The 68,423-nt window shown below is 56.3% G+C and overlaps 4 protein-coding genes across 4 annotated transcripts in view; 2 read left to right on the top strand and 2 right to left on the bottom strand.

The window, feature by feature from the left end:
• The window catches only part of CFAP45 (cilia and flagella associated protein 45), a 19,064-nt gene extending 15,226 nt beyond the window's left edge, over positions 1–3,838 (top strand). The window contains 2 exon segments of the mRNA XM_045784284.2: positions 3,122–3,346; positions 3,672–3,838. Of these exon segments, the coding sequence (XP_045640240.2) occupies positions 3,122–3,346; positions 3,672–3,750 (304 nt within the window). The 3' untranslated portion in view covers positions 3,751–3,838.
• A 12,743-nt stretch (positions 3,839–16,581) lies between these two features.
• VSIG8 (V-set and immunoglobulin domain containing 8) lies at positions 16,582–20,301 on the top strand. Its single transcript, XM_087865883.1, has 6 exons — positions 16,582–16,836; positions 17,263–17,464; positions 17,553–17,774; positions 18,382–18,507; positions 18,774–18,972; positions 19,848–20,301. The coding sequence occupies exons 1-6, from the start codon at positions 16,582–16,584 to the stop codon at positions 20,119–20,121; spliced, it is 1,278 nt and encodes a 425-aa protein (XP_087722009.1). The 3' UTR covers positions 20,122–20,301.
• A 12,339-nt stretch (positions 20,302–32,640) lies between these two features.
• SLAMF8 (SLAM family member 8) lies at positions 32,641–43,756 on the bottom strand. Its single transcript, XM_045784644.2, has 5 exons — positions 43,570–43,756; positions 40,595–40,921; positions 37,199–37,504; positions 37,014–37,118; positions 32,641–36,164 (listed from the first exon to the last, which is right to left on the bottom strand). The coding sequence occupies exons 1-5, from the start codon at positions 43,658–43,660 to the stop codon at positions 36,100–36,102; spliced, it is 894 nt and encodes a 297-aa protein (XP_045640600.2). The 5' UTR covers positions 43,661–43,756; the 3' UTR covers positions 32,641–36,099.
• A 5,159-nt stretch (positions 43,757–48,915) lies between these two features.
• On the bottom strand, positions 48,916–64,621 carry FCRL6 (Fc receptor like 6). The gene is made up of 10 exons (XM_045784282.2): positions 64,492–64,621; positions 59,373–59,393; positions 58,435–58,701; positions 57,646–57,930; positions 57,220–57,501; positions 56,730–56,855; positions 53,575–53,640; positions 52,846–52,917; positions 50,885–50,916; positions 48,916–50,809 (listed from the first exon to the last, which is right to left on the bottom strand). The coding sequence occupies exons 1-10, from the start codon at positions 64,520–64,522 to the stop codon at positions 50,681–50,683; spliced, it is 1,311 nt and encodes a 436-aa protein (XP_045640238.2). The 5' UTR covers positions 64,523–64,621; the 3' UTR covers positions 48,916–50,680.
• Positions 64,622–68,423: the final 3,802 nt, after the last annotated feature.

Genomic DNA, 68,423 nt, shown 5'->3' with positions numbered 1-68,423 from the left:
GCACCTTGGCTTCCTTTCCTTGTGCTGTGGCAGGGATGGCCCCTACTGGGTGGAGAGGACCTTGCTGGCATGTCCACACACTGATGTGCATTCTTCTTGCCTGGGATGGCGGAGTCTTTCCAACTAGATGGACAGCTGAAATGTGTAAAGAGAAGAATTGAGAGCCAAGAATTTTCTGATCAGGGATTTGGGAATAGCACCTGGACGTTATCTAAGGGATTGGGTATTACTGGAATTATTTGTCCTGAAGGATTAAAGGTGTGAGTACAAGTATATGTCTGGTCCCTCTGCCCTCCCCTGACTCCATAGCCCTGCAAGTTAGGGATGAAGCTGCAGCTGCGAGGTTGAGAAGAGACAGAGAGAACTTCAAACACCAAGGTTGTAGGTCACTGGAGAAGAGCCTGGGTTGGGGGCAGGGGTCTTTGCCATTCATCTGGTAAATATGTATTAAGCACGTAAATCCAAGAATCTGTGCTGGATGCCCTGGGAGATATTAGAGGTGAACAGAACGCCGTCCTTGCCCGGTCACGTGGGAGGATGTGGAAGACTCATATTTGGACGGACCTCACCTGTATTTATCCGTCTTGCCTGCCTTGCCAGCTCTTCATCCTTTTATTTTTGTTCTCTTTTGGCTCAATGATAATTCCCACCCATAAGTGGAGGTGAGGTGTTCACATCTGTCACATTGCCCGCCCCACGTCCACCCCCGGGGCTGCCAGCAGCCACAGCTGCTCTGGCGTCTATCAGTCAGATCTGCCACCGCAAGACCCGGCCCCTGGGGTGTTCCCCTGGTGCTAACTGTTTTGGACTAACTGGGAATGACTCCTTTCTTGCTCTGGTTCAGAATCTGTAAGATCAGAAGCTTTCAAAGGAAAACAAAACAAAATTGGAATGGCAGGTATGGATACAAAATTACAGAAATTATGCTCAGGGGAGTGGAGATTCAGTGGTGCAGCCCAGCTTTCTGGTCTACCTGCTCTCAGTCCCTGGCATGGCCCCAGGTATTTCCATGCCAGACCAGCCCTGGGCCCCCTCCAGGGCCCCTAGCCAGAGGCAGAGCAGACGTGTAGGAATCTCCATCCTTGCCAGAGCCAGGTTCCTGGTCTTTTACTGGACTGTGGGCCCCCAGCCTGTCCCCACTAGCTGCAGCCCCCTTTGGCTCTGTGGCTTTTCCTGCCCTCAAGGCTCATGCCACCATCTCTGGAAACCTGCTGAAAGTGGCAGCTGCCTTAACGGCCCTACAGATTCTGCCCCTGGGCTCCAGACTACCTTTCAGATGTCCGCCTTCACCGGCCTGTATGCTCTTGGACATCTGTGTTACATTTAGCAGGCACTAATAAATATTAATGGAAAGAAGTTAAGGGTCCTACTTTTGCCGCTGACCCATGTGTCCCTTCTTCGCTATGTTTGCCCAAAGCATATGCACTAGGCAGTTATTAAAGTGAGACCAGGCCTTTGGAGATGTTCAACTTCACCTGATGTTCTAGGCTGGCATCTGGACCTGGTGTCTCCAGGGCCACGTGACCACCAGGGCGGGTGTCTTCAAGCACTGGGCGTGTCTCTGCCGGAGCCAGCAATCCGACTTTTCCTACTTCAAAAGCATGCCCTCGTAGATGGCCTCTATATGTGCTTCCTGCTTCTGGAAAGAGGGATGCCTTTGCCTGGCAGCTCACTGACTAAGCAGAGATAGCTGACCTACCCTACCCGGTGGCTCTTAGAAACGCCCGGAGCTGTCATAAAGTCCTGCGGGCAGGCTCCACCCGCACAGATTCTGATGTAACTGGTCCGGGTGAGGCCCCGGGAAAGCAGCAGGTTTTGGAAGCTCCCAGGTGTTCTAATGCAGCCAGGCTCCAAGTTACGGCCGTAACCCCGCAAAGTGACCAGGCTGTTCCCCATTCAGATTTCCAACTGCCTGGCAGCCCAGGGGCTCCCTAGTGGCACATGCAGGCTCCTGTTTCCAGCCTGTTTTGCCTGATATGAAACAAAAGAACAGCATTCTCTATATAGGAAAATACGAGGGCAAGGCGAAGAGGTGGGTCTTCCTGCTATCACGGAGGTGTCTGAGAGGTTGGGGTTTGGAGTCTAAATGCAGAGGGGTGAGGAAGTTGATAGGTGTCTCCTTGCAGACTGGGGGGCTCTGTGGCAGGTGCAGGGGGGGAGGTGCCCGCAGGTGTGCAGGAGTTCCCGAGAGTTGAGATGATGCCGGTGTTTCACGCGGCTGGGAGACAGCTGGCCAGAGGGACGTGAGTAAGTGACTTTTGGGAGATTTGTGGGGTACCAGTGCCCTCAGGGAAGGGAGCAGGTGAGAAATCCCTGCCCAAGATGATTTTACATGTTGTTATTGTTTTTGGTTATGTCTAGAGAGAACTAAGATGACAGCTCAGAGTGGCAGAGCTCAGTGTTCCCCTGAGATGTGAATACATTTCATTTGAGGTTTTTTGGCTCCTGTCTGGCCCACATGGGCTGCTTTCTCTAGGATATTGGGGCCCATGAAAATCCCCTTGCAAAGAGGCTCCTATGGAGAATCCGGAGAGCTGGAAGGTCAGGGGCCAACTCCTTCCTTCTTCCAGCAAGTAGGAGAGCTAGAGTTACCGACACCAGCACTTTTCCCCTCTGAGCATCCCCTTTGCAGTTTTGTTAATGTCATTATTGTTCATGGGAAGGAAGGAAGGGAGAGAGAGAAAGAAGGATATCTTAGAACCAGCTAGAGAGGAGCTGTGCATCGTCACAAAAGAGAAGAGTTGGAATAATAGCTTCCAGCGGGTGAAACCCTGAGTATAGGCAGCTATGTAATTTGCAGGGCCTGGTGAAAACTGAGAGTGTGGGATCCCTTGTTCAGAAAGTATTAAGAATTTCAAAACAGTGACGGAAGAGCACTAGAGCAAGCGTGGGGCCCTTCTAAGCATGCCCCTGACATGCAGTCCCGTGGCCCGGCTGCGGGGAGGGGTGACATGCACGGGGGCAGCTTGGAGGCTGATCTCTGAGCCACAGAAGAGGGTGGGAGACCACAGCCCCCTGAAGCACGTCCCCTGGGGAAGCCCTTCCAGAAGGCTCGCCCAGTGCCTCTCCTTGCTGGGCCAGCTCGGCCTAGTCCATTTGGCAACCGGTGTCCCTCCTCCAGGGCTCAGAGAGAGCAGATTGAGAAGGAGCGGCTGGAGGAGGAGAAAAAGGCCACGGGGCGCTTACGGCACGCCAACGAGCTCAGGCGCCAGGTGCGCGAGAACCAGCAGAAGCAGGCGCAGGACCGCATTGCCACCTTCGAGGAGGGCCGGCGCCTCAAAGAGGAGGCCCAGAAGCGGCGTGAGCGCATTGATGACATCAAGAAGAAAAAGATTGAAGAGCTGAGGTGTGCTGCAATCCCCGCGGCCCACCTCCTCTCCCCCTCCCTGGACGAAGGGCGGTGGCAGGAGCTCTGGGAGAGCCCTTTCTCCTGACTTGAGGCTCACCCAGGCTGTTGCCCTCTGAAGGGGGCTCCGGCTGAAGGCTCTGGGACCCGGGCTGCCTGGCTCTCTGGGAACTCCGAGGCAGGGGGCTAGAGCTTTGAGGGGAGTGTGTTTGGGGGATGGATTGTGGGAGCAGGGGTGGGGGTGCAGGCCCCCAGTTTCCTGCTTCCTGCGGCCGCCTCTCCGGTCTCATGCCCCCCTCACACCTGCCCCGTGTCCCCCCCGCAGAGCCAGCGGCCTTCCTGAGAAGTACTGCGTTGAAGCTGAGCGCAAAGCTAACATCCTGCCAGCCGCCTCTGTGAACTGAGGGGACCCTCCGTGTCCCCAGGGATGTCTGCAGGGGACAGCTTCTGCCCAGTCTCCGGGCGCCCGTAACTGCCGCTAACCTAGACATTTTATAGTTACAGATTAAATTTATTCTACTTCATCAAGGAACAGCCCAGCTTTCTTGGGGGGCTGCGGGTGCCGGGGCTACCGAGCTGTGAGCCCAGGGGGCTATGGGAGCCGGGGTGGCGTGATGCTCTGAGGCAGGGGATGGAAGGGCGCTCTCTGCCGGTGGTCCCCCCAGCTGCACGGGCCCTTTGCCCTGCGTCCCCTGGCTTTTTGGGGCCCTGGGGATGTTGCTTCATGTCCACCTCAGGATAGCCCAGCTCTGGCCCTGTTCCATGACCACTTCAGAGGCATTTCAGGGCCAGGGGCTGGAGCCGTGCTCTCAGGGAGGGCCGGGGGCAGGAGGGGCCAGGGCTGCAGGCACAGAGCTCCCACCGGGCACCCGTGACTCAGCCCATGCCTGTGGGGGGAGGGGTGGCGTTTGCACCAGGGGCTGACCCTCCGGCCCTGCCTTTCCCTGCCAGAGCCCTTTCCACTCCAGGCCGTGCCGCAACACAGACACCTGCCGTCCCCCAGGCACCCCCAGGCCCCCGCTCCTCACCCAGACCCGGCTGCCCCCTCCCTCGAGCGGCGGGCTGTCCTCACTCCGCCTTACTCTGATGGGTGGGGCTCCCCACGGCCGTCGTTGCCTGTGTTAGCGTGCCTCCTGTTTCCCCAAAACACTCTTAGTCATCCACTCACTCATTCGAATGCTGCTTGAGTGCCTCCTTCGCTGGGTGCACGCTAGGTCCTCAGGGAGGCAGACCTGGGTCCACCGTCATAGAAGCTTCTCATCTGGGCCCGTCTGCTCCTGCTCCTCCCCCAGCTGCTCTCCACCACATGTCTTGTGCCTTTAGAATAGTCTCAGCTTTTTTGGAAGCAGACTGGTTACCAGGCCCCTTGTGGGCTGAAAAGCTGCGGTCCAGGGCTGGAGCCATTTTCCCATGTTGCATGCCTGGGGGGGTGGGGAAGGGCTTGCCTCCCAGCTCCCAGCCCCACAGTGCACCCTGCCCCCTCCATGCTCCATTCCTCTCGTCCAGAGCCCAGTCTTGCCTCCCCTGACGGGTCCTGCCCTAGAGGAGGCAGAGGGCAGCTGCTGGGTGCGTCCTGGGTGTTGACCACGCCAGGTTACAAGGGCCTCGGGCAAGAGTCCTCTTTTCATAGGGCCCAGGGAGAGTGGGCAAGCAAGCTGCTCCCTGTGCTTCCTCTTCCTCAGAGAAGCCTCCCCAGGCGCCTTCTCCACCTGCCCCGCCCTGACCAGGCTAGCTGCTGGGGAGAGGGGCTCTCACCTTCCTGCTCGGTGCCCCCGAGGACGTCCCTCCTACCTGGGGAAGCTGCTCCCTTCCTCCCAGAGGTCTTGGAAAGATGTGGTCCTCCCCCAGGATGGGAGGGATCCCTCGATCTCATGGCAGCACCACTGAGGATTCTGGCACCTTCTGTGGCTGGCTTACTTGCCCAGGCTCCCTGGGTGAAGCCTCTTGCTGTTCATACCTGCAGGGACCAAGTCGTGAGCCATTCCCTGTTCCAGGGGACCCTCCTGCCAGGAAGGCCAGAAAGAGCCATGGGGGCCTGAGTCACCCATCTCAGGGCAGGAGGAATGGGCTTCTTCGGAGTGAGGGTCAGGAACAAAGGGCGTTCCAGGCCCATTGCTAACTCGTGGGGCCATGTGGAGAAAAATGGGCAATGTTCACAGGCTTAAAGCAAGGCTTGCATTTCAGCAGAAATATTGCCCATGAAAACTCAGGTCCGTGGGGCCTGGCTGAACCCACAGCCTAAAAATGAGATGGTCCTGCCAGGGCCCGGACTCGGTGGGGGTCGCAGCTATAGGTCTGAATAAAAGCCCGGCTTCAGAGACCTGGGGGGGGGGCACATAGCTGCCTCTGAGCGGGGGAAGACCGGTTGGGGGCGAATCTCCCCGTTTTGCCCTCAGAGGTGCCCCTCCGGGAACTCCTGGCCGGTGACGTGGAAGAGAGGTTTGGCTGCTCCTCTCGGGATTCCTCAACAGCCCTGCACTGGCTTCTGCGGGCTTCGGGACTGGCCTGAGTCATCTGCAGGGACCCAGTTCCTAGAAATGGGACATTCCTGAGTGCCAGGCAGGCGGCTGGCATCTGAGGCAAGCAGGCTGCATCTGGGCTGCTCCTTTTATAAACCCTCCGCCCCCTCGCTGAGAACGGCAGCGGGGATAATGACAGGGAAGAGGTCCGCACAGTCTTCGTGGGGGCTGGTGGGGTCGGGCTGCAGGGCTTACGGACTGGGGGTGGGGCACTCTGGGGCAAAGCAGAGACACAACTGGAATTCCTTGAGGACTTAGTGGGCCCATCACTCAGGAACTAGAGCTCCAGATTGGGCCTTTGGGTGGGCGGTGCTGTCTCCTAGGGAGGGCTTTGGTTTTCCCTCCTCTGCTCTAAGTCAGGGGTGAGCTCTGAACCCCTGCAAGCCATGGAAACAGCTCAGGGGTGTTCAGGAAGCTGCGAAGGGGAGAGCTGTGCTGGGGGAATCAGGGAATGCTGTTTGGTGCATTGTCTTTGTTGATGTAAAGATGTTAGAAGCTTGTGGAAAAAAAACAAACAAACCCACGCCCAAGCTACTGATGTAGTTGTATTGGTACCCAAGGACTCCCCAGCTGCCTGCGCCCTGCTCCTTGGGTCTTCTGGTCCTGGCAGTGTCAGACTGGGCTGGGTGGTGTAGCCTGGCAAATCCAGTGCTGGGCTCCACCTCGGAGCCCTTGGTCGGGCCTGCAGGTGGCTGCCTCCTGGGCCTGTGACCCTGGCTCCTGGCTGGCCCCATGCCCCTGCCTGCCCCTGTGTGCCTGTGGCCTGTGTCATGCTGTGCTCTGGCTTGGAGGCGGTCTCCAACCTTTGCACCTGTCTAAGCAGCTACTCTAGTTGTGTGTGACTCAGCGGCCTTCCCCGGTGGCCAAGCCAGGCTGTCCCTGACTCAGTGGGGTGCCGGGATGTCCCCAGCACCCCCGAACACCTCTGCATCCCCATCTGTGACTTGGGTCACAGCCGGCCATTAATTGGTTTCAGTACAAGCACTTTGATTAGGCTCGGATGAAAGGGGCTCAGAGAGTACAAAGCCACACAGGGCTTTTGGGGTGAGAAAGGTGACAGTAGAGGGGAGACGTGGGAGTCTCAGACGGGAAGTCTGGTGTGGTGGCCATGGAGCTCCTCACTGCTCTCCCTTTTCATCCATGCTGACGGCTCCTTCTGCAGAGGGGGGAGCCTGGGAGACGGCTGTGCAGGACGATGCCTCACTCCAGACCAGAGGGCTCCTCCGCGTCCCAGGCTGCTGCCAAGGTGACCTGCCCCGCCCCCCGCTCTGGGAGGTAGCCCAGCAAAGCACCCAGGGTTACTGGGAAGAAGCTCCTTTCCAACACCACAGAGATCCAGCATCCCAGAGAAGGCTAAGTTGCTCTTGATCTGCCAGCCTTTAAATAGTCAGACCTTCCCTCTCCCTTTGCTTCCCTAGTTCAAGCTCTGCAGCTGGCCTTGCATCCTGCATGTCCTCTTGGGAGAGCCGTGGCCATCGGCTCGGTGCCCACTGATGGCTTCGAGGCTGGGACAGGAAGAGGGCCGAGATTGTGCGTGGCTTTCTCAGGAGACTACTGGAAAGAGGAGTCAAGGGGGTGGGTGAGAGTGGAGAGCAAGAGAAAGTGCCCAGAGCTCATGAGCTTTCTGTATGGCCCCTGGGGCGAGACCATCCCCGGGCTAGTGGGGTGAGCACCAAATCAGAGACTCTCAAGTCTGGAAGGGACCACAGAGACCCTCTGGTGCTTGAATCTCCTTTGTAACCCTAATCAAACACTTGGGCACTTTGAGCTTGCATACCCTGAGAGACAGGGTGCTCATGACCTCATAGGACAACCCACACTATGGCAGGCCAGCCCTGATGCCCGCACTGTCTCCCTGTGCACCCACCTGCCCGCCGGGACCGTGCTAACAGGTCCAGGCCCTTTGTATACACCCACCCCTTCAGGTACCTCGTACCCCGGTTCCTGTGCAGCCTGGGTCCGTGAGGGCACGTGTTCGAAATTCTGGAAACACAGGACTCTTCTGAGCATTTTGTGGGGTGGGGGCGGTTGTTGGAAGGAGGGAGCAGGGGAGGGGGGAAGCAGGGCATTTATCCCTTGGGCTGGGCATTTAGCCCCTCTGACAGTTAACACTTCCACTGTCCCCTGGCCAGCCCTGGCCCAGCAGCGCTGCCCCTGAGCCCCACCCCTCCCAGTGTCCCGGCAACGGGAAACAAACACACACAGGGAGAGCAGAGTGAGGGCTGCCAGGCGGGCTTGGTGGGGAGGGCTGAGGCAGACATATCCCCGGCTGGGCTCTTGCCCCTGCCAGCCTCCACACACCTTCCCTGGATACTGCTGGGGGCCGCCCTGGACGCCAAGGACCACCGTGCCCCCTGCAGGATATGTTGGGGGGAATCCACAGGGCACAAGCAAAAGCAAATTTTATTTCTATAAATTCAAAGGTCAAGTGACACTGGACATGTGGAGGAAGCCATCCCGAGGTCTCTCCACACACAGAGGCGCAGGCGTCTAGGACGGCCAGTCTGGCTTGTCTAGTCCACCCCGGAGGCCCGGCTCCAATCCTGGGGAATGCCCCGCTGGAGTGGGGCGCAGGTCCCCAAAGGCCCAGGTCTCAGGGATCTTCCTCTCAGAGCAAAAGTCACCCTCAGCCGACTGCCCCGGCTTCACCCTCTTCTCTGGTGCGTCCGGCACCTCCCCGCTTTACTTCCCGAGGACCGACATGCTCCTCTGGCCACTCTCCGTGCTCCCGGGTGCACCATGTGTGGTCCTCCAGAGCTGCGGGAACGCCACTCCCACCAGGTCAGGGGGCTGGCCGCCCATCGCCTTGGCTCACGACCCTGTGATCGAGGGGGCACCCCGCCCCTCGCTGCTCTCCCTGCCCAGACCAGGGGCTCCAGAAGGACCGACCAGGTTGTGCTAACGGCCTCCTCCCCAGGGCCCAGCCCGTTTGTGGATTGGGTGAGGGTCCCGCACGGTGTGGTTGAGCTCCCTGAGGTGACCACAGCTCGTATCTTGAGTCTCTTCATCCTTCGGGTTTGTCACCAGGAATCCACATCCTCTTTCTAAGCTGTTCCCGTGACCGCGGCTGGTAACCTTCAGCCCCCCAGCCCTCGGTGGGGCTGACCGGGAGCTGGCAGGCCCCCTCCGGGATGGGGAGCCCTTCGTGCTGCTTGCTCTCGTCAACCCGGGGCAGCACTTGGTGGGAGGGACGGGGGCACATCCTGGCCCCCTCCCAGGAGCCTCCCTTCTTCTGGGGGGGGGGCAGCAGGAATCGAGGAGACTTTGGAGGCCTGACTGGAGCTGGGGGTGCTGTGGGTGTCAGAAACTCTCGCCTATAAGCCCTGACCCGGCCTCAGCCCCTCAGGCCCTCAGCCCCAACCCAGTTTCTGAAACAGCCCACACAGGGACCTCGGCCTTCTGTCAGTCCCCGACCAACCCTTCCTCGCCCAAACCCGGCAGTGTCCCGCCACGCCCGCTGTGCTCCCCGTACCCGTACTCTTCTCGTCCCCCCGTGGCCTCACCTCACTGCCCTCCCACCACCAGCCCTTGCTGAGAACTGCTGGAAAGCATCAGCCTGGGGGGCCTCCCGCTTCTCTGCGACCGTGCGCCTCGGGCACCTGACTTGGTGTGCTGGTGGCCCTCCCATGGCCGTTCAGACGTCTGCTCCCAGACCCTCTCCTCCAGGGGCCACTCCTGGGGTCTGCTGCCTGGGTCTACACAGGGCCCTGAGAGACGGGCTAAGGAGCCTGCTAACTCTGTGTGTGAGTGTGTGAGTGCATGTGTGTGGAGTTTAGCGGGGCGCAGGTTGCAGACCCAGGGCCCAGGAGGGGAGACGGGAGCTTAAGCTTGAGCCTGGGGTCCCAGGGAGCAGGGCTGGAGGGCAGGGCCTGCAGGGCTGTGTGGAACTGTTGTGCAGGACTTTGGAGGAAGGTGAGGCGGGCCAAGGCCTCTGCCTGTTCTTCCCCAAGGCATCGTGGGGCTGGGCCGCACCTCGGCTCAGAAGCAGCCTCTGGGCTCCTCTGGGTCCTGGGCCTGCGTCTTCCCTTCTTCTTGGTGTCTCCGTTCACTCCTTTCCATGCCTCTGTCTCGAGATTCTGCTTCTGTCTTAGGATAGAAGCCAAGATAACCCACACTGGGGGCCTGCACGGAGGAAGGCCCAGTGTCCCCTGGTGAGCTATGGATTTCTTAGGGAAAAGCAAGAGGCCCTTCTGGAAATGCGTGTGCTGGATCACAGGCGACTGCCTGGGCTTCTGCCTCCCCCGCCTCTCAGAGCCTCTGATGAGCCATCTGGATGTCACATGTGTTCCTCTCCCTCTTCACTGAGCACCTGCTCTCCCAATTACCTCCTCTCCCCCCCGGGGCATGGACAGACCGCCACAGTCCCCTGGATCTGTCCAGACCTTTCTGAGACCTGCAAAGAAAGTGGGTGGGGAGATGGGATGTTTGTGGGTGGAGACTGGGTGGGGGAAAGGCAGAAGGAGGAGTTGGGGTGGGGGGCTCCCAGGAGTGGCCTCTCTGCCTCTGCTGAGGATAAGCCCAGAACGACACAGGGGCCGGCTGGGGGCCAGGCTTATGCTGCGGAAACCAAGCTGATACCCCAGGGCCCGCCCTCCGCCACCTCCCCAAAACCCTGCAGGGCTCAGGGCACAAGACAGGAAGGCTGGCAGCTTCATTTATGGGCCCCAAACCATAAGAGGTGGCAATTAGCCCTCAGTGGGTCAAAGGACAACAACAATGTGCTTTGCCTTTTGAGGCTTTGAGGGGCCCCAGTGTGGAGCCCTCAAAAGTGGCCGTTCTTCTAGGAGCATCTAAGCCCTCAGTTTCTCCCAACACGCATCCCCTAGACTCCAAAACTAGGACGCTCCTCTGAGCCAGTAAAACGGCCTCTGGTGGACCCTGGCTCCTGGTTCAATGTGGCGTCCGAGCCCCACTCAGTGCAGACAGCTCCTGCACCCCCCACCTGTCCCTCAGGGAGCTGGGCTGGTGGCAGGCTTCGGTTGTGGAGCAAGACTCCTGAGGTCACACTTGTTAGGGGGTTAGGTTGCCTCATACTCAGAACTCCTTCCCCAGCCTTGGGACCTCTGTTCACACACTGATGTATGTTGATAGGACACTGGTGTTCTCCCAGAGCAAAGGGATGAATATTCTAGCCAATCTGGCATTTAGCAGATGGAGACTGAAGTCTTTCTGTCTCATAAATAAAACCTCATTTTTGATCCCCACAAATCACCCTGCCCATATAACTGCGACTCATGTCCTAAATGTAACCACAGTCTGCCCTAACTCGAATCCCAAACTTAACCTAGCAGGAGTCCCAGCCCTAAGTCAGTCTCAGCCTGGCTTTCAGCTTCCCAAGCCAGGCTGTGAATGCACGTAAACAAACGCCGTTCATGTCTTATCCTAACCCCGGCCTCAGCTCCCGCTGTTAACCTAGCTTAATCCAGCCTTCATTCCCATCCTGCCCTCAAGTCTGACCTCGAACTCCTTGGTAATCCCAACTACCTGACCCAAGCTTCACCCCAACTCTGGCATGAACCATCCAGGACCCAATCCACCAACCCTTCACTTGAGTGTATCCAGTCCCCTTCTCACCGTTCTCCTCCTGCCCATCCCTGACCTTGCACACTTTTCCCCCGTGGGTGGGTCTACAAATCCACAGGGCCACCGGGCCCTGACTCTGGATTGAGAGTCTGGATGCCTGGGTGTCCCTCTCTCTGTCAGGCCCACAGCCGCACCCGGGCTGCATCCCCTGTCTGTAAAGTGGGGAATAATGATCCCTGTTCTCCCGAGCGTGCCGTACAATCCCATAAACCTCAAAATAAACAAGGAAATAAGGATATTCATTGGCACATCGGTGGGTCCCAGAGCGCCCTGTCATTGCTGAGAGTGCCGGTGGAGAGGTCTGGAGCGCGCAGAGATGCGTGGATTCCTTGTGCTTCCTTGTTGGGCTGCCCTGAGCCCGGAGCTCTCCCTGAGACTTACCCCCACTGCCCTCCCTGTGCCCCCCTCTGCCAGGGAAGGGGAGGACCCTGGATTCCTTTGAGGGAGCTGAGCTGCTGCAGTTGGCCACTCAGAACCTGACCTGCACCATGGTGTGTGGGGCGGTCCTGGGATCCCCCCGGAGCACTAGCCGGGGCTGGCGTGCTGCCTTCTCCCTTCGGTGGCCAGGACCTCCCCACGCAGCTCCAGCTTGCCCAGAACTGTGCTGGCCTTGTCACCCTAGTGAGCCGTCCAGGTCACAAGGGTCCTGGTCTGCCTTCCTGGGCACAGAAGCAAGGACAGACACCAAATGACCCCTAAAAGATGTACACACTGCAGAGACATGGCTCATGTTGGGTGGGCAGGTGCCCATGGGCTCGCCCCCTTCCCTGGCCCTCCTGGCGCGGTTCTTTCCAGTGTCCCCTCGCTGCCCCACTGCCCTGCGCCCTCCCCTCACCCCCTCCACAAACCCTGGTTCCTCTCCTCCCAAGCCCTGCTGGAATGGTGTTGGTTCTGCGGGGACATGGGGGCTCGATCCCCCCCACCAGCCCCGCTCCCAGGGATCCCCTGCACTCAGGGCTGGCCTCGCCTCAGGTATGGGTGGGGGACACAGCTCCAGAGAGGCAGCCAAGGGAAGACCCCTATCCCCAGACACCCCTCTCTTGCAGCTCAGGAGGCTTGACTCCCTTCGAAGGGCCAGAGGCTCAGGGGGAAGGTGGGCTGGACATTCCCGGGTCCCTTTCATCAGCCTGGGCCTTCCCTCCAGCGCGTGTCCCCTTCCCTGTGGCACCTTCCCACAGATCAACTTGGGGGTTCCCCGAGGGTTGAGGGTCGAGATGGTCAGGTGGGTCTGGATGCTGGAGGGGGTGGGGACTCCTAATGGGTCAGACCCCTGGGCTCAGTATTAACCCTTCACGGCCTGGCCGCCCTTCCTCCACAAGCCTGACTCTCCTTCCGCTTCCCCATTTCCCCCAGGGAAGGAGGCAACAAATGAGTGGTGAGGGGAGCCCTGTGGACGCTGTGAAATGGGGCGACTGTTGTTACCCCGAGGATGGGGCCAGGAGGAAGTGGAAGTTTAACAGGTGCCTAATTACAAGTCCCGCTGGCCGCCCTGCGCCACTCTCGGGATCGGGAAGAGCTTGGGTGAGGGCCGGGTAATGCCTGGGTAGGCCACTCTGTCACCCCGATAATTAGGGTTCCTGGGGCTCCTCCCCAAGGCGGGGACCAGGCCCCCTCCCTCCTATAGAAATAACTCCGGCTGTGGCCGGGCACTCATTGCACCTTCCTGCCACCCCGGGCAGTGTCTGGGCCCTCAGCACCCCCTCCCTCCACCTGTCCCCACACGCCCACCACCACCACCACCGGCCCGGGATACCCAGCCCAGGCGGAGGAGACACCAAGCCTAGAGACATGGGAGCTCGAGGAGCATTCCACCTTCTACTCGTGTGCCTGAGCCCAGGTATGGGGCTGAGCATCGAGCAGGGACGCCCACACGACTCCGGATGGGCAGGGAAAGGGGCGGCAGGGGGCCTCAGAGGAGCCTCAGCGGTGGTCGGAGATGCCTGTTGCCTCCCGGCTTTGGATATTGCCAAGCGGCCCAGGAGAGCCCTGTGCCCAAAGGTTTGGGGCACGTGTCTATGGGGCAGGAGTCCCTGAAGGAGCTGTGCTGTGTCTGTGAGCCGTGTGGGGCTCGAACATGCATGCACGAGCCGTGGCCTGCCCGGAGAGCTGGGGGGCTGGGGCTGGGGCAGGGGTGGCAGGAGAGCAGTGAAGCTGGAGGCGGCGGGAGGAGGAGCCGGGACAGACCTGTCCTCCTCAGTGTGTGCTATTCCCAGCGGGGGACTCACCCCCCGCCCCCACGCTGGAGGCAGGGCAGGGACGGGCTAGGCAGGGAAGGCAGAGCCTCAGCGTGGTCTGCGGGAGGCATGGGCCTCTGCTCCAGGCCCCTGAGCTCTGAGAGTGCCCGGGTAGCACCACACTCCCAGGGTGAGGCTGAGGAGGGTGGGGACGGTGCCTGCCAGAGCCCCCTCACCCCACTGGGGCGCACGCTGGGAGCAGGGCTCAGGAGTGGGTGCTGTGGCTGCCCGCCAGGCTGGGGCAAGTCCCAGCAAGGGCCATTCTGTGTGGGCCTCGCGGGGAATGGCTCTGAGACCCTCACGGGGTCTGGATTCGGTATGAGGGGTTTTGTGGGAGGAACTTGAGAAGGGGGGAGCATTTTCAGCCTTTGTTCATGCACGTATGTGCGTGTGCGTGTGTGCGTGAGAGAGAGAGAGAGAGAGAGAGAGAGAGAGAGACTGCATTACCAGCAGGGTGCGTGCAGAGCCCTCCGGCTGGTGAGAGCAGGTCAGCAGAGCCCACTCAGGAAGCCTCAGCTGTGCTCCGGGGACCTGGGACACGTCCATGCGGGTGGTGTGCGGTGTGGGTGAGGGAGGGCAGACCCCGCGCTCTGTGCATCTATGCTCCAATACCCTCTCTTCAGGGCTGCCTTTTCTCTCCTCCCTCACCTCCAGAGGGAGGGTTAGGAGCTGTGGAAGCAGCTTGAGAGTTCACGAAGGATTAACAAGCTGAGAGTAGACACCCACAGAGGGAGTGCTGCCCTGGTGCTCTCGTGGGGGGCCGTGCATCGCCACTGCTCTGTCCTCCCTCCCTCTCTCCCGGGCGTCCTGACCCGCTCTCTCTCCCACCCTGGCTTTCTTCCCCCTCTCCCTCCTCTCCCTTCTCCCTCATTCCCTGGAATACTTCCTTAGTGCCACAGCAAGAGGCACCAAGGTGAGACAGCAGGAACAACTTCCTCAGGGGAGTGTGAAGGGTGTGGAAAGGCTGGAGCCCTGGGTGGAGGTTGAGAGGCTAGGTGAGGCTCCCTGGCCGGGGACCATGGAGGACACTGCCTCGTGCAGGGTGGAGGTGCTCTCAGTCAGCCTGTTCCTCTTTCCCAGTCCCCCTTCCCTGCATACTTACCCTCCTGCCTGCTAGTTCCCTGGGTATGGGGACAGGCCACACGCAGGTTGTGGGTGGCTCCCGGCAGCCCTTCCTCAGGGTGGAGCTCTGGCTCGTCCCTGGCGTGCCTCCCGCTGCCCCGGGGTCTGGCAGCCAGCATCGGGATCCTTATCTCAGGACAGCCGGTGTTCTCCTGGCCTGGGGCTGGAGGACGCATCACCGATCCCGTTAGTGCTCCAGTGGCCAGCCTGCCTGCTCTGGGTCCCCCTGGAGCCTATGGGGTGAGGGCTGCTGCCCTGCCAGGGTTCGGAGGGGCGAGTTCAGTGATCCTTGAGGGGCTGGGGGTGTGGAAAGGGCCCTTGTTGGCTCTCTAGAACCATACTAAGCTTGTGCTGGTGTGTCTAGTCTTGCACGAATGCACACGCGGGACTCCGTGAGTGTGCGGTGGGCGTGTCTTCTGGATTAATACGAACCGTTGTGCGCAGATGTGTGTCTGTCTGGATCTGAGTGTCCGTGTGGGTAGGAAGGTGGGACTGCGTAGGCATACGTCTGCATTTTGAAGGTTTGCAAAAGCGTGTCGATGTGTGGCCGTGAGCAGGCGTCACTGCATGTGTGACACACTCTGACAAGAACGGGGCCCCGAGAGCTCGAGAGATGGGCAGAGCAGAATGAGGGGCTGAGACCAGGGCTGGGACTCCAAGGGATTTGCTGGCTGTCATGAATGCAGGAGATGAGCCAGGCTGGGCCAGGTGCCTGGGCAGGAAGGGCTGTGGGAACCAGGGAGGTGGAGCCTGCCTGCCCTGCTTGCCGAGGTTGGGGCCTTGGCACATGCCCCCTTTGTCTTCCTCTCTGGGTCCGACCGGTTGGGGCTAGGGCTTGCCTGGGGCTTCAGGGTAGGGAGGGCAAGGAGCTCAGGCCTGAGCTTCCAGATCCTGGCTCCTCACCGGGCTGACTCAGTGGAGCTCGGGCTATTAGGAGCGGGAGGGGCCCCAAGTGGAGCGAGCATGAGAGGGCGGCCACCCCTGAGCCACACAAGCCTAGGGGTAGGACACAAGTCCACGATGCCACATCATCACGCAAGGCTCCGACCGCGCTGCAGTTGCACGTGGCCATATTCCCAGGCCCACACCACCACTCACTCTCTCACAAACACAGCCAGGCTCCCGGTCACGGCTGCCTCCTGTAGGCCCAACGATCACTCAGAGCAATTACACAGCGGGGCACACGTGGTCACACCCAGGCATACAGCCACAGACACGCGCTGTCATACACAGAGACACACACAAGCACGGCCAGCCTTCTGCTCCTTGGGCTGGAAAGGGACCCTGGAGCCCATAGTGTCCATCCTCCTGTCTCCAGACAGGTGCGTCTCACTGGCCCAGACAGGGGTGCCTTTTAACGAGCCAGTGTCCATTAGAGCATTTAACAACTCAGTTGCTTCATACGCTCAAACATACGTGCACAGAGTCACGTAAGTCTGTAAGATACCCTACCTGGTCATATGCATGAATATCCCCACAGCACACCGAAGCAGCCACGAACACTCACAAGCACACGCTGCACACGTGTACGTGCACACGCACGCACAAGCAAGCACACGTAACAGCCGCACAGGTACAAACAGGACTCAGACGCAACGCCGCACAGTTACGGAATATAGATGTGTGCCCACAAGTATGCACAGACATGCACAGACCAAGCCCTGCAGTCTCTCTCTCACGCGAACACACAAACACACACACACACACACACACACACACACACACACACACACACACGCTGAGGGCAGCCACTCCTTCCTAGGGAACTCCACTGAGCATGGTGGAGAGAGGGGCTGAAGCTGACCCCCCCACCCCCGGTCTTCTCCCCCACCGCATCTGCCCTGCCCTTCCCCTAGCACTGCTGTCTGCTGTGCGGATCAACGGGGATGGCCAGGAGGTCCTGTACCTGGCAGAAGGTGATAATGTGAGACTGGGCTGCCCCTACATCCTGGACCCTGAGGACTATGGTCCCAATGGGCTGGACATCGAGTGGATGCAGCTCAATTCGGACCCGTCACACCGGGAGAATGTGGTGAGTGTTGGGCTTACCCTACGCTTCACGGTGCCCACCTGTAGGGCAGCCCACACCCTGAGGGGAGAAGGAGGGCAGATGAGCAAATGAAGACCTTGAACGTCCCCCATGGCCTCTCTGGAAACTGGGGCAGCAGGGACGAGGGCTCTGCAATCACAAATCAGTTAGTCTGCCTTCTCCCACCTGCTCCAGAGGGCACAGGAGGCCTCAGGGCAGTCCCAGCCTGACCGTACACTTTCCAAAGCACCTGATTTCATCTGCTCTCATACACTCACTGCGAGGCTAATGGGTCGGGTGTCATCACGACCATCATTACCATCAACAGAGTCTCCGAGAAGTTCAGTGAGGTGCCCGAGGCAGCCGAGCCCTGTGGGGCTCCTTGGCTCTGCCTGGGTCACCATCTCCATGTTCTCCTCTTCTGCACAGTTCCTCAGTTACCAGGACAAAAGGATCAACCATGGCAACCTCCCCCATCTGCAGCAGAGGGTCCGCTTTGCAGCCTCGGACCCCAGCCAGTACGATGCCTCCATCAACCTCATGAACCTGCAGGTATCAGACACAGCCACTTATGAGTGCAGGGTCAAGAAGACCACCATGGCCAGCCGGAAGGTCATCGTCACTGTCCAAGGTACAGCTGGATGCCTCCAGGCGCCCCTTCCCCAGACTCCAGAGCCTCTTGGCCGGGCCCTGGCTCACACCTGCCCCATTCTCTGCAGCGCGGCCCGCGGTGCCCATGTGCTGGTCTGAGGGCCACATGAGCCATGGCAACGATGTGGTGCTGAAGTGCTTTGCCAACGGGGGCACCCCGCCTCTCTCCTACAAGTGGGCCAAGATCAGCGGGCACACCCACCCCTACCGCGCCGGCTCCTACCACGCACAGCACAGCTTCCACTCCGAGCTCTCCTATCAGGAGTCCTTCCACAGCTCACTGAACCAAGGTGGGGCTGGGCGAGCAGCGGGCCCCGGGGTGTAGACAGCGGGGTCTGGGACAGCCAGGGAAGAGCAAGGCTCGGGTGCTGGCCGCACCACTGACGGGCTGCAAGACTCAGGCAAGCGGCCACACGTCGATCTGCCTTGGTTTCATCTCACATGAAAAGGAATACTGACGCCTACCTTCCATGTGACAAGGAAATGGGGGGAGACGGGAGAAGCGGCACAGCACTGACAACCACACAGACCATACCAGGGCGGGACGGGCCTTTAGAATTCGTCAGGTCTAACCTCGTCCTCACTGTACAAAGGACGCCAAGGCCCAGAGAGGGGACACATTTCCCTAAGGTCACAGAGTGAATGAATGGTGTCTCTGTCCTGTGGCTGGGAGAGGGGCTTGTCTTGCCTGTTTCAGCTTGAGGGTGGGGAGGGGGAAGCGACTCCCCTGGAGAGTGGGGTGGGCTTATGTGTGTGTCTGTGTGTGCGCGCGACCCCCCCCCCCCCGCCGCGTGCATACTCCTTCCCTCCCTCCGGCACCACGGGCGGGGGCCTAGGCTGGGGTGGCTCTCAGACCGCAGGCCCTGGGCCGCGCTCCAGCCTCTGGTGCTCCCTCAGTTTCAGGTCTGAACAACGGAGACCTGCTCCTGAAGGACGTCTCCCGCGAGGATGATGGGCTCTATCAGTGCACGGTGGCCAACCACGTGGGCTACAGTGTGTGTGTGGTGGAGGTGAAGGTCTCAGGTGGGTGCAGTGGGGGCCCTGGGACCCGGAGGGCGGGGCTGTGTTTGGAGCCAACGGGCTCTGCCTGCCCATGGCCATCCGTGTGTAAGGCTCTTCCTGGGGGCGGCCGGGAAGCCCCTGAGAGAAACACGCACTTGAGGGATAACTTCCTCGCTGGGTGTCCCAGGGCCCTGAGCCCCCCGGGGATCCCTGCTCTCCTTCCCGCAGAGGACCTGCACTGACACCTGCCGGTGAGCCGGCGCCTGACTCTTGCCTTCTCTCCGCAGACTCCCGGCGCGTGGGCATGATCATAGGCGCAGTGCTGGGCTCCCTGCTCATGCTGGGCTGTCTGCTGGTGGGCATCTGGGGGCTCGTCTGCTGCTGCTGCGGGGGCCCCGGGGCCGGGGGCGCCCGCGGTGCCTTCGGCTACGGCAACGGCGGCGGGGTCCGCGGAGGGGCCTGCGGCGACTTGGCTAGTGAGATCAGGTAAAACCTGATGCATGCTGCATGCTGCCGAGCGGCAGGGGACCGGCGCCCTGCCCCTCCTCACCCCTGCCTGCCACCGGGCCGGCCGGGACCCCCACCCCCACCCTGCCTGCCATCGCCAGGAGTGCTGGGACCGCAGCATGTCGACCTGCCACTCGTCGTGGCTCCTCTCTCCCCCTCCCGCGCCGGTCTTCACCTCTACCCGCCTGCCCTCCGTTTCCCCCCTGTCTGTGCACCTGTCTGTCCACCTTGTCTAGACTGTAAGCTCCCGGAGGGCAGGGTCTGTATTTTTGCGTGTTTCCCCTGTTTCGCGCCGGTGACAATTCTTGACGTGCTTATTTAAGAAGAGTCAATAGTAAGAATAGTGCTAATAACTTATGTTAGAAACCAACTAGAAATAAAGCTAGACCAAGACTAGTCGTGCTAATGGCTGCAGTGCCCTGGGGATGGAGGAGGAGATGGAGCAGGAGGTTGAGGGGCAGAGGTGAGAAGCCCAGAAAGCGAGAGGGCCAGGTAGGCGTTAGCTACGGAGAGAAGGACAGGGAAGGCAGCTCCTCCTGGGTCCGCGCGCCTCCCTCCCCGAGAAGGCGGGCGGCAGTGCGCACGTCAGACGGGGACGGAGGGCGCCCGCCGGGGGCCGTCGGACACGTGCGGACAGGCCCTGTCTGCGGCGTGGGGACGGTGGCCCCGGGGGCCGCGGCGGGTCGCCGGCCAGGAGGAGGCAGAGGAGTGCAGGTGGAAGCCGAAGGAGAGGCGAGGCGCAGGCGGAGGGAGGCGCGGGGCCGAGACGCTGCCGGCGCCCCCGGCTCCCGCCAGGCCGTGCCCACGCCGCGCCCGGAGGAGCCCGCTCACCCGCCCGCCTGTTGTTTCCACAGAGAGGACGCCGAGGCGCCTGGGTGCAAGGCCAGCGGGCGCGGCCACAGCGTCACCCACCTGCTGGGGTACCCGACGCAGACCGTCAGCCGCTCCCTGCGCCGCAAGTACGCGCCCCCGCCCTGCGGCGGCCCAGAGGACGTGGCCCTGGCGCCCTGCGCCGCCGCCGCCGCCTGCGAAGCGGGCCCCTCCCCGGTCTACGTCAAGGTCAAGAGCGCCGAGCCCGCCGACTGCGCCGAGGGGCCGCGGCAGCGCACCGACGGCCTCCTGGTGTGAGCGCGCCGCGGGGCCGCCCGCCCGCCGCTGGGGACGCGTTCGGCCCCGCGCCCGCCGCGCCCGCCCCGGGCCTCCCGGCCACCGGAGCCCACGGCGCCTCCCAGGGGCCCGCGCAGGAGGCGGCGCCCCTGCCCCGGCGGGAGGGGAGCGGGGGCCGGGAGCGGGAGGGAGGGGGGAGCGCCGAGCGCGGACGAGGCCAGAGGCCCGGCGTCCCCAGCCCAGACGGAGGGCCCCGGGGCCAGGGAGTGGGTGCGGGTCGGGACTGGCTGGTGGCGCGAGAGATCTGAGCTCCCAGGCCGCAGTGTTAGCACAATAAAGCACCTGTAAGACTCCCGACTGTGCCGGCTGTGGTTCCGCGGAGGGGCGGCGCGGGGCCAGGGATGCGGGCGGCTGCTCCCCACCGGCCGCTGCCAACCCGCCGGTTCCTCTCGCCCACCTCGGGCGGGCGCGGTCGGGCTGGAAGGGGCTGCCAGGCCTACCCCTTCACCGTGTGCATGGCGTACATCCCGCTTTCCCCTCCCATTCCGGAGGGCAGAGGAGGGGGAAGGGGGACTGGCAGGGATGACCTCCCCGAAGTTTCCCAGCCATGCTCGGCACTCTTCTTCCTCCTCCCACATCTGCCTGCTCCTACTTCCTCCTCTCTCCCGGGTGTCTGCCTCCCTTCTCAACCTCCAGGAAGGGCTTCAGAGCCACACTCTGGGGTAGAAGACCTTCAAGTAAACCTAATGTAGCCTCCCCCCACCCGGCCCCCCTTTAATGGAAAGGGGATGGACGTTTATTGGGAACCCATTAAGTGCCAGGTGCTTTCCAATATTTTTGTCTTCTTTAATCCTAGCTTTAGTCCTATGATGTCGTGCACTGTCCCATTGTGCAGATGAAGAAACCGAGGCTTGAGGGGTAGATATCCTGACCAAGGCCACAAAGGTAATCGTGCAGGTGTTGATCCAGGCATGTTTGACTCTAGGACATCAGGCTGTTTCCCTGATATTTGAATTCCTTCTACAGCATTCCTGACAAAGGATGCGCCAACCTCTTGGGTACCTCCAGTGGCATCTTACTATCTGCCAAAGCAGTCCATTCCGCCCCTGACTGTCAGAGAGAGATTTCTTCTATCGAACCCAGTTTTTTTTCCCTAGAGCTTTTATCCCTTGGTCCAAGTTTTACTCTCAGGGAGCCTTAAGTGTCACATTTCCAAGTCAGCTGCCTCAAGGGGGCCAAGTGGTTGGACTCCGCCCAGGATGGCTCCAACAGGCAAGGACTGGCAGTGTGTCTGCTCTAGGGGCTGAGCGGCTTCTGAAGAACACGGTTCTACCTGCCTCTGCCTAGCCACCCGCCTGTTGAGAGCCCAGGCATTTCCTTCTCTTTACCTCTTTTCCCTGGGAGGCTTCCTAATGCTCCCTGCTCCTACCCTGGGACTGCATGAAGTGTCGGGTATGGATGGACCTCAAAGTACCTGGGGTCCAAGTTTCGAAACTGAGAAAGCCCTGAAACCCTGCTTGGTGATAGGCAAGTACGAAGCCCTTCCGGCTGGCTTGCTTATTGCCAGAGGGTGCGGGCATGGCTGGCTCTGCCTTGCTCGAGCTTGGGAAGAGAAAGCAGAGACGGGGGTGGGACTGAGGGGGCCAGGACGAAAGCCTTGGGGGTGAAGGTGGGTTCTTGGGGATGGGCCGGTATGAGGGGAAGGGGATCGAGTGAGGAGGGGAGAAGAGAACTGTAGGAACCATTCACCCCCTCGTTGCGTTTGGCCACGTTTATAAGCATCTATAGGATGACTTGCTTGCAGATAGCCTTACACCTTCGGCGGGGCTCTGGGCCTGGCACGCTTTTCCCGAAGGCAGGGGCCTGCACAGCACGACTGGGGGAGGGCTCTCCCAGTCTGAAGAGCCTCCAGCTCAGCCTCCCAGGAGGTGGTGAGGGGTGGACTGACAGCCAGCTGGCTGGGAGAGGTCGCGTGGAATGACATCGTCTTCCCGTTCCGGGACCCGGGGAGCCACATGCAGACAGCCTTCATTGGAGGGGTGAGAACAGCGAGGCTGTGGCAAGAAAAGCTCGAGTAAGAGAGGTTTTAGAGAGGCCCTGGAAACAGCTTCCAGTAGGGTGACCCAGTGGTACCCGGGGAAGTCCCTCAACCCCAGGCGGGCTCTCAGTCAGTCCCACGGTGCTCACCACCATGGTGCGTGGGACAGGCGTTTTTTTTTTTTTTTTTAAAGATTTTATTTATTTATTTGACAGAGAAAGAGACAGCCAGCGTGAGAGGGAACACAAGCAGGGGGAGTGGGAGAGGAAGAAGCAGGCTCCCAGCAGAGGAGCCTGATGTGGGGCTCAATCCTGTAACGCCAGAATCACGCCCTGAGCCGAAGGCAGACGCTTAACCGCTGTGCCACCCAGGCGCCCCGGGACAGGCGGTTCTGCTCCTGCCATTTTGCTCCAGGGGCACCCTAGTCTCTTCTTTGTCCTGCGTGAACCCCTGTTAGTATTGGGGGAGAACAGTTGTGATGGTGAATGTGTTAAGTGCGGCTGAGGGAGGGGGACGGGGTAGGGAAGCCCTGATTTGTAGCATTTGCCCTTTCCGAGTTGTGCGCACTCCCAGCATGGCTGATTTCCAGCTACGGTCATGATGACCCGGCGCGGGGTGGGAGCAGCGCGCAGCACGACACCACTGTAGACTAGTTCCACGGAAGGAAATGACCTCCAGCACTGAGCCAATAGTGAACCTTAGTAGGGGCGCCTGGGTGGCTTGGTCAGGTAAGCGTCCGACTCTTGATTTCGGCTGAGGTCATGGTCTCAGGGCTGTGGGATGGAGCCCCATACCTGGCTCTGCGCTGAGCGTGAAGTCTGCTTAAGATTCCCTCTTCCTCTCTCTCTGTCCCCCCAAACCCCCATGGTGCATGCTTTCTCTCGCTCTCAAAAAAAATAGGGACCCTTAGGAAAATAATTAGGAAGTGATGAGTTTTGAGTACTTATCTCTTTTGTTTTAATGTAATTTAATTGTAAATTTATAGAAATTAATTTTTAGTAATGGCCACATTTAACAGCGGGCTGGTAAATTTTAGGGGGGCCATGTCAGTAGGCAAGCACACGGACGCTGCCTCAGGAGCGGGAATCCCGATTACAGACCTGCTTCTTCTCTGCTTTTCCGTGGAGATATTAGCAGTACAAAGTCTCACGTCTCCCTTCTGCTTCCCAGTGCCGCTGTTTGCGTCTCTCCACAGCCTTGCCAGAGCGGAATCCTAGCTCCTCTGTGCACTGGAAAATCAGATCATTTATGTGTCCCTGGTCCCCATCAGAACCCTAGCTTGGTGTCCACAGAATTCCCGTGAATTTGTGTCCCAGGACACCGTGGGAAATCTATTCAAGAGACATCGAGTCCCTCCTGACTCGGTTCCTCCCGAGTCTCTCCCAGGTTTTAGGAAGTGATGTTCTAGTCATCCTCTTTTAAGCCCCCAATTCTCAAGACCTGAGGGGCGTGGAATCCCAATGAATTTTCTTCTCTGGGCTCCCTTGAGAGTAACTCTCAGCATCATGTTTTCCAATTACATTGTGATTGCTCTGAGCCAGCAGACTCTGGTGGCCATTCTGGGAGGGGCTGGTGATTTTTCCTGCCTCCCTGGAAACCAAGGGGTTTTGAGAGCCACACCATCACTGAGTGGAGGCAGGGTGCGGGTCAGAACTTTTTGCCCCATCCCATGTGCTTCGCTGGAACGCCCCGGGAAAGCCCTGCTTGCAGGTTACACTTGGCACCCAGCCCCTCTGCAGTGATCTCTCATTTACTCCTGCGGTGTGGACACAAAACCCATTCCAGTCAGTTCCTTGCAGTTAGATCAGGAGGGATGTGCTGAAGGGAAAGAGCCTAGAGGGGAGTGGGACCATGCAGGCGAGGTGGGATTGCACCGCTCCGGGTAGAGCTGGGGGACCTCAGGGTGGAGGTGGACAAGACAGCCTGGGGCCGCCCTGCAGTGGCCTTCCTGCATGTGTTTTAGGACAGGATGGGACACTGCATGCCCGGGAGGGCACTGAACCCCTTGACCAAGTCAGGAAATGGAGTGGAGGGGGATGGGGCGACTCTAGGGGCTGAGTCCCCGGTGAAGACAGACCCATGGTGGGTGTCTTGTTATGTGAGTTAGCCATATTCACACACGCAAAGGAAAAGACCTCAGTTCCGGAGACAGACAGACCTGAGTTCATGGTTATGTAACAAGCCCCAAAGCCTCAGCTTCTTCCTCTGTAAAATGAAATAGTAGTAGGGCTATTTTGTGTGAATACTTATGACAGAGCCTGGCACATCGCTGGGGCTCTGCACACGGGTGCTCCCCAGGCCCCCAGCCTTCGGTGTGGAATTTCATCTCCGGCAAGAGGGCAGGCTTGCAGACAGACATCTAAGGGCACAGAGGTGGGGGCTGGGGCAGTGGCAGGGCTGCAGGGAGGGAGAGGGAATGAATGAAGCCTTGGGATTGAACGTGGAGGTGACTTACCATCTGCGGGAAGAGGTGAGGAGCCAGCCAGCAGCAATAGGGAAGGAGGAGGAGAACCAGGAATCCACGTGCATGTATTAATATCGACGGCAATCCTCATTAGTAATAGCGAGGCTAGTAACAACAGGCAGGGCCAGAAACACAAGCTTGGGCGGGGCCCCAGAGCCAGGCCTGGGGACAGGCCTCCCAGTCCTCTGTGCCACCTCCCTGGACCAGGGCGAGCCCTCCTGGGCTCTCTCTTGTCTCTGCACGTGCTCTCAGCTGCCAGCGCTCACTCAGGCCGCTGTGGTGCCCATGCAGCAGGGACCCCCCACGCGCCTCCCAGGGGTGCAGTCCCTGCCGAGGGGTCTCCGCTCCCCGCCCAAGGCTGAGGAGGGACCCTCCCTGCAGGGGCCACAGAGATTTTCTTAAACTTTATTTTTGGGGAGAATCCGTTCAGTCTTAGAACTGAGCTCCTTCAGCTCCCACTTCCTGCCTGTCTCCACCTGTCAGTGCCCATGGGCATCCCCTGGTCTTGTGCTCTTCCCCCTCTCCTGCTGGGAGGCCGCCCCAAGCCTGGGAGGTCGCCCCTCCCTGTCACGACCCGCCTCAACACGCTCCTTGACTCTGCAAACTCCCAATCCCACGGCCTCCACTCCCCCCTCAGTGCTCCCCCTGCCATACTTCCTGCTTCCTTCTCTTTCCCCTCCCCTCCCCCACCCCTTCCCTTCTCTCCCCCACCCCTCCCCCCTTCCCTCTTCCCTTTCCCTTTCTCCCTACCTCCCCTCAATCTCTCTTTCCCCCTTCTCTCTCTCCTTCTCTCTCTCCCCTTCTCTCTTTCTCTTTCTCTCTCTCCCCCCTCTTTCTCTCTCTCTCTTTCCTTCTCTCTCTCCCCCCCTTTTTCTCTCTCTCTTTCATCCTTTTTCTCAGCCTGCATCCGTCTTCAGAGACAGACTGGCCATACCTGGTTCTATTATCCCAGGCTCTGTTGTGCTCCCAGAAAAGGGGATATGGTGTTGACTTTGTTATCCTGGAACTGTCCTGGAGTGTCCTGCTACCCGCCCATATCCATCAGACCAGGCTTCCACCAAGGGCAGAGCTGGGCCAGCTCCTTTCTCAGAATCCACTCCCTATCTACTCAGTATTGCTTCGAGAGCTCAGAATCTCTCCCTGAGCTGATGTGCCCTAAAATGAGTGTGATGGGTAAAGATTGTATCAGACACTTCTCCCCCAGCTTGGGGTGCCCTCAGCCAGCAGCTGTGATTGCCTCAGAAGCACGTGATGGAAAAAGTCACACCAATCCCCTCAAATCTTCCTCAAAGTGAAAATGACCCACCAGCTAACGACAAGTCAGGTAGGACCCAGGAAGAGCCCGCTGGGGCCCCGGGCTTCCCGGGCTAGGGCACTGGGCCCAGCTCTCCCGGACAGGTCACTGTGCCTGAGACTTTGGCCAGCAGGCTCTGTGGAAGCTCTTCCCTGTACAGCAGGCGGCTTCTGGCTCAGAGCTTCTGAAGGACTGGAGGAAGTGCATGTTGGCGATCACGGCCATCGAAAACTTGCCATTGTAACATTGCTCCTGGGGGGGAGCTGGATTCCTTCCTTTCAATACCCACCAGCCTTTGCAGGAGTACAGCACACCATAGGAGGAAGTGAGCAGCGGGGATGGGAATAATTTCCTACCCAGCTCTCTCCCTACCCCTTGGAAGTCCCGACACCCATAGCACCCTGATTTACGCACCGAGGCCAGCCAGCCTCTGACACCCCGCCCTCACCGGCTGCTCCGAGGTTTAGCAGGCATCTCGAACTCAGCACGCCCCAGCCCTGCCCTGACCTTCCTCCATCTGCTCCCACACCATCTTCCCCCCTGCACTTGAGGGCAGCTCTGCCCCTCCTGCCCCAATCCCCCCAACATCTGACCCGTCAGAAGTCCAGCTGGCTGGCTCTACCTTCAGAGAACTTCCAGAGTCCGACCCTCCTCTCCCCCTTCGGGCTCCCAGCCTGGGTTACAGCGACCATCCTGTCGGGCCGGGCCCCCTGCTTCCTCCCTCACCCACCTACACTTCATTCTCAGCAGAGAAGCCAAGTCATACTTGGACCATTCTTCTGCTCAAAACGCTGAAACGGCTTCCCATGTTACTCAGAGCCAAGGCCGAGGTCCTTACGCAGGTCCTCCCCACCTTGCACGGTGCCTCGGGGACCTGCCCTACTGCCCTTCTCCGCTTGGCTCTCCTCCCCCGAGCCACACCGGCTCTTGCTTCGGGAACACTGCCGGGGCTCAGCCCACGGATCCCTGCCTGGGATGGCTTTCCTCCAGATTTCCCAATGGCTAATGCTCACCTCTCTCAACTCTGTTCAACTCTCTCACGGAGCCTTAGTTAAGGTTGGGGGGCCTTCTGCTCACACTCCTGATGGCCCCCCCCTCTATTTTTCTTTAGCTCCGAGGCTGCACCCCCTGCTAACGTGCATGGTTTTACGAGCTGACACCCCCACCCATCAGCTCCACGGGGGTGAGGATCTATGTTTTACTCACTCCTGTACCTAAGACACAAAAAATGCCAGGCACGTAGGAGACATGCCATACATTTTGTTACAGAGAATTCAAGAGGCTGGGGGGAGACAGGCCAGCTGCCATGGGGTGGGAGGTGGGGGTGGTAAAGCCTTGCCCAGGGCCCCGAGGGGCTGGGAAGTGATGGGAGCAGCCTTTCTGCTCCTGAGTGGCTGTGAGCTCCCTCAGAGGCCCAGAAGGTAGTCTGAGCCCAGCCACGGGATGATGCCGCGTGAAGGGGGCCATCAAGATATAAAGCCTCCCACCCTGAGCTCCGGGCTTCCTCTGTGGAGGGGATGTCTAAAGAACAGCCCCTCACAGTCCACCCGCATGGCCCCCCTATCCCGGCCTCTGCATTAACCACTTTGTTCACCAGGGTATTTTGGCCAAGCACTACCCGTGTGTCGGCGGTGGCGGGGGGGGGGGGGCGGTATTCAATCTGACCCTTCCAGGAGCTCCCGGGCTCCCTAGGGACACCATTAGCCCCATTCGGAAAAATTAAAGAATAATGTTTGTGACAGTTGGTTCAGCTTTCTGCAAGGCTGGGACAGCGGGAGCTCTGAAGTTACTTGAGGGAAAGGTCCTGGGAGTGGGGGTGCCTGGGGCTGGCTTCAGAGCTTGGGTCAGAGAACAAGATGGATAAAGGGCTATATTCTCCCTGGGAGGTACGGGAAGAGCCTGGAGAAAAAGGCAGAGAGTGTGACCATGTCAAATTCAGGGGACAGCGAAGAGCTGGGCCCATCTGGGATGGAAGGTGTGAGTGGGGCTGCTGGTTGCCAAGCCATGTCCATCATAAGGCCTCGCAAGGGAGAGGGGAGGCAAGGTGCATGTGTCGCCTGGGATGCTGGCCAGAGAGCAGTAGGGGTGTGTGTGAGGGGGATGTTCCCGTCTCCATCCTGCAGGCTGAGGAACCCCATTTCTTCTGCTGAAAAGTGTCCAGTGAGGCTTCATCCCTCCAGGACTCCAGCTTCCTCTCCACCTTCTCCTGCCTCCTGACGCAGGCAGGACGGGAATGTTCTTCTTCTTGGTGGTTGGACGGGAGGCCGTGTGTGAGGGGTTAGGGTGCCCACCAGGGTCAGTGGTGGCCAGATGGCCACAGCTCCAAGGGATTGGCTGCAGCAGACTGCCAGTACCCTCCTCTGCCCACCTGAGAACACCCCCACCCCAAGGTCCGGACTCATGCGCTCCTGACCCTCTGCCCGGCCCTCCCCTCCCCTAGGCAACTCATGGACCCCTCAGGAGAATACGGGACATTTCCAGCCCAGAGTGGCTATGTAGCCAGATACTCCCTACTTCACCCCTGCTCCAGCTCGTGGCCGAGAGCCCCATGCAGGCAGGTGCTGGCCTCCACCTCGGGAAGCTGTACCCTCTCTACCATCACCACACCCTCCCGTCACCGGCCGACCTGACCCCGATGCAAATCCTCCTAATGTCCTCAGCACCCCATAGCCCTGACCTGGCTGGTGCGACTTAACCCGTGCTGGACGGTTGCGGTGTCTGAGCGTGACGCCGTCCCTTGGCTTGGACAGGCTCCCCAGAGCAGCATCGGGGGCTCTCCCCACCGCCCCGCCCCGGTGGTCCAGGCAGGACCAAGGATGCTGCAGCAGTGGGGGAGAGTGTCTTCTCTCACGCCTCCCCACACCCAAGCTACCCGGTCTCTGCTCCATCTCCATGTCTCTGGGGTCACTGCCTGGCTCAGCTTCCGCTCTCCTGCTCCATCCCTTCTCCGCGAGGCCCCCCCCATCCCCCAAGTGAGCTTTTAAGCATGCAAGTGTGGTCCTGTCATTTCCCTTCTTGTACTCTTCAGTGGCCTCCTTTTACGTTAGAATTAAATTTTTGAATCTGACCGTGTCCTACCAGACCCTGCATGGGCTGACCTCTGCCCTTTCCTCCTCCCTGTGTACTCCTGCTAGTCACCCTCTGGCCACTGGGGCCTTCCTGCAGACCCTCCTCTAAGCCAGGAGCTTTCCGGAGGGCCTTCCAGGTGCCCGTTCCTCCGCGTGGCGGGCCTTGGGCTCTGCTCTGCGGACTCCGGTCCCTCAGAGACACCCCTGTGTGGCCCCGAGCCAGCTCCACTTTGCCCCCTCCGTGGTCTTGCTGGCAGTTTTCCCTTCTTCTCCTCCGTAGAGCTTAACACAGTCTTAATTAAATGTTTTGTGTATTTTTTTTTTTTAGATTTTATGTATTGGGGCACCTGGGGGCTCAGTTGGTTGAGGTTGAGCTGTTGAGCCTCTGTCTGCCTTTGGCTCAGGTCATGACCCCAAGGTCCTGGTCCAGCCTCCCTGCTCACGGGGAATCTGCTTGTCCCTCCCTCGGCCCCTCCCCCACCACTCCTGTTTTATCTCTCACGCTCTGCTCTTTCTCTGTGTATCAAATAAATATATAAAATCTTCTAAGTTCTTTTAAGATTTTTTTTTTTAAAGATTTTATTTATTTATTTAACAGAGATAGAGACAGCCAGCGAGAGAGGGAACACAAGCAGGGGGAGTGGGAGAGGAAGAAGCAGGCTCACAGCAGAGGAGCCCGATGTGGGGCTCGAACCCAGAACGCTGGGATCACGCACTGAGCCGAAGGCAAATGCTTAACCGCTGTGCCACCCAGGTGCCCCGCTGTGCCACCCAGGTGCCCCGTAAGTTCTTTTAAGATTTTATTTATTTATTTGAGAGACAACACGAGCTCCATGTCTGAGCTCCACACTGACCGCCAAGGCCCCCTCTTAGCTACCCTCCGACATAGGGGGGCACATACAGGCACTTCGGCCCATCTTTGGGAGGGTGAACCCAGGATTCTGGCTTCCTGGGCCGTGTTCTAGAAGGGCCTGAGTGAGCTCCAGGAGCATGCGCCCTTGGCTCCTTGCCTGTGGAGGGCAGTCCCAGCAGGTCCTCCGTACAGACCCGGGGCAGCGGCCCTCTTGCCTTGGTGGAAGGGTGATACTCTCGGTGCTCCTGGCCTCTGGGAATAACTGGACAGCGAATGGACCGACAGACATCCTGCTCCATCTGTCCTTGTCAGACACAACTCCCAGGAGAATAGACTCTCCGTGACCGCTGCACGGAGTCGGCTGAGACTCTGCTAACCCTGGCCTTCGGTGTACAACTCCCTCTTGCGTGAGTCATAGGGGAGCCCTCGGCGTCTCCTCCCGACTGCTGTCCCTTGTCTGATCTACCTAGAGGGGAGCCTAAGAACAACCTGCCAACCCGGGAACACAGTGACCCCAAACCCTGGTGCTGCTCTGAGACACCTGCCCCGGGAATCCACAGGCCATGCCTTCCTCAATCCTGGCTCACTGGAGCTTTGCTCCCAGCCAGAGCCTCTGTCCCTTTCACTGCTTCCTTTGGGGACGTGACTGGCCCTCCTTGGGGACAGAGCCCTCAAAGGCCAGGAGATGCGTTGAGCACACACTGGGGGCTGTATTACGATTGTGGACACGTTGCTTCCCCACTAGGCTGTGAGCTCTTTGCGGGCAGGGGCGGGGATGCAGCTGATCAGGCTTGTCTGCTTGGGGCGGGGGAGCTGGTGCGGTAGGCTGAGCAGGCAAGCAGTCGGTGCTTGCTGAATGCACGGATAAACGCATGTCCTTCCCTACCACTTCCAGGTCAAACTTGTTTGTATCCTTTATTTTGTTAAACCAATACCCCTTCTGGCCAGATGTTTTGCAACTCTTCTCCATCCCCTCGAGGGAGACTCCTTGACCCCAGCTGTGCTGATCAAGCTCAGTCTCTTTGGTGGGAATTTTAATCTGCAGGGAGCCCCCGGGGGGCAGAAACAGAACAGATTTATTCCATGGTGGCCCCAGGAGGTTGTTCCAAGGCCTGCGTCCCCAAGGCCACCTGGTTGTGTCCTTTCTGAGGCCCGGTTCACCCGTGTTTTCTTTGGTTCTCAGAGTGCTAGAGACTGAATGCTTGTGTCCCCCCCCCACCCCCAAATTCATAGGCTGAAACGGAATTCCCAAAGTGATGGTGTTTTGGGGGGGGCCTTTGGGAGGACACGAGGTCGTGAGGGTGGAGCCTCGTGGGGGGGGCGGAGGGGGAGGGCCCTTAGAAAGGAGACCCCAGAGCGGGAAGCTGGCCACCCATCCGTGAACCAGGGAGGCGGCTCTCACCAGACACCAAATCTGCTGGAGCCTTGAACCTGGACTTCCCAGCCTCTAGGACCGTGAGAAGTAAACTTCTGTGGTTTATAAGCCGCGCAGACTGGCTCTTTCACAGCGGCCCGAACTGACGACGACCCTGAGCTACCTACCACCTTGCCCTCCACCGAGGAAAGGGCGGAGGAAAGGAGGCTGGAAGAAGTCTCGTTTGCAGGAAGCTGGCGTGTTTCTGACACACGAGCTGACTCCTTCCATTGGCCTCCTTTATTCCACGGTCCATTCATTCTTTCCGTCCTCGCTTCATAATTCGTTTGTGATGTGGGAAGGATCTTATGGGTTGTCTAGGGCAGGAAGGGCTAATAGGTTTCGTCTTGGCTCCCAACCCCAATTAATTGGCCCGAGTCACTGAGCGTCGTGCTGCCTGTGGACTCAGCGGGAAGAGTGTGTCATCATCATTTCTGCACGCCCGACCCGGTCCCCGAGAGCCAAAGTCTGGGTACATGGACCTCATACTTCTCATTCCTGATCTCACGCAACTTCCCACCTAGTAGGAAAGCCTCCCGTCTGTAATGCCGTCCGACGTGGTTTCTGCTTAGCGCGTCCATCGAAACAGCTCACCTCATGCCGGGCTTCCGTTTGTCAGAAAGTTCTCCCTGGCGGAGCGGTGCAGGGAACGGGGCTGGGCAGAGGAGGTAAACCTCCAGCTAATTCTGCCTCTGCCACGGACCAGTTAGGAAATTCTCGGGAGTAACAGTCTCTTTGGGCCTCGGCTTTCCACCTGAGAAATGAACAACTTGAACTGAGAAACCACCAGATGTCCTTCTAGCTTTCAGATCCTGTTGCTTATATGAGTCACTGGCTCCTCTCAGGCCATGTTCCTGTGGCCTCAGTGACACAACCTGGCTGTGCGAGAGCTCTCCAAACAACGGAGGCCCTTCTGAGCCTTTTGGGCTAGGCTCAGTTAGACCGGTTTCTTTAATCATTTTTCATCTGATAAGGTGTCTAGACTTTTGGCCATGTGGGTCATTCGGTTCCGCACACTTGAGTTTTCCTGTAGTTCCCTGGACACGTGGCTCCCAGAACTGGCTCGCGGTGCAGTGGGAGTGTCTCCACTACTTACCTGTATGCTCAGCCTGCTCCCCAGTCACTGGCGGACGGGACCCGTGCTGACCAGGGCACAGCCCGAGGGGAGGTGCCCACCCAAGCCTCCTGGACGTGGGGATGGCGGCCCGGTGCCGTGCTGGAGGTCGTCCTTCACGCCTTGTGCAGAAAAGATGTGGGGAGCCACGAGTCAAATCCAGAAGGAGATGCTGCTTGCTCCAAAGACCAGTAACCAGCCAGGGGCTACTTCTTAGCAAAAATGGAAGGAAGATTTCCCAGAGATGTCGATTGCAAAAAATTTTTACAGAAGATTATTTATTTATTTGAGAGAGAGAGAGAGAGTACACGCACGAATGAGCACAAGCAAGGGGAGTGGCAGAGGGAGAGGGAGAAGCAGACTGCCCACTGAGCAGGGAGCCCGATGCCGGGCTCGATCCCAGGACCCTGAGATCATGACCTGAGCCGAAGGCAGATACTTAACTAACTGAGGCACCCAGGTGCCCCACAATTTTTTTTTTTAAATGAGGCACTGGGTGTTCCCATCTCTACTGAAGAAAATAAACATGTCTGGCTCACCCTTGTCTTTTGCTCTGCCCCCTCTCCATTCCCTCTGACATCATGTCACACGACCCTGACGCCCTAGTAGCTCTTGGTTTTGTGCTTTGCACAGGAGGACAGGTATGAAGGCTCATGCTCAAGGAAAATTTCATGAAAACAAAGAAATGGTAAAACAGAGGGACACGTTCTGGTCTGACCATGAGCCCACCGGAAATAATGGTGTAAAGGTCGTCATGGGAGGAATCTGACCTCCAAACAGACAGGGGTGCTCCTTGCTACCCTAACCCCAGGGATGTGTGTTCTGAAGACCACAAGGTCCCACGTGCTGTGGCCGCAGGCCACCACTAAGATCCTCCCCATGGCACTCTCCCCTACCGCCCCCTCTCTGTTTTGACCCCAGCCACCCTGGCCTTCACTCTATTTCCTGAAAACACTAACCATGCTCCCACTTCGGGGCCTTTGCACCTTCTGGTGTCCGGGTTACTCTGTTCACCCATGGCACGTTCACTCCACTCACCTGTCTGAGGTGGGCTCCCTCTCCCCGACACATTGTTCTCTAGCCTTTCACTCAGCTTTATCTTCTTACTAGAACCCATCGACATCTGACACATGCTTCCTTGCCTACTGTCTTTCCAGAATAGAAACTCCATGAAGGAAGGACATTGCATTATTGACTCTGATTCCCTAGGGCCTCAAGCTGAACCTTCAATCGATATGTGTTCTGTGTGACCTTTGCACCACCAATGCCAATGCTTGTTGGCACAAACATTCTTCTCTCAGAAGTACTTTGAGTTTTTTGGTGGAGGGAGGGTTCATTAGTCCACTAGTTGAGAAGTGAATCACGAGGGATGGGAACATCCGTTTATCTGAGCAGCACGGATCTATTTTAAAAGGCCCTAATGCAGCACACCATCAAACCACTGAGTAAGGTCACTGCGAGTGAACTCACGAAGGGAGAACTGTGGGCCCCACCCCACCCAGAATTGCTCTGATCTGAGGTGGGGACTCAGGAGACGAGGGGAAGAAAGGTGGGGGCTACCGGGCGTGTGTGTGTGTGTGTTTCCCCCACGTAACCACCATGGCTCATTGCTAGATGGGCTTTCTCTTTCCCATCATTCTTAGGGACTGAGGCCAGCTTTGCATGAGGAGTCAGTGGCCACGGGGAGTGCCCCCAGGTGGCAGGTGGAGGCAGCACAAGCTGCCAGGGTGGAAGGCCATGTGCACCGTTCGGGTGGACTCGGGGGCAGGTGAGGGGAGGAAGTGGGTGCAGGAAAGCCAAGAGGACAAGACGAACCCCGGTGACCAGCTGGGGACCTCTGAGCAGAGCCAGAAAGCAGGGAAATTCCAGAATGAGTTGAGTGGATGAGTGGGGATGTGAATCTAGAGGCCCATTGTGCTGACCATTTGTCGAAGATGAAGTGACTGTGTAGAACCTGGGGGAAAGTGGGGAGATCCTTGCACAAGGACTGACCTTGTGGGTGGGGTGATGGAAGCTGTCCTGGGAACATACTTCAAAGTCTGCCCCTGTTTCTTCAATGCCTCCTTCCTCTCTATTATCAAGCCTTGACAGAGGTCCCAGAAGAGAATCCAGTTATACTTGGGAGGGAGTAACCATGGAACTCACCATCCACGAAGCCCCAAGTAGAAGTTTCCAATGGCGATGTCCCAGAGTTTTTCCAGACAGAACCACTTAGCGGCAGATACTGTTTTCCAAAGAAGGACACAATCACAGCTTCCATCCCACATGCTCTTCGGTGACAGCGACCTTTGCCATCTTCACACTGAGTGGTGGAGTCTTTGTCTCTTCCCCTTGAACATGAGGGGATCTTCTGTGCTTGCATCTGAAAACGAGTGCAGCAGATTCCAGGATGCCTCAGCCCCTGTTCCCTCCATACTTGCCTTTCTGTTCAGCTCTTCTGGCTCCTCGCCCTCTTGGTCTTAGGCAGAGACACTCAGGTTGAGCTGCTTTTCTTGAAGCTGTATGAGAGTTTCCTATTGGCTGGGGCAAATTTAATATCTCTTTCCCTGGTCACTGTGCTAGAGACTGCAGAGGGAATCTCAAACCCTAGCCCCAGATCCTGCAGGAGGCGTGGTGGTTAGCAGAGATGGTGAAAATGTCATTCATACGGTCTTACCTGCAAAATGGCACCCATCCCAACCAGGATATGTCAACCCTCCCTTGATAGTCTCTACCTGCAAATTACCTTTGAGGGGCCATGAACCCAGATGACCTGATAGTCCTTCATGCTGGAAAGAGAATCCCCTGTCCCCCATCTCTCACCTTCATCTATTTCTAGATCTTTTCTTATAATAATGGCTCGGACATCAGGAAACATCAGGGTCTCAAACTACAGGGGCTGGGCTGGGGCCGGAGCTGGAAGTGGCTGATTCAGAGTTCCTCTGTTAGTTCAAATGTCTAATACTTTTTAGAGTCTGGGACCCAGACTGGAGGAAATCCTTTGGTGCCAGTTAGTTAATGCTTGCGTTGGTCTGCTCGGGCTGCCATAACAAGATATCACAGAATGAGTGGCTTGAACAACAGACATTTATTTTCTCAAAGTCTTGGACGCTAAAAGCACAAGACCAAGGTGTCAGCAGGTTTAGTTTCTTCTGAGGCCTCTCTCCTTGGCTTGTAGATGTCTTCCTTCTCTCTGTGTCCTTCCATGGCCTTTTCTCTGTGTGCATCGCTGGTGTCTCTCCCTCTTTTATAAGGACACTAGTCATATGGGATTAAGGCCCATCCCAATGACCTCATGTCGTTTTAATTTTCTCTTTGAAGTCCACTTCCAAATACAGTCATATTCTGAGATATTGGGGGTTAGGACTTCAACAAATGGACTTGGAGGAGACAATTCTGTCTACAACAATATTTCATGAGTGGTGGTGGGGGTGGTGGGGGTGGCGAATGACCTGGACCATCAATGTCCCTGTGGATCCTGGAGAACTTACAGCGTCTTTGAGGGGATGGTCTGTTATCTTGCCCCAAGCAGAGTCAGGAGCAGGGTGGGAGCAGGGGGGAGGGGGATGTGGAAGGTTGTGCTAGTGTTTTCTGTCTGGCGGCTCCCAGTGCAATAGCTGTCTAGGCTGCTCCCAGAGGTGGGACAGGAGTCTCATGGGAGGTACGAGGACCATGGTGGTTTCCAGACCCAGCTATGTTCTAGAGCATGATGTGTTTGGGCAGTGGGCTTCCTGATGGTCCAGGCAGCAGTTTATATCCTCCTTCATGGCAGAGCCTACACAAGGGGGTTCTCTGTCTCTGGAGCCACTCTGTCAATACAGACGTCCTTCTGCTTTTTCCCTGGCAAAGAGATCAGAAAGGTTACCCCTCTGATGTTTGGAATCTTAGCATCCTTGGCTTGTCCGGAAGCCATCCCAGAAGCCTGGGCTGGACATCCCCACAAAACCCAGGTGTATGAGGCGTTTCTGTCAGGGGCAGGGCATCCTGGGGTCGAGGCAGGGGCAGAGCTGGAGGGCTGGCTCAGAATCCAGCCACACCTCTGAGTTTCCCCTGCTCTCTTCTCAGCCTTATCAGGCCCTAGCCAGAAAGGTGCTTCCCTTAGAGAGCATTTCCTAGGAATGGGGGGCAAGAAGGGGCTGGGATTCATCTCGACTTCTACTCAGCAAACCTTTATCTATGCTAGTGCTACTCCAGGAACCATTGCTAGATGTCCGGTGGTAAGACAGCCTTTGCCTTTAAGGGGCTGAGAATTCAGCAGGAGAGTAAGTGCAGTGAGCACTGTAACTAGGGTAAGCAATGGAGATTAAACGAAGAACACCAACCCCACCCAGGCCAGGGGAGGAGGTCAGGAAGGCTTCCTGGAGCAGATGCACCTTGGAGACGAGGAGGAGACAGTCACATGGAGAACGGGGATTGGGTGGGAAACCATGGAAAGTGTGCTCCAGACAGGGAGAATGGCGCGTGCAAAGGCCTGAAGAGGTATATAAGACAAGAGTTCATTTGAAGAACTGCAAGTGAAGCTTCACGTAGTTCAGTCTGATTGGAGACCAGAGTATGAGTCAGGAGACGAGGTGGCAGAGGTAAGGAGGGCAGACCACCCGAAGCCTAGAACGGAGGAGGTCCAACCCTGCTCTCCACCCCAGTAGATCCCCCTCCTCCACACACTTCTGGCACCTGCAGAACTCCTACCTGAGTAGTAGGAGTGCCAGGCAGAGAGGAGACCAGCCAGGGTCAGAAGCAGGGTGATGGGCACCACCACCAGCAGCACGTCTTTGTAGGAGGACTTTCCTGGGGCTGGACATGGAGGGGGTGGGGTCAGAGGGGGCTTGATGCTTCACAATCCCTCAACCACTGACCCCTGGCCCTTAGCATACCTGCCTCACGATGGCAGCTCTCCCAAGGGGTGACGGTGGCCAAGTCCCAGCTGACAGGGTTAGAGACAATGCAGGAATAGGCCACACTCCTGTCTCCTGGTCCCAAAGAAACTCTCAGCACCTGTCCATCTGTGAAGAGGCCGCTTGGTTCAATACCAAAGTCAATGGTCCCCTCCCGTCGCCAGCTGTAGGTTATGTCACTGATGTTGGGGGCCCAACAGGACAGGAACACCTGGCAGGTCTTGGGTGGCTGAGTGTCTCCTGATACAGCGATGAATACTTGTACCACGGGCCTGGGCACCGCATCTAGGCAAGAACAGTAGAGCAGGCATGGGTTATAGTGATGCTGGGCAGGGCATAGAGTGCCAGCCCTGGGATCTAGGCAGGGTTAGAGGTCACCTTTGACTAGCCTACTCTTGCTCCAGAACCTAGTCTGCTTTCCCATTGCCCACAGGACGGAAGCTGAATTCCATAGTCTGGTACTCAAAATCCTTCATGACATAGTTGATGTCAACCTTTGTAGTTGTAGCCTCCTGCCGGTCTTACTCACCTACCCTAATTAATTTCCGGTTCTCCCAAGCATGCCGTGCTTTTCCATATCCTGCTTGCTTTCATATGGCTCAGCTGTGCACACAGGCCTTTCTCCTCTCTTCCTCCTAGGACACTCTTACCAGCCCTTCAAGACCCAGCTCGAGCGCATTGCTTACTGTCCTGACTACGAAGGCTTCCCTCATACTGCAGGCTCTGACGACTCCAAAACTCTGTCTGTCCTTTGTCATAGCACTTTCCTCATGACAGATCAGTCAGACAGGTGACAGGCATCTATTAAGTCAGGCCAGAAAACAAGCACATTCCTGGACTATCAGAGCTTATAGTTTGGTGAAGAAGACAGGTACTGACAGGTGCCTGAATAATTAAGGAAATAATTACAAGGGTGCAAACTGCTGTGGAGACCAGGGGGCGGGGGCTCTGTCTTGTTATCTTCATCACCTGTGTCTCTGGGTGCTCGGCCACCTGCACCAGTGAACAAATTGGCGTCCCGGCATCCCAGGCGGTGCCTCCCCTTTCCCATATAGGTTGATGAGTAAATCCGAGTCTCTGTGGCAATGGGGGCCAGCGGGAGAGCATTCTGGTGACAACGGGAGGGCTCTGTCTCTGACAGCATTCCAGAGTCAAGCAGAGTAAAACCTCATTAATGCCAGCTCAATCTGCTGGGATTTGTGGTATGGAGAAGGAAAGATATGCTGGGGACACTAATAGTATAAACAAAGATTACCGTGTGTGTATGTGGGGGGGATATTTACACTCCTTAAGAGGACAAGCTGCTTCCAAACACTATCAGGCACAGTAGAAACACCCATTGACATTTCTAGTAACTGATCTGCTAATTCAAATCATTCTTATCTATTGTCAAAGCAGAGCTCCCAAGGACGGCTGCTTGGCGGCGTCGTGCAATTAGTTCTAATCACGCTATGTATTTGGAAGCAATAAAACAGCAATTTCCTTAAAATCTGTAATTCAGATGCTGAGAACAAGGCATTTTAGAGCTTAGTGGTGTGGGTGCTGCGTGTATTATCACATTCAATGTCCTCATTTCACATGTGCAGCAGCTGAGACTCAGAATAGGACGAGGCTCCAGGGCTGCCTGTATGGTTGTGTAGGTTATTCACTGCACAAGGGCCCTGGGCTAAGGGGATAACCGGTGAGGGTGGGGCTGCTGAAATCCAGCCAGCACTCTGCCTGCCAAGCTGTGCAACTGGGCTCAGGGCTGCGTGCATCCAGGATACACATCTAATGGTGCACTGGCACGCTGAGCGGCTCACGGAAAACTGGCTAGCTGTCTCTGGGTCAGGGGTGGTGGTGGGGTCCTCTCTCCTTCCCAATTTACAGCCTTTCCCTCCCTCACTGTCTTCCTCTTCCCAGCTGTCACTCCTACCTTTCATTCTTAACATCGGACCATTTGCTCCCCACTGCCCTACCAATTTCGAAGGTTTTACTGAAATAGTAGTTTGGGGTATCTCACATGCCTTTTCCAAGCCATTAGGCAGGTAAACGAGAGCTAAGAGGTCATTTTTTTCTTGATCAGCAGAAATATGGTGAAAGGGGAGGCAGTAGAGGTAGAGATAGAGGTGATGATTGTGGTAGAGGTGATTGTAGAGGCAGTGATAATCGAGGAGGTGATGGTGGAGAAGGTGGAGGTGATGGTGGAGAAGGTGGAGGTGATGGTGGAAGTGGTGGTGGTGGAGGTGATGGTGGAGAAGGTGGGGGTGATGGTGGAAATGGCGGTGGTGGAGGTGATGGTGGAGAAGGTGGAGGTGATGATGGAAAAGGTGGAGGTGAAGGTGGAGGTGATGGTGGAAGTGGTGGAGGTGAAGGTGGAGGTGGAGGTGATGGTGGGGAAGGTTGAGGTGATGGTGGAAGTGGTGGTGGTGGAGGTGATGGTGGAGAAGGTGGGGGTGATGGTGGAAGTGGTGGTGGTGGAGGTGATGGTGGAGAAGGTGGGGGTGATGGTGGAAGTGGTGGTGGTGGAGGTGATGGTGGAGGCGGTGATTGTGGAGGAGATGGAAGTGAAGTTGCTGGAAAGAAGGGCCCGTCCCATGCCCAGTGAAGCCAGCCGCCCCAGCTGTGGTGCCGAATGGGGCTGCATGAATGCTCCTGGCAAAGCACAGGGAGCAGAAGGCCCGCCCAGTTGAGCCCCGCCGCCCACAGGTGGTGAGAATTAAAATAGTTGTTTTCAGGCAGTAGGTTTTGGGGTGGTTTGTTTTGCAACAATGAATAATTGAAAGAACCTATGAATGTCATATAGTTGAAAATCTCTAAATATGTCTAAAAGAACTCTTTAAAGCAATATGAGATACACATTTCATGCTTCAATTATACTTTTTTAGTAAAAAAACTGTGTCATAGTTTGATTGGCAATATTTCTTTTCCTTGTTAATGTTTTGTCAAATAATGGCCCATCTTATAATCTTCGAATTTTGGAGCGTAGGCCTCACCTCTGTCTCAGATGCTTTCCCAAACCCAGTGCAGCTAGCCTTTGTGGGCAGCTAAGTGTAATATTACTCATGACGCTCATTTTATAAATGAGAAAGACAAATGCTAGGGAGGCTTCGTCTTGTGTCCAAGGCTACTGAGCCCAGAAAAGACCTCGCTGGAGTTCAGGTGAGGACTGCGGGGTGGCAAAGCCAGGCTGCCTCACACGGGAGTGCTCCTGGGAGCACCTAGGAGCATTGAGGAACTTTCTCAGATGTGCTGCAGGGGGCAGCTGGGTCCCGAATCAGCTGCAAGGTCGGAGGCCAGAGGTCTCTGGAACCCTGTTCTCCCCAGGTCCCGGGAAGCAGGACAGCTTTCCAGTGCTCTGCGGGCAGCCGGAGAGCCGGTGTCGGGAGCACTCACCATACACCTTGAGCTGCAGGATCTGGGTCCGGGTCCGACCGCCTGTGTCCACCAGCAGCACAGAGAAGTTGCCGCTGTCTCCGGACTCCAGTGGCTGGAGCTCCAGGCTGAGGTTACTGTGAAGCTGGGCTCGGCCCAGGAAGCGGGAGCGGTACAGAGTCTCTGGGGAGCCCCGGAAAAACGTGGCCAGGAGCTCCTCTGAAGGCCAAAGAGATCTCCAGATGGCCTCTCGGACTTGGAAGCCAGCAGGGCGCTCTGCCACCAGCAGCACGGAGCCCCCAACCTGGCCGTGCACTTGGGTGCTGGAGGCTGCGGTGGAAAGCAGTGCTGGAAGAACAGAGCCCCATCACTGCCTGCCCCGAAGCTCCTCACCCCTCTCCCGCCACCCCTCCCGCACCCAGCTAAGCTGCTGCGAAGCACACTGGGGCCCCTCTCCCCACACTCCCTCTACCCACGCTGAGCAAGGTGCACTGTGCAGGGGGGCTGGGAGTAGAAGCGTAAGGGAGAGAACCCTGTCTCTGTGCTCTAGGAGCTCACAGAGGAAGTCTGACTCTAAGCAAGTGATTAAAGCATATTAAGTTATGTACCAGGATGGGGAAGAAGGGATGCCCTGGGAGAACACAGGTAGGGTGATGGCCTTGGGAGGCTCGAGAAGAAATGGTTAAGCTGAGACCAGAAGGAGGAGTGGGGATCAGCCAGGTCGGGTGGGGGAGGGCTGTGTGGAGCAGGGATGGGAAGTGTCACAGGCAGAGGGAACACGGTGTAAAGAGGCCTGGAGGCAGGCGGGAGCATGTGGTTCTGGGAACTGAAAGTAGCTCTCTGCAGGGGAGTAAGGACCTATACTGCGGGGTTGGTGGGAGCCAGCTCCTGCCGCCTGGAAGCAGCTTTATCCTTAGAGCTCTGGGGGGCCTCGCACAGGGATTACGTTAGAGAGTAAGAGGATGAGATGCTGGTTAGAAAGACCTCGCCAGCAGGGGTGTGGGGAGTGCACTGGATGGACCAAGGCTGCTGTTCCTCCCCCTGCAGAGTGATGGGGCGGCTGGGATGGGGAGAAATGGGAGGAGTTGCGAGAGACTCGGTGTGTAGTCAGTGGGGTCTGGTCCTAGGTGCGGTCTGGGGAGCGAAGGAGAAGAGTGTCAAGGGTACCAGGGACCCACAGAGCCGGAGGAGAAGCAGGCTGGGAGGTGGGGGGATGCTGAGTTTGAGGGGTGTGGGCGGTGCCTTTGCGGGAGGGAGTCCTGACTCCTTTGATGGCTAATTGCTGCTGCTTTTTTTTTTTTTTTAAGATTTATTTATTTATTTATTTGACAGAGAGAGAGAGAGCCAGCGAGAGAGGGAGCACAAGCAGGGGGAGTGGGAGAGGAAGAAGCAGGCTCCCAGCGGAGGAGCCCGATGTGGGACTCAATCCCGGAACGCTGGGATCACGCCCTGAGCTGAAGGCAAACACCTAACGACTGCGCTACCCAGGCACCCCTAATTGCTGCTGCTTATCCGTGAAGACCCGCTGCGTCCCCTGACCTCCCCATCTGTCGGGGGGGGGGTATCCACACTGTTTCTCCGTGTGGCCCAGCAGCCTGGGGTGTTTTGTTCCTCTGCCGTGATTGCCTGTGGATGAGTCAGGGGCTGCCATGCGAGACCACAAGTTCCTCTTGTCTTTTACCCCACGCCCACACTATTTAGAAGCAAGGAGGAGACAGCGCAGCGTACTGGAGGAAAGACGAGTCCCCGAGGACGCCCCCAGTGCCTGGTGCAGTGGGGCACAGGGGCGCAGAGCAGCGCACAGCTCCCGTGGAACATCCCCGAGCGCCGGGAGTGAGTTTGGGGAGCCCTCTTCTGGGGGGAGTCGCTCGGCCTGCCCCTGACCGTCTCCCTGCCCTCCGCAGCCCCAGTCATCGGGCCTCTCTGCAGACGTTGCTGCGGGGGGAGGCTAGCCCACAGAGGGGATAGTGCTGGACGCTGGTCAAGGCCCCTCGGGTCTATGTGGCCCGAACTCGGCTGCAAACCAGTGACGTCAGCCCATCGCCCTGGTCCCTTGCATGGTCTCACCCCCAGAAAAAGAGGGTGCACCCCGTCGGTGGTACTCATCTGGTTTGCCATCAAGGGGCCTTCGGAAAAATTACTTTTTGCCTCCCACGTCCAAGGCTTTGAGAGATTTGTGAACCACACAGATTCCTTTCTCTTTGTGAGGTATTTCCTCCACATGTTTAGACAATTAGCACCTTCGGGGCCTTCGGAGCCCTCGAGGCCAGGAGCCCTGGAGCCCCGGCGGGGGACACTGGATAAAGTCATCTCAAAGTCCCTCTGAGTCCCCGGTGGGAACCTCGGTGCCTTCGTCTTTGCCAGGCCCCGACTCCTGCCCCCCGGCCTTTCAACGCTGAGCTGTCACGTGGGCTGCTTTCTAACCACGGAGGGAAGTCAGGCAGCAGACAGGATGGGGGACTGCCGAGTGTCTCCCTTCCCACAGCCCACCCTTCCACATGCCAAGTCCATGTGCTCTGTTTGGATTACTGTCCCCTCTCTTCCCTCCGTGTTATCCCCCTCCCTTACACAGAGCTGCAGGGAGCAGCCTCGGCTTCCCCCAGGCTGATGGAAAGGCCTCCTTCTTTCTATGAGCCCTCTCCGCCCTGCCCTCCTTCTCCCCAGACTGTACTAGAATTCCCTCACCCTTCTCACAACCCTGTCTTTCCAAACCACCGGTACCACCACCGGTTTTTAACTGCCCGGGGCCACGGAACAGCTCATGTCTCGGGGACGTGGACGCTGCTACGGCAGCCACCACCTGCCACCCGAGGACCCTACAGAGTTTGGCTCTGTCCAGTTTTCAGAGTTGCTCGAGAACTTGCTTCAGTCTTCCCTGTCCCTCCTCAGCCCCTGGGTTCTCACTTGGGATGGGGGCCCCTGTCCTGACGGCGGACAGGGGCCCTGGGGAGGGGCCTCCAGCTCTCCGAGGACGAGCCACACATCTGCCCCCTTACCTTCCCAGAGAAGCAGGCTCCGCAGGGACCACATGGCCATCCTTCCCCAGAGAGGCCAACAGACTCCTTCAACAGCCCAAATCCAGAGCATCCGGAGTCAAGTGGACACACGGAAGGAGGCTGTGGTCCTTCTGGAAAGTCCCATGTTCAGAAGGAGGAATCTTGACTCAGAACAAGATGCCCCGAAAGTGAAAATATCCAGACCAAAGTGGAAGTTGGCCACCGGCCTGGCTGGGCTTTTTCAGGAGTGGATTCTTGTAAGTCAGCCTCTTTCATGAGCCCGTGGTTGGCCAATGCCATCGCCAGCGGCAGGTGCCCCAACACGAGCCCACATCCTCCACTTGGACCTGCCAGCCTTCCCTGCATCCCACTGCCCCACGGCCGGCTGCCCTTCCTGCTGTAGCCACAGAGAACCCTCCAGATTGCAATTCCCTTTGTTACTTCTCTAAAATTCTTCCCCACCTCCCACTGCCCTTGATAAAAAGACAGAACGCTCGGCTTGGTGTACAAGGCGCTCCTAAGTTCGACTCCGGTCTGCGGGTCCGAGCTGGCCTCTCTGGTCCAGTCGCTCTCTGGCCATGCCACACCAGGACGGCCCCTCCGGAGGGCACCCACTTCACCCCACGCGCAGTGCTCGCTCCTCCCCCTGGCACACAGCTCCATTCGGCCCTCCGACTGGGCGTGCTGCAGCCGGCTGGCTCCCACTCAAGCCATCCTGAGCCCAGTGCCGGCGGCCCTCCACCCCCAGCACACTCTCTCGGATGGTTTTCTCGTCCCCACCGACTGTTAGCCGGCACGGTCTTCACCTACTCGTGTCTGTGCTTCCCTTGGTGCTCGGCACACCGTGGGTGTTTCCAAACATTTGTAAATGAGTAAATGAATTCTAGACGTGCTCCCAGCTCTTTTCCTCGAGGGTCTTATTGATGTGAACCCAGAACGAGCTTAGCACCTTGCAGACGTCACGAGTGAGAGCTGGGACTGGAGCCTCGCCCTGGGCAGCCTGGGCCACTTTGCCGGCGCTGCCCCTCTTCTCACTTCCAGTTACACGGGTTCTTGAGTCAGGGGAGGCTCTGAGGGAAGAGGAGGGGAACCCCCGAGAGCCACGCTGGGCTCCTGCTGTCTGGTCCTGCCGAACTCCTGACCTCGGTTTGGGACCCGGCCAAGAGCGAGGCGGGCACAGTGTCAGGAGAGTAAGAGGGCTCCTGCCCTCCAAGAGCTCACAGCTGAAGCGTAGAAACAGGATATGCCCGGAACGAGGTCCATTGCAGACCGGCACGGCTTTGAGCAACAGGCAGCAGGGGCTTCTCGCTGCAGAGGCTTTGAGCTGCCCCTTGACGGTAGGCATGGTTCGGTAGGCAGAGAAAAGGGGAGAGCCAGAGGCTGGGGCAGGTTCTGAGCAGGAGTAGAGCCAAGTGGGTACAGCCAGACGGGTGGAGGGAGTCCTGGGTGGGCTCCCGGGATGATGAAGGAGCACAGGGAGGAGCCTGTTAGGCTTGCAGTGGGTAGGAATGGAAAGGGAGGTTGAGGGTCAGATCACAGAGGCCTTGAATACTGGCTTAGGGATCAGGCTTTGGTTTTGGGGGCAGCAGCTCTCAGCCTTGCTGGACTCAAATCCTTCAAGACTCTGGTTCAGTGGGGCTGGGATGGGACCCGGGAATCTAATTTAACCAGCACTCTGCTCCAGGTGATTCTGCCGCTGGTGGGCCGAGGGAAGGCTCTGAGAAGGTCTGCTCGGAGGGAGGGGTTGTGGCCCGTTCTGAGCCAAGGGTAGCTGGCTGGTGGAAGCACAGCATGCAGGGCAGGTTGTCAGAGAAAGAGGAGGCAGGAAAGCCTGGGTAGCAGCCCTTGGGATGGTCCTGACCGGAATGGTAAGGAAATATCTGGAGTAGAGAGGAAGGGACAGAGCAGAGTCAGGGGACAGAACTGGGGAGCCCCCTGGCTTTGCAGCAGAGAGGTCAAGGGAGGGGCCTCATTAATGACTCCCTGTGGATTCCGTCCCTCTTGTATCAGGTGTTTATTGAGCATCTACTTACGTGCCAGGGGCCGGGAACACGGAGATGAAAGGCATGGCCCTGCCCTCAAGGAGTCTGCAGTTTGGGTGAGGAGACGGGATAAGTAACCTCATAATTACAGCCAGTGAGGCAAGAGCAATGCATGTACGGGTTTATTCAGGATGGGGTCTGGCACACAGTCAGCATTCAAAAAAATCTTAACCATTGCTACTAAGTGGTCAGAGAGGAGAGCAGGTCAGTGCAGCCCTAGGGGGTTTGGGGGTGAGCAGCCCGCTCCGTCTGTCCCAGACCGGAAGCTCAGTGAGGGCATGGTCAGGCCCCTACACGTCTGCACCCTGCTGAGAGGCAAGGACAGGCTTCCCAAGCGGGGGAGCCCTCCAAGTCCGCGTAGAGGTGGACGGTGCGAGGCCAAGGTGTCAGGCCTGCAAGCTGAAGGGTGCGGGAGGCAGGAGCTGGGCCCTTGTGGGGATGCGGGCAATACAGATGCGGAATTCCCGCAGAGCAGACGGTGGGCAGTCACGCTCCGTCTTAGCAGGTTGGACCGATGTAGGGCCCATCCAAGCAGGAACCGAGTTGCCATCTTCCCTGCCTCCCCACCCCCACCTCATGTCCTTTTGCTGGAGGGGAATTTCAGGGAGGCTGAGGAAAGGGGAGGAGGAGGCTGGTGAGGGTTAGCAGACACCCCACCTCCCCAAAGGGAAGAACTCCAGGCTGTGTGGCAACTGGAGAGAGACGAATGGGGGCAGCACTGGACGGGTTAAGTCTGCAGAGGCACTGGCTCAGAACAGGGTAATTAGCCCGCAGGGGACAGTGTGCTGGAGTCACTGGGCTGGGAGTTCAAAGGCACCACGCCCACATTCCTTAATTAAGAGAGCAGCTGGCAGCTGGGCCTTTCTGGGAAGGCCTGAGTGGAGCCAGGGAGTCGCTGTGGCTCGGGGGCTGTAGCCCCATCAGCACCTCTCCCCTGGCCCACCTCCTCTGCGGGCAGGGGCGGGGAGCAGGCGTCCCCCCCCCCCCCCCCCCCGCGCTGGCTGTCTGAGCTCCATTCAGGGCCAGTGGAATCTGGGTGTCCGGCCTACCCACACTTGTTCTTGATTCTTGGACTGGCCTGGGGACAGAAAAGGGCCACACCAGAAGCGAGAAGAGAGGGAGGAGAGACAGAAAGTGGGAAGGTGTTTGGGGGAGAGAAGGAAAGCAGGCAGAGCTCCAGACAGGGAGGAGGGGCATTCAGCGGGCTTTCTGGGAGGGAAGGGGTCACCTCTGAAGGGTGGTGCGGGGGAGGGGCTGAGAGGCCAGGTGGCCCCATCTTTATGTCTACCTTCGCCTCCTCGTTTCGTGTCGAGGAGACCATCTACCTGCATGATCCGTCAGCTGACACCATGCCACCAGGCACCGGCTGGCCCCAGAGGCTGCCCTGGCTGGGGCGCAATCTCCCCTTCAGCCAGCTCGGGGAGCAAAGACAGTGCCTGCACGTGTGGAAACCGTGCACCTGACCTCCCGTGAGAGGACCCTGTCACGCCTGCGCCCACGGCCGTGAGCACGAGTGCCTCTTTAATATCTGTGCCTACAGCACCTGCCGTGCCCCGCCCTTGTCCTGGCCTTGCTGGGGATGCGGAGTGGAATCTTTGATGTTTGGTGCACAGAAACAAGGTGCACACAGCAGGAGGGGGGACGTGGGAGAGAAGAAACAGCCCTGTAGAAACTGGGTGGGACGGTCCGAGGCTTCGTAGGCTCTGTTTTTGAGGCAAAGACGTACTTTCCCAGGGAGCTGAAGGCAGGCTGCGTAAAAAAGAGACAAAGCCACGACCGTGCTCCGTGGACGTAGTGAGGGAGGAGCTGGCATCTCACTCACTCGCTCAGCAAACACTGGCTGGGCCCCCATCCCGCGCGTCTTACCACGGTGAGCAGGTGTAGGGAGCTCAGCACGGGTAGCCTGCGGGCGCAGGGCTCGCGCCGATGCCGGTGCCCATCTGTACCCCCTGCAGAAACAACCCCCAGACAAGGAGGCTGATGACGTAGGCTGATCTTCAAAGAGCGTGACGGACGGACCCCTCAGGGAGAGTGCAGCGCGATGCGTGCTGGAGAAGCAGGTGCGCTGACCGCCCTGGGCCCGGCCGGCTGCGGCTCCTTTCAGCAGTGCAGACCGAGATGGACCTGTGTTCGGGGCACACAACATCCCGGTATTGGATGCAAAAGCCTGGGTCTCCCCTGTCCTGTGCACCCCGGCTGTTGTTCCTGCCATCGCCGTCCGTACAAAGGCGAAGGGCGCAGAGGTATTCAGTGGAGGCTGGTTTAGGTAAAATTGTCAATGACCTTATTTCCTAGCCAAATCTAAAATAAACCTGGAATTGAGAGAAATCTCAGTACCTGCAAGCTGCCTGGTTCAGGGAAGGGTCACGCTGCATTTTTATTGCTTGTCTCTAAAGTGTTGAGCCACATACAAGGCAAGGGCAGGCGTCCCGTGGCACCTCAGGACGCAGCTGTCCTATAGCCGGTCAGACCCAAGGGGGCCAGCAGAGGGCAGCCGCGAGGCCCCGGTTGCACTGCCTCCCTCCCCCGGAGGGGCAGCAGCACGCTGCCGCTCACCCTGCACAGAGCCCTTTCCTCCCTGCTTACCTGGGAAGTGATGTGACCCCACAGAGCCCCGTCCCTACATCCCTAGAGCAGGCAGATGGCTCACCGCTGCTGGAACGTCTGCGTTTAGCTCTGACTTGGAGAGCAAGCCAGCAGTGCAGAGCCTTGCGGCTGGGCTGCAGCCTTCCTTGGGGTCGGCAGGGTCTGTCCCTGGAGCCCCGGGAGAGTCCACTCTCCTCTCCACCAGCGTCCTCCAGGATCAGCGGCGGGTTCCTGCTCTGAGCACTGGCAAGGGGCCTGGGGCCACCTGTGGTGCAGTCAGGCCAGCCAGGGAGAGTCTGGGGTCTCCTTCGAAGCCTCTCCTTCCTCTGCGTGCTTTTCGAAGATTTACTTTTTCTTCAATTTTCTTAGTAATTGTTCATTTTTAAAAATCCCAACTCATTCCTTTCTAAACTAAAGGGGAAGGATATTTTTGGCAGTGCAAATAGAAGTGGGGGTGGGGAGGGATTCCGGGGAAGGAGCAAAGTGCAGGAGAGGCCAGCGTGCGTGTGTGCGTTCATGCATGCGTGCGTGTGCAAGAGTGTGAGTGTGAGTGTGGGTCTGTGTGCGTGTGTGGGATAGGACTTCTCATCTGTGTCAAAGGAACTGTTTCTCTTTATTTTGAATCCATTGTGGACCGTATACTTTTGAAGAATATAATAAAAGCAATTTACTAAAAGAAGAAATAAAAAGAGACATACAAAATATAAGCCCTATTTTTTATGATTGTATTAAACAAACAAAATCACTGTCAGATTGCTATAAAAGTTTCCAAGTTCTTGCTTTCCACTGTTCCACACACCCCACCCTGCACTGGTGAACACCATCCACAGACAGGCCTCAGTGTCACCGGTGTGGGGCAGGGGGCGGGTGGTGTGAGTGCTCAGGGAGGAGCCGGTCCATGGGGATGAGTGGCAGGGCCGGCTCCTTCCTGCTCCCCATCATCAGTGTCTCCTTCACGAGCTGTCCTGTCTTTGACTTGACTCTTTACAAGGGGCCAGCCTGTTTATAGAGGGCGTGGCAAGGCTTGGCTTCTGCAAGTGCTTCCTGATGGACCAGCGAGGACCCCAGGCTTCTAGATGGCCTGGCATGTGCTTCCCAGGCTGGCAGATGAAGAAGCGAAGGGGAGGGGGCCCTGATGTCTTCTGGACACGGACTGGACCAGTGATGGGAGAGATGGGGAGGAAGCCGAAGAGGCTGGGGAAGAGGAAGGTCAGGTGGGGGATGGGAAGGAAGAGAAGGCCCGGGGAAGCCAGGAAATGCTAGCGAGGGTTGTCTTAGCAGTTCTCTGGGCCCTCTGTCCTACCCAGTGATGTTCCCAAAGGCGAGTGGATGGAGGTACTCCCATGACGTGTCTTTTGGAGGCAGACCAGGCTTTCTAAACTTTAATGTGCACACCACAGCTTACAGATCAGGTCTGGGGCTGAGTCTGAGCGGCTGCCTTTCTATTAAGCTTAAGGATGAACGCTGGCTGTGGGCAGCTCAGGGGCACCTGAGCAGGAGCTCTGGGTGGGGGGGACGTGGGCTTCTTCCCAGGACTGGTGGGTGGGGTCGGTGACGTCCAGCAGCGTGACTGGGACCTCACTCTGATTAGGGGGCAGGGGCCTGCAGGGAGCCAGGGCTGGGAGGAGGGCCTCCTTGTTACTAGAACTAAACTTTCAGCGTCAAGCAGTATGGACTCAGCAAGCAAACCAACCATCAGGCACTGAGTGATCGGCAGTGGTGAATAATATGACATAAATTGATACACTTCTGTGAACAAATAGATTCTACAAGCCTGTATCTTGGTAAACACGTGAGGGGTAACCGCGTCTTCTGATCTAGTCCACAAACGGGGATTTTGGGCAAGCCTCCGTTCCAGCAACTTTGGTAACCTGGTCACCTGGAAGGGGTCTGAGCAGAAATGGGTTGCATGGGAGGCAGGGCTCTCAGAGCCTGGGGGGGCTGCTCTGCGGTTAGGAATTCTGTGATATTATCTAGGCCAGGCCTTTCCCCCAGACTCTTGGTCTCCCCGAGCCTCTGAGAGGTCCTCAGCCCTGTGGTCACTCCGGGGCCCCAGCCACAGCTTGGAAGCTGGGGATTCTCTACTGGAGCCGCCCAGGCTGGCTTTCTCCTTCAGGGCGAGGCCAAGCACACGCACGGGGACTGAGGGCCACCGTTGAAAGCCCTTACAAACGTGTGGAGAGAAGGCACTCAAACCCTTCCATTCATGTGCAGGAAGACATGTGTGGCTTCCGTGTCCAGTCCACTGCTTGGAACTCACGTGTGAGTGGGATGCCCCTGCCCACGTGTTCCTGTTCTTCCGCTCAGAGGGCGGCCCAGAGGTCATTTAGGTGTTCCTTGAGTCTCCTCGGGACCCTGGCCAGGACGCCCGGCTCCCTCGCTGCTGGGTTCAGGGATTGGGGACCTACAGAAGGGGCTGGGGTCTCCGCTGGCCTCCTGGGGAGCACTGGAGGCCACGGGTGGGTGGTGTTGGGGGGATGCCATCAGTAGTAGAGGACCTCCTCAAAGTTACCAAGGGGAGCTTTGTGGGTCCTGCTTCTTGTCTTCGGTCCCCTGTCTGGAATTTCACCGCACCGCGAGTGTTTCACCTCGGTGTAGATGACAGAAGCGTCCTGTGGGAGAGTCAGGTCAGGATGAGGAGGAAGATGTAACACAGAGAGGGAGGGAAGAGCGGGGGTCCAACTCACCCAGGTCCCCGAGGCTGACTCAGCAGGCCCAGCTGTGGGGGAAAGAGAAACACTCGGGTTCGGGTGCCTGGCTCACCTGTGCACCTGCTGTCCCCCCACCCCAGGGAGCTCTGCTCCCCCTTTCCCTTCTCAGGACCCTTTCCTGCCATCGGAGCACAGGTGGGGCCAGGAACCAGGAGTCCTGGGTCTGTGCACTGCACTGCAGCCCAGCAGTGTGACTGCAGGCCAGCCCCTTAGCCCTGGGCCTCAGCCTCCCCAGCCCAGGAGAAGGGAGGCGGGGGTCACAGTGACCGCCTCACAGGGATGATAGTGAGAAGCAGGAGAAACGAACGTGTTGAAGGCATCAGACAGCTACCATGCACCAGGCAGTCCTTCAGGTGCAAGGACTGTATTTATTATATTAATCTCACACCAATCCTGCCAAGTAGGGAAGACTAATTCCTTCTCAGATTGGGATGAGAAAACGGAGGCTCAGAGCGGCTAATACTCCCGACGGTCATATCTGTAAGAAGGGGAAGGGCTTCTTCCCTGTTTGTCCGCTTCCCCGGTGGCCCTCAGTCCCCGTGCGTGTGCTTGGCCTCGCCCTGAAGGAGAAAGCCAGCCTGGGCGGCTCCAGTAGAGAATCCCCAGCTTCCAAGCTGTGGCTGGGGCCCCGGAGTGACCACAGGGCTGAGGACCTCTCAGAGGCTCGGGGAGACCAAGAGTCTGGGGGAAAGGCCTGGCCTAGATAATATCACAGAATTCCTAACCCCAGAGCGCCCCCCCCCAGGCTCTGAGAGCCCTGCCTCCCATTTGCCTGTAGGCAAACACCAAATCTTTGCAAATGTGAAGCATTCTCCCAAGGATAACAGATCCAGCACCCCCTTCCTCCGCATCTTGGAACACAATGGCCTCTCCTGTCTTTGGATTTCAGGCCCCCTCGCCCCTCCCCTCAGGAAAAGCCTACACCTTGCGGCCCCACTAGGCTTAAAACAGCCACATTTCCTTATTTTGTCCATGAGATCCTCATATTCAGAGGTGGCTTCTTTTTTTCTCTCTGGTGTTTAAGTTCTCATTGTAACTCTGCTCTGGAAGAAACTGGGCCCACAGGTGCTTTCCTACCTGCCCGCCCATGCTTGGGTCCTGGGGCACCTGCCCCTGAGTCCAGGAGACTCCCTGTTTGTCCGCTTCCCCGTCATGGCAGAGAGCAGAAACCCCAGGCTGATTCAAACCCATTTTACAGACCAGGAATAGAAATCTCAGCAAAACAAAAACAAAAGGCTTCCTGTGTTTGAATACCTATTACCCACCAGACAATCTTTGAGGTGTCTAGAACCTACGTTCTAGTTCTATTCCTAATAATTTATAATAGTCTTGCAAAGCAGGCATTATCTCCACTTTATAGATTCGGCTCAGAGAGCTCAAATAACTTGCCCAGTTGCACAGCGAGTACATAGAGTCAGGTTTCGAATTCAGGTCTGACTCAGAAGCTCATACTCTTCCCATGACGCCATGCTACCTTTCTCTCTGCAGGAGAGAGGACTAGCCTTCCCCGTCCCTGCCGTCTGAGTCTGGTTTCTGTGGTTGGAGCATGTGGTCTTCTTGGTTCCTCTCAGAGCTGGGAAGGTCCTGCCGAGACTTATACTCTGGTGCAAAGACAAACTGCATCATTACTTTCTCTCTTTCCTTTGTTCCTTCACAGTGCTCAGAAAAAGGGTGGCAGCAGTGGTGGTGTGTGGAGATGATGTTGAAGAGAGTCCTTATGGTGGACATAGCAGTGTTGGTGGTGGGTTGTTGTTGGTGGGTTGTTAGTGGTGGTGGTGGTGGTGGGTTGTTGTTGGTGGTGTTGGTGGTAGAGATGATAATGGTAATTGTTGTGGTGGTAAAATGGTAATGTTGACAGTCGTCAACTACCTCAACCCAGGCCCCAAACTTCCCCTTCATGTTAGCAAACATGTCAAGTTTGGTTTGAGATCACTCACCTTCACTCTCCTTTGGGACAATAGTCACTGAAGAGTAAATATCATCTTCCTCATTCTCATTCTGCCGAGTGACTGAAAGAAGGAATGAGGCTTGAATAGGACCCACCTGCTCTCCCACCTCAAGACATCAGTGTCCTGAAGACACCTCTGGAGAGAAGCCAATCAGGGGCTCTGTCATGGTGGTAACCGGAAGTGGGAGGTGGCCATTAATATGGGATATCCATCTTAGCGGAAGCTGACTGCCCCCACGGCAGGTTCTAGCAGCTTCACCAACCCTGACATTGTTTCAACTAGAGGTTGGCAAACTTCTGTAACAAAGAGTCAATGTTTTAGGCGTTGCTGGCCATTCATTCTCTGTTGCCACTACTCGGCTCTCTAGTGCGAAAACAGCCACACACAGTACATACATAATGTTCTTTACAAAAGTACTTGGTGGACTCGATTTCTTTACAAAAGTACTTGGTGGACTAGATTTGGCCCATGGGCCCGAGTTTGCCAACTATTGGTTTAAACCCTCCCTGCCCTCCATCTGGAGGCCAGGCTTCCCTCCTACTTCCCTGTCCCTCCCCCAGCTTCATAGCTCTGGCCCCTCACGCTCTCCCCAGAAGCCATCCCCTTCCTTCCCCGATGACTGTTCCCTGAGACGTGGGGCTCACAGGGCTTCCTTCTCCTCAAGCCCCCTCAGAGTCCCTTCTCCGTCTTCAGGGACAGAGCAGGCATGGTCCTTACCGTTGGCATAAAGCAGGTGCTGCTCTCCACCTGGGGCTGGGGGCAGATTCCGGCTAGGAAGGGGCCCTAGGAGACACAAAGGCATGATTCTGAGTTCCCTCAGAGAGCAGGCTGGACGGTGGGGGGTAGAGAGTCTAAGAGAGAGGAAGTCAGTGGAGGCTGCTGGAGGTCTGAGGCTGGTTTGTTTATGAGGGTTAATTCACAGGTCTGGACACGGTTAATTTTTATAGGATGTCTCCTTTGAAAACTACCCTCGAGGGTAGAATGGCCCCATGGGAATCACAAACTGGGAGGAAGCAGGGTCAGAAAGGAGGGGTCACACCCCTGCATGGAGAGGGCCCAGACTCACCAGTCAGGCTGCTTCTCAGAAGGAAAAGCTAGTAACTTCGGCCACACACCATGTGGCAGACGCCGGGCCAGGGAATTCAGGTACCATGTCTACTGCGCAGCACAGGGCCCGACCCAGCGGCCCGCACGGCGCTGGAGGGCAACAAAGCCTCTCTCCCTAACTCTTCGGTGTCTGATATTCTTTGCGACCGTCTTGCAAAGGTTGATACGATGACGTCATAGTATCATCTGGAGGTGAGGTGATTGAGGCTGGGAGAGGGCAATTCTCCAAGGTCACACAAGGTAAGTGGTAGGGACAGAATCTTAACGCAAGTTCATGTGCTTTATCTCCACTAGCATGTGGCCTCTGGGAAAGCAGGTGCATCCAGAACTTTAAAAATTAGCTCCTGGGACAGGGATGGGGTCACGTGGACTTTAGAATGCTCGGTTCATGCCTGGTGCCCAAGAAACGTTCTTTAGCTCTGACGGCCAGAAGGCGCCAGGATCGCTGGCAGGATGGGGGGAAATGTGCTTCCTCTAAAACCAGGAGTGCATTTACGGAGACTGTGAGAAGCTCCCGGTTATGAGACATCCGGTCGTGCTCATTGCTCATTCGCCAGGGCTGTGCTTCTGGGTCTCCACTCACTGCAGAGCTCCGGGAATTCCACAGACCTCGGCTTTACACGGGGTGTGACAACGGCTGGTAAACGACCACTGTTCAGCAAACAGTGAGAGCAGCGGGCACGCCTAGGCCAGGGCTACTTTGAAGTGGCCCCTTGCATGACTGTCTACAGTACTAGTGACACCAGCATTGGCCAAAATGCTGTGCAAGGTGCCTTCAGAGACACAGGTGTCGAGTATCTTTGGTGGTGGCATGTGCTTTGTCTGCCGGGGGAGTGGACATGCTATCTGGCGATGGTTAAGAGCCTTCCAGAGCCGGGTGTGAGGAACAAAGCTGTTGACCTACTGTTTTCCTTGTGAAGCTTTGGCAGTGGGCCTGAAGGTGGTTTTCTGTGTGAGAGTCTCAAGGTTTTGTGCCTCTGAGTTTCTGCGGTAAGAGGACCAGGACGGCCCCCAGGAGCCCTAGTTTCCTGAGAGACAGGTTCCTTCATACGATGAGCCCAGCTGCTCCCAGGCTGGTGGGGGCTGGGTGGGGGGGTGGGGCCCTGCCGCGGCAGAGGCTGCGCATGAAGAGGGGGTTCTGTCATTCCCTGTGAGAGGTTTCCCCCTCTTGAGGAGCCTGCAGCAGTGACCGCCCCCCACCGTCTTGTCTGGGGCTGAGGGAGACAGCTGGGCTGCGTTGCTTTGTCTCTAATGCTCTGACCTGGAGGGGCCTGGAACAGGGACATGTGTTCCTGAGGCCAGGTAAGTGGCTGGGCCTCTAGAAGGAGGCTTTATTGCAGGTGCAGGGGCGCTAGAAGCCACACACCTTCAGCTCCTGGCCTGCTACTCCAGCTGCCTCCCCATCGAGCTCTGGGCCAACCTCCATCTTCCTCCTACATACAGGGGTACCCCAAAGCAAGAGCTCCTCCATGGAGCCCCGACTCCAGGCGAGAGCGAAGGTTTGTGGGACACAGACTACTGAAAGCGGAGAGGAAGCTGGAGGCAGGCCCGAGCCCTAACTGGGGTGCCGACAAGGCAGGGGAGGGAGTCCAGGGCTGGGGAGAGGCCCTTTCAGTTATCCTGGCTGGCGCTCGGGGAGGGACACTTGGACTGCACGACTGGGTGGTCTTTCCCACGGAGTAGTCTGGCCCAGCTCCAGAAAAACTCATCACAAACTCCTTAACAGAAGGAGCTGCCAACTTGAGTAAGGAACCCAGCTCTGGTGGCCTCCGAGAGCACCCACTTCTTCCCTTGGCAAGTGGAAAAGAAGAACGATACCCCTCGCGGGGAGGAGGGGGCGTTGATTTGAGTCTCTGTTGGTGGGTTTGAAGGCCTAGGAATAAGCTGGCACCAAAAAGCTTTGGCATTTTAGCCCTTCCCTTAAATGTGGCCTGAGGTGAAGACAGGTTAGAATAGGAGTAAGTGTGGAGCCCCCCAGGGTGAGAGCCCCCATTCCTGCTTCCTCCTCATGACTGGGCAGGAGAGGAGGATCTGGAATCGCGTAGACTAGAGGAAGCATGTACCGAGCCCCACTAGACGCCACCGCACACGGCAGGGATCAGGTGGCTGTCACCCCCTTAGCTGAAACCCTCACACTAACCCCAAGAGGGAGACACGTGGTGACTCCTACAGGGAACGGCCAAGGTCGCAGAATTAGGAGACAGCAGTGTTGGGTGCAGGCCCTTGATCCGTTCTCTCTGCCACGTTTCCTTTCTGATGAGTGAACCTCCGCCACCGAGCACCCCTCGGGCCCAGCCCGGGACAAGGTGGGGGCGCTCTTGAGCACGCAGACCCGCACGGGGGTTCCCCTTCCTCCTCTCCCCTCTGCTCAGCAGAGCTCTGGTCTGACCGAGTGCTGGCGGCCTGGGGTTTTCCTGGCATGTTCTTCAGCCACAGATGGTCTTTCAAGCATGAAGGACTCTGACGTGCATTGCGTTTGGCTGTAATTGTCCCTCTGTCTGTGCCTCCGTTCAGGCCCAAGCGTGCGGTCGTGTGTTTGTACACATCTCTGAGTGTGGTGGGGGTGTGAGACAGTGTGTCTGTGTGTTTTGGAAGCTGTAAGTGTCCCTCCATGGCCTCCTTTGTGTGACATGTAAAGAGAAGTCCCTCCTCCCACCTGACGCCCCAAGAGGAAGCAGCCGGTCCCCTCAGACACTGGCTCCCAAAGGCTAGGCAGTGCCTGGCATAGGGACTCGGCCACTAAGAAAGTCAAAAAGGCTACTGACCAGGTTTTCTCCAGGGTCTGAAGTAAGCCACAAGTGCGGTGGCGATGACCAGCACACCCAGCAGGCTCGCAGACAGACAAGGAACCAGCCAGTGGCTGCTGGTGAGGGTGGACAAGCCCCGAGGACCTGGGGGATAAAGTTGGGGTGACCATGAGTGTTGAGGATGAAATTCAGAAATGTTCCCCAGGTGGGCACGGGGCAGAATGGCTGGCATCAGGGGGAACATGTGGCCTAAAGGAGGCTGGTAGGTGGAATGAGGGACGGTCCAGGGGTTGCCAGCACGGATGGGCAACACCATTGATGACCATATACGACGCTCCCCCGGCACTGGCTCGCATGCTTTCCCTCCAGGTTCAGGGGACAGATACCCCACGCAGGGTCCGTGCTCACTCATGCAGTGCAGGCTGTGGGTGGGGGGTACACAGAGTAGTGAGACCTGACCCTTGCCAGCTTGCTGGGGCTCAGAGCCCGGGTGGGGGACAAGACGTACCATCCAGGGAGAGTGTCGTGGGCTCACTTGTCTCTTTGGAGACACTGTTCTCGGCCTGGCAGGAGTAGTTCCCAGCATTCTGCTCTGACATCACAGTGAAGGGGAAGGAGGCTGCTCTTCCATGGGGAGTGTGGTGGTTCCCCAGGATATTCCCGTCCAGGTAGAACGAGTACAGGATTGGAGGGGAGCCACTCTGGGTCTCACAGAGGAGCTCCACCGTGTCCCCTACGGCAAGGCCAGTGGACCTGGGCCTCAGGGTGAGCAAAGGCTGGGACACAGGAGCTGGGGCGGCACATGGGGTCGGAGGCTCAGCTACACACCCAGGCTCCTGGTCCCTCCTTCCCCGGGGACCCCTCCCCCAGGTCCAGGGGTCCCATTTCCTGAAGCCCAGATCCCTGGGAGTGTCTCCTGTCCCTTCCCACTTACCTTGCACCCTCACCTCCAGCTGGGGGCTCTGTTTCTGGACCCTGCTGCCCTCACGGGTGGCCTGGCACCAGTAAAGCCCAGAGGCACCCTCCTGGGCTTCTGGGAGGCAGAGCTCTGAGTGGGGGCCCCAGTTCTGCAAGGTGTGGCCATCTTTGTGGAAGGAGAAGAGGAGCCTCGAGGCTGACCTCTGGGGGTGCAGCTCCGTCTGGCATCTCAGGGTGAGTGGGCTCCCCTCACGGAGCTCGGGAGAAGGGACAGCACTCAACACTGGAGGCGGGAACAGCTCTGGGAAGAAGCAGGCCCAGGCTCAGGGGAGACTCCTGAACTGTGAGTCCCCAGAGGCAGGGGTCTAAGCTAGGGCACATCCCGGGCCACAGCCCCATGCCCCATGGGAGACACTGTCATTGTCCCCCCAGGACCCACCTCTCATCTCATGACTACAGCCCCAGCCCTTCTGGAATCCCGAGCCAGAGCCAGAGGGCCTTGTAGGTCATTTGGTCCCCAGAGGGGAAGGGTCTGGCCCCGGGTCTCTGGGACCGCGTGGCAGGGCTGGCTCAGGGTGCTTCGGCGGCCCAGGGCATCCCCCCTCCTTTCCCGGTCTCCAGGTGTGCCCCACAGGGGCAGGGCATCAGGACAGCACGGTGGACATCTCAGAGCTCTGCGGTTGGCCCGGCATCAGGGGCAGCCAGAGGGAGGGCTGCTGCCCAGAGAGCTGCTGACCTCTAGAGACCAGATCCCTGAGCGGCACCCTAGCCCCACCTCCCCCATTCCCCAAATCTGGGGACTCACCTTGGACTTGAACTGTGGTCATCTCTGACCTTTGTGTGCCCAGGTATGCGATGAAGTTCACCTTCCCAGTGCAGCTGTACTGGCCGCTGCTTTCCGGTGTCGCTGTCCCCATGCGCAGAAACCATGTGGCCTTCGGGTCACGGAGTAATTTTCTGTCTTTGTAGAACTGGACCTGGGACAGGGCTGCGTTCTTCCGTCCTTGGCATAGCAACGTCAGGGTGTCGCCCTCAAACACAGGGTCTGGCCAGGTTCGGAGGTACAGCCAGCCTGTGAGACACAGGACTGGGGTCACCCTGGAGCCGCATGTCCCCTCAACCCATTTTCTCCCTTGGTCCCCCAGCCTCAGGCCTCCCCTGGGGATAGAGGTTCCTGGACAACACCTGTGTGGCTGCCCCACCCCCCAGGCCTTCATGCCAGACCTGGCCGGGCTTCTGCTTTCCTTTCCCCTCCTTCCTCCCTCCTTCCTCTTCCCTGCCTTTTTCTCTATTCCTCTCCCCTCCCCTCCTCTGCTCTCCTTGCACCTTCTCTCTGGTCTTCGTCCCTCGTACCTCCTCCTCGGCTCCTTTCGCACTGCCCTTCCAACATCGCCAAGCTTAGGTCGAGTTGAATTCCTTCCATCTTTGTTCTACTTCCTTCCTCTTGACCCAATTCTCCCCCACCCATGAAGGGCTACAGGAGGAGACAGAGGTCAGTGCCATTTATAAGGGAATAAGATGAGGCCCAGAGCCATTTGCTGGGACTTGAATCACCTAGAATTATCCTCAACCTGAGACCAGTGGGGTCCCAGGTCTCATTTCTGCCCGGGCATCAGCCAGGACCCCTGAGGAACGGGCCTAGTCTGCTGCTCTGAAGATGTTTCCAGGGGATCCAACGGCCCATCAGTTAAGCTTTGGCCCAGAGACATATCTGGAGTTGGAATTCACATAGGTAAGACTCACCAGTTTGCCCCACACAGGGAACTGTAAGAGAACAGAGTGATAGAATTAGGGTAAGTAGCAGAAAGAACTTTTTCACAAAGAGGCCTGTCACCTCAAGAATGGGTGCTCATACCCATTCAAAAAACCAACCACCCAACCCCCTCGGCACCTACTCAGCCAGCCCCCCAGCCTGCCAGCCTCCCAGTCCCCCAGACCCCTAGCCACTCAGCCACTCAACCCCCCAGTCTGCCAGCCCCCTAGCCCCCCAAGCCAGTCAGCCACCCAGCCACCAAGTTACTCAGCCACTCAACCATCCAGCCACCCAAACACCCAGCCCCCCAGGCACTCAGTCCCCCCAGCCCATCAGCTCCCTAGCCCCCCAGCCACTTAGCTTTTATGTTGGACCTACTGCTTAGAATCCTTTGCCCTATCTCAGTTCAAATGTCACACCCTTAGGTCTTCCTGGGACCCCCAGTTGAAATAATTCTCCTCAATCACTATTACAACACTCCACTGTATTATCATCAGAGCACTTGTCTCTATTTGAAGTTATCTTATTCTTTAAATTGCCTACTTGTTATCACCTGTCTCCCTCTGTCTAGAATATAAGCTCCACGAGAGCAGGGACTCTGTGGGTCTTGGCCATGGTCACGTCACCACACCTAGGATCTGTGCCAGGAATAGTCTGTGTTTTGGGGCGCCTGGGTGGCTCAGTTGTTAAGCACCTGCCTTCAGCTCGGGGCGTGATCCCAGAGTCCTGGGATCGAGCCCCACATCAGGCTCCTCCGCTGTGAGCCTGCTTCTTCCTCTCCCACTCCCCCTGCCTGTGTTCCCTCTCTCGCTGGCTGTCTCTCTCTCTCTGTCAAATAAATAAATCAAATCTAAAAAAAAAAAAAAAAAAAAAAAAGGAATAGTCTGTGTTCAACAAGCCTCTGTTGAATAAACACTCACAGGCTTTCCTTTGTGCCCAGCCACATTGGGTAGGGCACGGGAAGGAGGAGACGGAGAGTGGACCCTTGCACTGGTGGGTCCGAGCGCCCATCTGCACCTGCAGACAGAGCTCAGAGCGTGAAGACAGACCATGCAGTCCGGTGGCCCGATCTGTCTACAGAGCTCTGGAGAGTCCGGCATGGAAGTGACAGATGAAGGAGGTGAGGAACCACTGAAGGCTGAGGGACCTGGTCTGGCAGCTGGGATCGGGGAGAGAATGACAAACGGGCCAATGCGTCACACACTGTGTTTGCAGGACCTTTACAGGTGTCCCTAATGCTTCTATCTGTCTGTCTATCTATCTATCTATCTATCTATCTATCTATCTATCTATCTATCTATCTATTATTTTATTAGTATTTTTAAAGATTTTATTTTTAAGTAATCTCTATACCCAATGTGGGGCTTGAACTCACAATCCCGAGATCAAGAGTCACATGCTCTACTGACTGAGCCGGCCAGGTGTCCCAAAATATTTTTATGTAATTGACCTAAGCATGCTTTTGCTTCATTGCTTTTTTTTTTTTTTTAAGTAAACTCTACCCCTAACATGGGGTTTGATGTCATGACCCTGAGATCAACAGTCCACATGCTCCATTGACTGGCTCAGAGCAGAATTTTTATTTTTATTTAATTAAAAATAAAAATTTTAAGTAGGCTCCATGCCCAGTGTGGGACCTGAACTCATGACTGAGGTTACACAGGCATGAGTAGCCCAAGGGATGGAGGGGCACAGCTGGACACGAAGTGGCGGAGAGTGTTCTAGACTTTGGGACAAGGGGTGAAGCAACGAGTGGCATAGCGCCAAGCACAGTCAGGCGAGCTGTCCTCAGGCCCTTCGCACTGTGTCCTTCACACTGACCGGTCCTAGGTGCTGTGGAGACACCGAGAAATGTGGCAATGGCCTTGGGAGGGGTGGGTGAAGACCTTCTCACCGGAGGCTTGAGATGTGGCTGTTTGGCATGTTGATTCACATGTTGTCACCCTCGTTGTCCACACGGCCTGGGACCCAGACGGAGCCTTTCAGCTTCATTTCTCTGCTCAGCTCACGGCTAGCTCATCCACAGGCTCTCAGTGTGTGCAGAATTATGTGTGTTTCTTGCCATCCCTCCATCTCCCCCTGGTCCCATCTAAACACCTCTTTTCCTCTGAGCTTGCTGTAGTGGGAAGCGGGCAGGATTTGGAATCACATGACCTGAACTCGACTCATGAATCCATTTCTTTCTGTGTGAACTTGGACGCACCGTTAGAATCCCAATAGCCTTCAATTCCTGATTCTGTCTCTATGATAGGAAGTGTGACAGTCATTGCTTCCTTACAGAGTGGTTGCATATAGTGACCCACTCCCTGGAAACGTGGTTACCGAATTCACTGAAAAAAGAAAGAAGGCCTGACCTCAGAGTGACTAAAACCTTGCAATGTAGTGATGCCCCTCTTCCTTTCCCCTCTTTACCGGAAAAACACCTCTGCAGCTTCAAAGTGATGAGTAAACAGGGCTGAGGGCACAGAAGCGTACAAGAGAGGAGGCATCCAGAGAGCAGAGAGACCCTTCAGAGGAGCTCGTGTCCCCAGGCCCCGATGAGCTGCTGTCCTGCGCCGTGAGACCTGGGAGCTGTGCCTGCAGACCCGGTGTCTGTGATGAAGACAGCTGGCCGCGGGGTGCACAAAGGGCGGCGGCTGGGTTACAGCACTTCCTACAAAGGGGACCACGGACCCCAGTTTGGTAGGGGTAGATGAGGTGGTGACACAGCCATCGCATAAGGCGCACACCAGAGTCCCAGACAAGGGAGGCCACAGCCCGGCTGACCTTGGCGCTGGTCAGGCCATGGTGGGGGGGAGGCGAAGGACCAGCTCCTGGCCCAGTGACCATGTGTATCGAGACCAAGCAGACCAAGGCCGAGAAACCGTTCCCCACTCGAGGGGTCGGGAGATACTTATCTGAGAAAGACACAGCCGAGTAGGGACACAGTAGTCTTCAAGTATTCGATGGGCAAAGCTTACAAGAGGGGGAGAGACTTCAGGCAGAAGTGGGACTAATTCATGGGAATGAGAGAGACCAGGGAAGCAGGTCTCAGCAAAGCAGGAGGGACCAGCTCACGACAGCTCTAGCTCATCGGACGTGCTGCTTTGCCAAGCTGCGGCTCCCGCGTGCTGGGAGTGGCGGTGCTGTGGGAGCCCTGAGACACTCGTCATGGGCGTTGTGTGTGTCTACAGAGGGTGGGTTCCAGTCCTGGCACTGAACTTGGCTAATGCTCGGCTCAGAAGAAAATTAAGGTTCATCTCCTAAACTTCAAATACACCGGCCGTGTACCAGCACGTTCAGCGTCAGGGCCCCGGGCCTCTCAAATCCCTGATGGTCAATAGTAGTAATAGACACCATTTGTTGTGTGAACATGCCCCACCAGACACTTGAAATGAATTTTATTTTCCAGTCTTACTTGATTAGAACCCAACCACAGCCCTGCTGGAGGTATCATGGTGGGATGGAGAAAGCTCCAAGTGGACTTGGGTTTGCATCTCTGTTTTGCTCTTGTTAGCAGGGTAATTCTTTGCAAGTTTCATAACTTTTTGAACCTCAGTATCCTCAATTGTTTAATAGGATTAAAAAAATACCCTCCCATGATTCTAAAGGTTAGATGAGATACATTACGTGCTACAAAGCAGGCCTTCAGGGCTTCCTTCTTTGTCTCTGCCCACATGTAAGAGGAAATAGCAGGTCTGAGCTTACAGTAACTCTGTTCCTCCATAACCAGCCCTGGGGTCCCAGCAGCTTAGGCTGGTTTTCTGGGGTCCCCAAGCATCGAGTGTGACTGCATCATGCCTGGGACCTCTACCACCCTGTCCCCTAGTCAGCCAGTTTTTAACTCTCTCTCTTCTTCATTTGCTCTCTCCCATCCAGATCATGGGACCCAAGTTGGAAAGTGCTTGGACTCTGCCCATTCAAGTCCATCAAGGTCTGGTCCTTTCATAAGGTAGTGATTTGCCCTTGAAAGCCTTTCCTCGGAGTATATCCAGGCACTAGGCCTTCCTGCCCCTGCTCCCGGTATGACCATTAGACTTTTTCACTTGTCCAAATGGTCATTCATAAACGCACAGGGCAACAACGATGTGGGGGAAGGAAGAACACCAAGTGGGACAAGGGTTTTCCTCACAGGGTCAAATGCCCACAAACTCTGTCCAGGAAGAGATCAGATTTAGGAGTGGTTTTGCTTTCCTGGTTCAATGAAAACAAACAAATAAGCAAACTACTGGGACCAAGTTTAAAACAAAAAATAAATCAACACAGAAATTATAAAGCGAAATAGAATATATGCCCAGACTTCTTCCTTCTAAGTGTAGCAGGTAATAGTGGCTGAGACTGAGTCGAGTCTGGGGGGCCTAGTGACCCTCTCCCCACCCCATAATACTCTACTGTCGGAGGAGCAGACTTTCCGTCACTGGCATGGGTGACTGGCCCCTGGGGAGGTGCGTCAAGGAGAGAGATACAGATCTGGGAGAATGGATTTGATCCTTCAAACCATCCCCAAGGACCAGTCAGACCCAAAACAGACCCTCCTCCTCATCCCCAAGGGAGAGAGGATGTAAGCAGAAGGGGGATGGCCAGTTTGTAAAGGGTCAGAGCAAAGCCTCTTGACCAGATGAGAAGCCTGGTCATCGTTGACTGCTTCTAAGAAAACACTGAGGCTTCTTAACAGCATATCATTTTGTAAAAGCCCATTTCCTATTGCTGAGCAAGATGTGCAGAACTGCCTTTTCCCATTTCCCTGATCGCTCCAGCCCACTCCCCACCCAAAGCCTTCTTTCCTTCTATAACTTCGTTTTCCTTTTGAGACAGCCTGATGCGTAATTTAATCTTATTTGATGGGGTAAACATGTCATTGGGCCTCAGAATGTGATTTTCTGCCTCCCTAATTTAGCTCTGATGCATTGAAGGCCTGCCCTTCCAAGGACCAAGGAAAATGAGATGGGAAACATCAGGGAGCCCCCCCCCCCCACACACCACATCTCTGTCAAGCACACCGATGTGCACACACTCATTTCAAACTCCAGCCATAAAACTCACTTGAACCCAGAAAGGTAAAATTAGAAGTCCCATAACTGACTTACAGTCTTTGTGCCCAAGAAGAAAAGCTCACGCTCGGTGACTTACCGAAGAACAGCACAATCCTGCAGAGCAGCATGAGGCCTCCCTGGCACAGAGGAGGGACATAGATCCAGCTGAAACCAGATGAAAAGTCAGGGTGGAGGGGAGAGCATCTAAGCCGCAGGCCTAGGGGTGGGTGAGTGACCCCTATGATGTAGGTGGTGTTACTGCTTCATGCACTAAATAGAGGAAGTGGGGAAGGAACTTTAAAAGTTCAAATTAGTATTTCCTCTTTGATTGAAGGGGTATAATATAAGTGAACTTTCTTCACCGTGATGCAAGGAGTCAGGTCATTTACTGGTAAGCACTTTTGAACACTCTCCGTGGCTTTGAAAAGCTCATGCTAATAGACTAAGTTGGGACAAGGCTATGGAAAGATGCAGAAGCTGCCAGAATTTGTGATTTCAACATCATTTAGCTTGGAAGGCAGCACAGTTCTGCAAACCCTAAGATGATCCATCCCCCACCCTGAGTGACCTCTATTTCTCCAGGTTTCCCCCCTATCCAAGGAGAAATGTGTCTGTACAAGGCAATGAGGTGGAAAAGTGTAATCCTGAAAATGGTACATAGGACCATCAGTTCAGGAGGAACTCAGGGATTGGTGAGGTGGGAGTAGAATGGGCTGGAGTTTCTGAATCTGAGGTTTTAAGACTGTCAGGTTATTATTTTGAAAACTATTCCTTTAAACGTACCAGTAAGAGAGTAAACAGGCAAGCCACAGGGTGACAAGATATTTTCCATACACATGGCTGAGAAAGGACCCATATCCAGAATATAAGACTTTCTAGAAGTCAATAAGAAAAAGACAGACAACCCATTGGAAAAATGGGCAAAATAATTGAATAGGTAATTTACAAAAGCAGATCTCCAAGTGCCAAATGAACAAGAAGCTTGACTTCATAAATCACTATGGAAGTGCAAATTTAAACTAAATGAAACACCACTACATCCCCCATGAGAAAGGCTAAAACTATCAAGAGAGACAGGCAAGTGTTGGTGAGGATGTGAAGCAGCTAGAACGCTTGTACACCTCCAGTGAGAGTGTAAATTGGTACAACCACTTTGGAAAACTGCATGACAGAATCTAAATGAATCATAAAAATACCTGCTGACCTAGCATTTTCAGTCCTGGGTACATGCCGAACAGAAATACATTTATATTGGCACCAAAAGACATATACAAGAATGTTCATAGCAGCATCACTTTTAACAGATAGAATCTGGAAACGACTTAATAAGCCCTCAACAGAAAAGGGGGCCACACACCCTCACCTCCTTTGAGGACAGAACATGGGAGTTTAAACTGAAGCATGGAGGGTAAAATACCAGGAAGCACTTTCTGACAGTAAGGTTTTTCCTGAAAGTCTTTAGGTGAGAAGTTCCATACAGCCTGGGAAGAAGTCAGTGTTCTTATTGCCAAAGACAGGAATGGAGAGTGTGAACTTTCTAACTTTTTGTGCCCTAGATTCCCTGATTCACTGGAAGTGGGAAAACAATCTGACACTGGCAGGCACGTCTGATGTGACTCTGTTGATTGGGAGAGAGGTGAACATGGTGGATATCTTATCTACTCACATTAAGATGTTAACATTTGTACATTTTCCCCTATTGTTTTCTTTCCAACAGATCTCTTGACTTGAGTAGTGTGTGCGTTTGCTCAGCTGCAGGTCCAGAGTGTGGGGCAGCAGCTCTGCAAGGCTGCAGCTAAGGTAGAGACGGGTCAACCGCAAACGGTCTAGCTTGCAAGCACTTATTGCGCTTTGCGTGCAGAACAGTTGAAGCTTCTACCCTAGCTGCTTTCACCAGGTTTTGGCTGCTTGGGCGTGTGAACTCTTCTTGACTTCTCACTCTACCCCTGAACAGTGAGATGTTGCTGCATTTTTAAAGGCGTTAGTGGAATTGGCTCTCTGAGCTGAGCTGGCTGCATACCATTCCCTTGGGGAGGAAGGTGACCTTAGGGGCTGCTGATAGGTTAGGAATCTTCCAGCACCCAGGCTGATCTTGAACCGAGATGGAGATGGGTTGGGATAGGAATCAAACCCATAATACTAAAACTCTAAGGAAAATTCAGGGCTAGAAGGAGGTGGGGAGGATAATGGTATGGGGAGAATACTCATCTAGATGGGGTTTGTAGACTTAATAGATACATAGAGAGCATTCCATCCCCAAATAGCAGAATACACATTCTTTTCAAGTGGACATGAAACATTTCCCAGGATGGATCACATGGTAGGCCACAAAATAAGTCTCAACAAATTTAATAAGATCGAAATCATATCAATAATCTTTTTTGATACTAGAAATCAATTCCAAGAAGAAAACTGGAAAAAACATAAACGTGGAGGCTAAATAACATGTTACTAAACAATCAATGGGTCAATGAAGAAATCAAAGAGGAAATCAAAAATCTACCTTGAGACAAATGAAAATGAAAGCACAGCATCCCAAAACATATGGGATGCAGCAAAAGCAGTCCTAAGAGGGAAGTTCATAGCCATATAGGCCTACTTCAAGAAATAAGGAAAATCTCAAATAAACAATCTAAACTTAACTCAAAGGACCTAGAAAAAGAATAAACAAAGCTCAAAGTTAGTAGAAGGATGGAAATAATAAAGATCAGAGTGGAAATAAATTAATTAGAGACAGAAAAATAGAAAAGATCAATGAAACTAAGAGCTGATTCTTTGAAAAGAAAACGAAGTAGTTAAATATTTGCCCAGATTCATCAAGAAAGAGAGAGGGGCCAAATAAATAAAACCAGAAATTAAAGAGAAGTTACACCTGACGCCACAGAAGTACAAAGGATTGTAAGAAACTACTACAAACAATTACATGCCAACAAATGGGACAATCTAGAAGAAATGCATAAATTCCTGGAAAACTATAATTCTTCCAAGACTGAATCAAGAAGAAATAGAAAATGTGAACAGACTGATTATTAGCAAGGAGATTGAATCAGTAATCAAAAAACTTCCAACAAATAAAAGTTCAGGACAAGATGGCTTCACGGATGAATTCTACTGAACATTAACAGGAGAATTAATACCTATTTTTCTCAAACTATTCTAAAAAGTTGAAGAGGAAGGAAGACTTCCAAACTCATTTTATGAGGCCAGCACTACCTTGAAAGCAAAATCAGAGAAAGGCACCACACACACACACACACACACACACACACACACACTATAGGCCAACATCTCTGATGAATACTGATACAAAAATTCTCAACAAAATATTAGCCAATCAAATTCGACAACATATTAAAAGGATCACACACCATGATCAAGTGGGACTTATTCCAGGGCTGTAAGGGCAGTTCAAGACACACAAATCAACCAACACGATACGCCACAGTAACGAAATGAAAGATAAAAATCATTACCATCTCAATAGATGCAGAAAAAGCATTTGATAAAATTCAACATCCTTTTATGATAAAAAAAATCTCAACAAGGGAGGCATAGAGGGAAAACACCTCAAAATAATAAAAGCCACTTCTAACTAACCCACAGCTAGCATCATACTCAATAGTAAAAAGCTGAAAGCCTTTCTAAGATCGGAAACAAGACAAGGATGCCCATTCTCACCATTTTTTCCTAAGATTGATTTATTTATTTGAAAGAGTGGGGAAGGGGGAGACAGAGAGAGGGAGAGAAAGTCTTCAGTAGACTCTGCACTGAGTGTGGAGCTTGATATAGGGCTGGGTCTTATGACCCTGAGATCGTGACCTGAGCCAAAACCAAGAGTCAGATGCCGAACTGACTGTGCCACCCAGACACCCCCATGTTCACCGTTTTTACTCAACATATTATTGGAAGTCCTAGTAACAGCTATCAGACCAAGATGAAGAAATGAAAGGCATCCAAATTAGAAAAGAAGTGAAACTGTCACTATTTGCAGACATGATACTATATGTAGAAAACCCTAACGACGCCACC

Source organism: Ursus americanus, chromosome 2 (genome assembly GCF_024610735.1).
Source record: "Ursus americanus isolate L20-20 chromosome 2, mUrsAme1.1.p, whole genome shotgun sequence".
Lineage (NCBI taxonomy): Eukaryota > Metazoa > Chordata > Mammalia > Carnivora > Ursidae > Ursus > Ursus americanus.
Note: the sequence above shows the minus strand (reverse complement) of the source record. Positions and strands in the feature narration are given on the sequence as shown.

Coding starts and splice junctions, on each gene's coding strand:
- VSIG8 (XM_087865883.1), top strand. CDS start 16,582: ATGGTGGAGAGAGGGGCTGAAGCTGACCCCCCCACCCCCGGTCTTCTC. Junction 17,465..17,552: donor GGTCATCGTCACTGTCCAAG/GTACAGCTGGAT, acceptor CATTCTCTGCAG/CGCGGCCCGCGGTGCCCATG. Junction 17,775..18,381: donor CCACAGCTCACTGAACCAAG/GTGGGGCTGGGC, acceptor GTGCTCCCTCAG/TTTCAGGTCTGAACAACGGA.
- SLAMF8 (XM_045784644.2), bottom strand. CDS start 43,660: ATGCTCTGGATTTGGGCTGTTGAAGGAGTCTGTTGGCCTCTCTGGGGA. Junction 40,922..43,569: donor GAGCCTGCTTCTCTGGGAAG/GTAAGGGGGCAG, acceptor CTGTTCTTCCAG/CACTGCTTTCCACCGCAGCC. Junction 37,505..40,594: donor CCTGCAGCTCAAGGTGTATG/GTGAGTGCTCCC, acceptor GTTCTTGCCTAG/ATGCGGTGCCCAGGCCCGTG.
- FCRL6 (XM_045784282.2), bottom strand. CDS start 64,522: ATGCTGCTCTGCAGGATTGTGCTGTTCTTCG. Junction 59,394..64,491: donor CAGGATTGTGCTGTTCTTCG/GTAAGTCACCGA, acceptor GTTCTCTTACAG/TTCCCTGTGTGGGGCAAACT. Junction 58,702..59,372: donor TCCCTGTGTGGGGCAAACTG/GTGAGTCTTACC, acceptor TGTGTCTCACAG/GCTGGCTGTACCTCCGAACC.